Source organism: Callorhinus ursinus, unplaced genomic scaffold (genome assembly GCF_003265705.2).
Source record: "Callorhinus ursinus isolate GAN/ISIS: 27379988/994484 unplaced genomic scaffold, GSC_fseal_2.0 scaffold2, whole genome shotgun sequence".
Lineage (NCBI taxonomy): Eukaryota > Metazoa > Chordata > Mammalia > Carnivora > Otariidae > Callorhinus > Callorhinus ursinus.
This window is the reverse complement of record NW_027397064.1, coordinates 71413674-71474621: the sequence shown is the minus strand read 5'-3', so window position 1 is coordinate 71474621 and position 60948 is coordinate 71413674. Positions and strand designations below refer to the sequence as shown.

Genomic DNA, 60948 nt, shown 5'->3' with positions numbered 1-60948 from the left:
TAGTCCAACAAGTCTTATGCATGACTACTCACCCACATCCTGTTTTTAATCAGTGGCTCTGTCTATAGTTTTAAAACTAAAATAAAAGAGTCACACACTGTGGTGAGGAAATGACAACTGTGTCTTCAAGCTAGTTAGGAGCAGACTCCTACCCATTATCCTCTTCTGTGTTTTACCTATTTATTTAATAAAAACACTAAAAATTTGCCTAGACATCATTTATTGATGGTCAAGAATGATAGTTATGATAATTAAGCATAATTATGTAATTTTATAGTATTAAACTGCATTGTCTAGTCAATTAGTTTATCATTCTCCACTCTTTAGTTGAGGTAGTGATGAGGTTGAAAGATACTCTTACTCAATTCTGGACATTTGAGGAAAAGGCAATTAGAAAATTTCTACTCTCCAAACAGTGTAAATATTGTTCTTCTCATTTCCTTGCTGGCACTATGGGTTCATTCGCATTTGGAGATTCGGGTTATAAACAGTTGTGGCAAGAATGGAAGATACTGTCTTCAAACAACAATGGAGAAGGGAAGTGGGTACCAGGCGGTATCTTGTACGTTCCATCATTTTGAGCGTGGACATCAGTAATGAATTTGTAATGAATTTGTAATCTGCCCAGAATGCTCTCAGGTTATAATCACTAAATTGACACTATTGTAAAGTAAAGGTAAAGCTTACTTCAAATCCAGATTATTTGCTTGGATGAACAAATTTGTAATTTCCCTCATACATCTGACTTGATGTTGTAGCTTAAGTGAAGTTCTTTGCACTCCTTCCCTGAAGGGTTCATGTACAAAAATGATCACATTTCTAACTTCACACTGAATTAGGTGGCCCTTGAATAGGCTCTTAAAATATATTAGGTATCTTCTTTATTTTAGAATTTATCATACTCTAATATGTGTCTCCTGACAGAACTCTAAGTATTGAAGTGAGGGACTTTTATTTGTTTTGAGTTTCTAACACAGTTCCCACTAATTAAAATTGGGCAATCGTTCATTGACTTGTTGAGTGACTGAAGAAACAAATGAAAATTGAACATAAGCACTTTTGCTAATCAAAATTCTTGCCCCTTTAATAAATAGCTTCTTCAGCTAGTGGCTATAGAATTGTAAGAAGGAAAATTGCACATGTCACCAAAGGTGAATTAAGTTGTGTACCTATAAAAGGCTAGCAGACAGTCTGACAAAAGATATCACAAAGTGGCATTCTTTATCACGGAGGATTCAGTTAGTGGTGGGTGTCCTCACTGGTGTGTATTTAGAAACTTGATTCTGCCAGCGTCATTATTGTTCCTTGTAATCTGTCTTTTCTCTTTAGTTGCTTTTAAGATTTTCTCATTGACTTAAGTGCTCAGTGCTTCCACCATAATGTGTGAGTGTGGGTTTATTTTATTTACCCTGTTCACCATAATATAGTCTTTCTCAACTCTCATAATTCAAAGTTTGTTTTTTTAATGGATTCTGTTAAATTCTCATTCATCAGCATTTCAAATATAGCATCTCTCTCATTTTCTGTTTCATTCGATGTTTAATGTTTTCATTATCTCCCCCCATCTGTAACCTGTTTTTAAGGTTTGCTCTTTTTTTCTTTCTCTCTCTACATCAAGGTAATGTCCTAGATCTTTTAGTTCACAGATTCCTTGTATCTAAGTTGGATGTGCTGCCCCTCCCATCTAGAGGACTTAATTTCAATGACAGTGTTTTCAGAATAAAAATGTGTTTATATTTACTTAAATCTTCCCAGTTAACCTTGATATTTTAAAAATTCCACTCTGGTTTCTATTCCTTCTTTTTATTCTCTTTAATCAATGTCCATGTACTTTTTTTTAAAGATTATTTATTTTAGAGAGAGAAAGAGCAGATGCACGCAGGTGAGCAGGGGGAGGGGCAGAGAGATCTTGAGCAGACTCCCCACTCAGCATCAAGCCTGAGGCAGGGCTCATTCCCACAGCCCTGAGATCAAAACCTGAGCTGAAACCAAGAGTCAGAAGCTCAGCCACCTGAGTCACCCAGGTGCCACCGCCTCCCATGTACTTATTTTTAATAAACTTCATTTTTTGAACAACTTTTGATTTATAGAGAAATTCTGGAGATAGTTCAGAGTTCCCATATACCCTGCATCCAGTTTCCCCCATTACTGTCATCACAGTACATTTGCTACAATTAATGAATCAATATGGATACATTCTTACTAACTATTCTATTCAGAATGTCTTTTTACTTAGTGTCCTTTCCTTGTTCCAGGGTGCCATCCGAGATATCACATTACATTTAGTCATCCTGGCCACTTTGGCTTCTCTTGGCTATGACAGCTTCTCAGACTTTAGTTGTTTTTAAGGACCTTGACCATGTTGAGAAGTACCAGTTGGTATTTTGTAAAATGTCTCCTAACTAGGATTTGTCTGATGTTTTTCTCATTATTAGCTATGGGTTTGAGGAGGAAGACCACAAATATGTGGCTCTTCTTGCTACATCATATAAGCATACTTAATTTCAATATGACCTGACACTATTGATATTGATCTTGATCACCTGACTGAATAGTGTTTGTCAGGTATCTCTGCTGTAGAGTTACTTTTTTTCTCCCCTTTCCATGCAGTACTCTTTGGAAGGAAGTAACTATGGTTTTTTTTGTTTTTTGGTTTTTGTTTTTAATAATTTTTTATTGTTATGTTAATCACCATACATTACATCATTTGTTTTTGATGTAGTGTTCCATGATTCATTGTTTGTGCATAATACCCAGTGCTCCACGCAGAATGTGCCCTCTTTAATACCCATCACCAGGCTAACCCATCCCCCCACCCCCCCCAGAACCCTCAGTTTGTTTTTCAGAGTCCATCGTCTCTAATGGTTCGTCTTCCCCTCCGACTTAGGGGTATGTGCTATGGTGAGCACTGTGAATTGTACAAGACTGATGAATCACGGATCCGTACTTCTGAAACAAATAATGCAATATATGGGAAGAAGGAAGTAACCATGTTTAAGGAATGAGATATTTTGCTCCACCTCCTTGAGAGTGGAATATCTTACATAAGTTACTTGGAATTCTTCTGCACAGATTTGTCTCCTCACTCCATTTAGTATTTATTTTATAATAAATATTATATAATAAATAAATATAATAAATATTCGTCTTTTTATATCAATATGGAACCATCCATGGATATTTATTTTATATCTTTGACTATAGTCTAATAGTTTTTTACTTAATTTGTTGCTCAAACTTCCATATTTGGCCATTGATTGTAGTCTCATTCAATTGACTTCTGTCTCCCTTTGATATATCCCCCTTATTGTGAGGTTTTGTTTTATATTTTAAATACTTCTTTAAATTCTGGCACTGCAAAATAACCCAGGTTCTTGTACATTTCCTGCCACAGTCCTGGAATCAATCATTTACCCAAGGAATCTTGTTTTTTTTACTGGAAATGGTATTAGAAATCAATATCTTGGTATTAAGTTTGCTCATTCCTTCTATGTCTTTTCTGCTGTCAACAAATTAATATGTGTATGTATATTAAACCTTGTATATATTTATAAATATTTTTCTATGTAACCATCTGTATCTATATTAAGCTAATATTGAGTGCATATTGATGTCTCTATCTCTAACCCATTTCCACATGGATCATCCTAGCCTGTTCCCTTAATTACCTGTAAACTACCACTCCAACAGAAAAAAACCCTGTCTCCCATCATTAGTCAGTCATTTATTAATAGTTCAGTTCCAGTATATATGTACAGCAGTATCAGAATGATTAACAGCTACCCCTGTGGGAAGCAATTTTCTCAAATGGACTACAATGTTTATGTATGGTTTCTTTTGCCTTTGAGTTACAGACTCTAATCATTTCCAAAGTCCTTCTATTTTTCTTAAGTAGGCTGTTTCATATATTAATAATACATGGAGAGTGTCTTGTCCCATTCTGCATTCAATCCGGGCTTAAACAATAGTTTTCTTACAGTTCCGGATAATGATTCCAGATCCAGTCCAAGATTAAGGTTCCACAGGGTTTGGTTTCTGGAGAGAGTTCTCTTCCTGGCTTGCAGATGGCTGCTTTGTCCTCGAATGTCCATTCCGCCGCCTCCCCCGCCGCCAGCTCTGCTGCTAGGCAGTTGGCCTCCAAAACTGTGAAAAAATAAATTTCTATTGTTTAAGCCACTCAGTCTGCAGTATTTTATTTCAGTAGACCAAGTAAACTTAGACAACTCTATAAAACTCACCAGGGCTCCATCTACTCAACTTTCTCCAAACATACATCATTCCATCTTACCCCCAGATCCCCAGAAACCACTGATTTATTTACTATTGCTATAGTATTGCCTCTTTCAGAATGTCATGTAAATGGAATCATATAATAATAACCCTTTCCAAATAGCTTCTTTAATTTAGCAACATGCGTTTAAGATTCATCATGTCTTTTCCTGTCTTGATAGCTCATTTTTTTTAGACCTGAATCATATTCCATTGTATGGATATACCACAGTTTATCCATTAACCTATTGAAGGACATGTCAGTTGCCTCCAATTTTTGGTGATTATGAATAAAGCTGCTACAAACATCTGTGTGGGGATTTTTGTGCGGATATATGTTTTCAGTCAGTTGGGGTAATACCTAGGAGCACAATTGCTGAACCGTATGGTAAAGCTATCTTTAACTTTGTAAAAAAAAAAAAAAAGATGCCAAACTCTCTTCCAAAGTGGCTGTACTATTTTGCATTCCTCCCAGCAATGCAAAAGCATTTCTGTTGCTCCACATCCTTGCTATGAATTGGCATTGTCAGTATTTGGGATTTCAGTCATCCTAACAGCCATATAGTGGTATCTCATTGTTGTTTTAATTTGCAAATCCCAAATGACAAATGATACTGCATTCTTTCAATGTACTTATTTGCCATCTATGTATTATCTTTGGAGATGTGTCTGTTCAGATGTTTTGAACATGTTTTACTTACATTGCTTGTGTTCTTATTTTTGACCTTTAAAAGTTCTTTTTATATTTTGCACACAAGCCCTTTTTCAAATATGCTTTTTGCAAATATTTTCTCTCAATCTATGCCTTTTAATTTTCTTTACAGTATCTTTCCTAAAGCAGATTTTTTTTAATTTTAATAAAGTACAATATATCAACCTTTTCTTTCATAAATCATCCTTTTATTATACCTAAAAATTCATCACCAAACCCAATATTCAATAACCAAACTGATTTTGATTCCTCTTATGTTATCTTCCAGAAGTTTTATACTTTTATGTTTTATATGTAGGTCTATAATGTGTGAGATGTGTAAGGTCTTGCCTATGGATGTCCAACTGTTCCAGAACCATTTGTTGAAAACTCTGTCCTTTCTCCACTTGACTTCCTTTACTCCTTTGTCAAAGGTCAGTGGCTATATTTGTATGGGTTGATTTCTGGACACTCTATTCTGTTCTGTTGATCTATATGCTGTATTTTGCCAATACCATGCTGTCTTAATTATGGTAGATTTATAGAAGGTCTAGAAATTGAATATTGTGATTCCTCCAACTTTCTCCTCCTCTTTTTCCTCCTCCTCCTCATTCTCCTTCTTCTTCCTCACTTTAGCTATTCTAGATCTTTTGCTTTTCCATATAAACTTTAGAATCAGCTCGTCAAGCTCTATGAAATAGTTTACCGGAACCTTGGTTGGGATTCACTACATAGATTAAGTTAAGAAGAGGTCGCACCTTAACACTCTTAAGTCCTCCAAACCATGAACACAGAATATCTCTTGATTTATTTAGATTTTCTTGGACAAAGTTTTGGGGTTTTTCACATATAGATACTGTACATATTTTGTCAGGATTATATTCAAGCGTTTCATTTTGGGGGTACTATTGTAAAGTTACTGTTTGTTTAATTTCAAATCCCAGTTGTTCATTGCTTGTGTAGTAATTTATATTCTGTGACCTTGCCGTCCTCACTTATTACTTTCAGGATTTTTTTTGTTGCTGATTCTTCATGATTTTCCAGATGGACAATCGTGTCATCAGCAAACAAAAACAGTTTCATTTCTTCCTTCTCACTTTGTATAACTTTTGTTTCCTTTCCTTGTCTTAGTACACTGGCTAAAACTTTCAGCACAATGGTAAATAAAAGTAGCGAGAGGATATCCTGGGTTTGTACTTGATCTTGGGGGGAAAGGAGCCTGTTTCTCACCATTATGATATTTGCATATGTTCTTTATTGAGTTGCACATGTTCTTTGCATATGTTCTTTATTTATCCTCTATTCCTAAGAAATACATATCTATATTCTTTCAAACTGCTTTATTTTCTCTGATTCTGATAATTCTGGTATTTGTGCTACCTCCTGATTTTTCCTCATGGCTGATCATTTCCTTTTGTGCTTTGTAGTTTTGATTATGAGAATTTTATTTTGTTTTTCTGTGGAATTCCTGTCCTGTGCTCATAAAGATGTACCCATATAGAAGTGATAAATTTCATCATGCCAATCACTAATTCACTTAAATACACTCAAATTCCCTGAGGAGAATTTTAAGGCAAGTAACTAGCTCACACTTTAATATTCTTTTAAAATTTCCTATCATTTCATGCACTTGAGAGACAAAGTCAGGAGACCTGGATTCAGTTTCCTACTCAGCATTTTGGCTAGTTATACAATCTTGGCCAGGTTCTTTAATTTCAGAGATCTTACTACTTCTCTATTAAAAATTATAACATCCACCATTTATATTTGTTCAAAGGAGTTTAGAAAAGACTCAATATATTATCAAGTTTGTGAATTCCTTGAATGATGTTGTGAACAGATCCTAAGGGACCTCCTTGATCCCTGCCTCCTCATGTTCATGCCTTGCATAATCCCTGCTCCTTGGGTGTGGATGGATCTTATGATTTGTGTCTAACAAACGGAACATGGCATAGTTGGTAGGCTCTTACTTGTGTCATTATGTTCCGCTATGTGGCAAAGTTGAAAAGATGTCACTCCTGTGGTTACATTGCATTAAGACTGTCTCGCGTGCAGTCTCTCTCTTTCCATTACTGGTTTTTACTAAGGAAGCTGCCACGAATCCTATGGCACACGTAAATGATTCTGATCACAACTTGAGGGAGCTTGGTAGTGTATCGTTCCCCAGGCAAGCCTCCAGGGGAGAGCTCAACGCTGGGTGACGCCTTGACTGCAGCCTCAGGAGTCCCTGAGCAGACCCAGCTAAGATTTGCCCAGACACTTCACCCACAGAAACTTTGAGGAAATAAATGTGTTTTAAACCTCCAAGTATGTAGTAATTTGTTAAGCATCAGAAAGCTAATACAAGTACAAAGCCTCAATTAAGTAGGCCATGCCTTTTTGACTAACATAATAAAATTAAATTAAATTGTAAAAAATTAAAGAAAAAACCTCAAAGAGTAGGTATCAAGACATCACCCCAGATTTAAAAAAAAAAAAACTGCCTTGAAAACAATCATTTCATTTAAGGTAAGTAGGTAAAGAGATAGAGACTGAGAGACAGAGAGATGGGGCAGAGGGAGAGAAAGGGAGACAAGAGAGATCTGACACTGAAAAAGAGCATTCTTTATTTCAGAAAGGTACCAACTTTTTTATTGCCCATATTTCTGTAAAGAAATGGATATAAAGTACCAATAATCTTGTGATCTGAAGGGTTCAATATAGTTACGTATTGACTATACTTAGATTATATAAATCCATAAATACTTATACTATATGATCAGTACACACAAACTCTACCCAAGTTTGATTTCTTCAGTTCAAACTAGGATTTTTAATACTGTTTGTACATGCAACTAAGCTATAAAAGTAGTGCAAAGCAGAAAGGGACGAATAAAAGATCATTTCAAAAAGTAGAGTACCAACCTGTTGGATATGGTGGGTGGTGTTCCTTTAGCCACAGGACAGAGTAATTCTCAATACGCTTGATTCGAATTTGGTTTATCAATGCCATGCTACAAAAGTGCAATTTCATAACCAATTGTCAATTAATGAAATCCACCAATATCACATATTTGACAAGTTGGGGGTAAGCAAAAAACAAAACACTTCACTTTTCAATTCATTTCCCAGTAAGTTACATCAAAGTGAGTCATTGTGCCCCAGAAGATTAGAGAAATGAAATCTTCTCAACTCCCACTGAGGTCAGATAGTCTGAAAAGCTGTGCTGTGAGAAATTTACCTACATTTCCACTAAACAGTAACTAGTTTTCTTACAACTTGTGAACACACAAAACATGACATACCCTTCCTTCCTGTACTTTGGTTAAAAACTGCTTTTCTTTTTTTCCAGAACATCTCAAACTCTTGACTCTAATGCTTCTTACCTCAGACTACAGTGGAACTTGCTTTCTCCCTTCCCTGTACCTTTTTGGGTTTGATATTTACTGTAAGGAGGAAGAATTACACTATATTTAACACTTCGAGCCATGAGAAAAGCAAATGACCTATAATCTGCTTTCCCAGACGACTTGTGGAAGTTCTCGAAACCCTGATCATGTTGTAGAAGAATTTAAAGTCATCTTTCCTCAAATAAATGTGATTATTTCTTTCCCCTGGATTTGGCAAGATGGGATTAACAAGATACGTTGCTTTCGTGGAAGCAGATCTTTAACATGATAATTCTAGTCTAAGATGGGAAATAAGCAGTGTCAGTCCAATCACAACTTGGACTTGCAAGCCTTTGTTGAAAATAAATGTATTGTTAATCGTGCAGTTATTAATGTGCCTATATTTGAAAACTTGCTTGTGGGGGCCAAGAGAAAGAGTCATTCTAAATGTCCGTTTTTTCTCTTATTAACCAAAGACAATTTTTATCCATGCAGGATCTACAATTGTGTGTTTTAAGTATTCCATGAGGGGTGGGGGATGTGGGGTGGGAGGAAGTCCTGTAGGGATGACCACACAGAACCAGCAAAAGAGTAAACAATATCTAGAGAGACTGAGACTAGGCCAGAGTTAGAAAGAACTGGTTTCCAATTTCAGCCCTGCCGCTGGCCATGGGAACTTCTCCGAACTCCTGCTCCTTATGTATGGCTAACACCCATCTAACAGGGTTGTTTCAGGATCACATGGAAAGCATCTTTAACCTGCTAGGTATTCAGTAAATGGTAGACAGCATTGTTATTGTTCCTTCAAAACACCTCATCCTGCTTTTCATATGAATGATTCCAAAGCAGAGCCCACTGGATGATTTGGAGTTGAAATAATTAATAGAAAGCAGGTTCCAATTAGCAATCTTTTATATTTTATTTTAATATTCATTTCTTACCCTACAAGTTTCCTTACTCCCCCTTTCTTTTCTCAAAATGACTCATTCTTTACTCAATTTATTTAAATGTGGTTACACTCAAAGTCACCTATCAAATGTCTTTATTTCTCCCAAACACACACATACACACACACACACACACACACACACAGAGCTTTAAATCAATAAGGACTATTTATCACATTGTCTGCATTATCTACTCTAGAATATAGGTCATGAGCAGCTGTATCACCAGAACAGGGAAATCATGGACTTGAATGGGTACTGAATAAAAATGTGATTGAAAGACTAGAAGTAATGTGATACCAACATAACCAACAGGCAAGAGTGCTGAGGCAGTAACTGTTGGGAATATATAACAGAAAGTGAGGAGTAATGTGAAAAAATCTACAGGAGGAAAATCCTTTTCCTGGCTCTAATTTTTCAAATTTCAGACATCTGCTCCAAAAAAAAATTTACAAAGCTGTATGCAGGATCTTGAGAATTCTAGACTTGCCATCAATGTTTAGGCAGAACAAAAATTGAATTGAGTAAGAATGACATTCTCTCCCATTCTGTTTAGGCTGTCTATTAAAAAGCCCTTATAATCTTGCTCAGCACCCATCTTAGACAACATGTTCCCATGGATCCCAAACCCTCATATTGAATCTTACACTTCCTGCTTTATTGTATCTCATACTTCCTGCTTTATTGTTGCTGTGGATGTGAAAAATAGCTGATGATCCTCTTTGTTTATAATCCTTCACAGATGTAAACAGAAACATTCAAAATGACCTATTATTAAGCCTCCCTGGAGGCTACTGATCTTAAGCAAAGTTTTATGACCTACCAATGAACCTACGGAAGGTATCCCAAATAATTATATTCCATCACTCTTTTATTTACACTTGACTGAAAAGTTCTCAATTTTTCACACAATCTAGAAAATAAATATTACCCTTGTCTTCCCAGGCAGCATTAGGATGAGCAGGAATGTGCTTAATTTGTCATCTTATCCAACTTATTACCTAGTTCCCCTACTTTCTGTTTATCACCTGCGCTTTTCTGGTTACAAAAAATGATTTAAGAAGCAAACCTTATGATACAAAAATTTAAATAAAGGTCACTATCTATCGTCATGGTATGGAGTTTCAGTTTTGCAATCCATCTGCAATTTCCCACCAGGCTGGGTGGAGTTAGTCTAAACAAGTCCAGAGATATTTACGAAATAAGAAAGGTCAGGACAACCCATCAAAAGCGACTCTCTTCCTCTTCCACTGCACGGTGAAGGCCAGGGATGAATTTTAAGAGCTGTTTCCGGACACTGCCCCTTCTGCTTTTCCGGGGCAGGGTCCCAAACATGTTTGAGAAGTTGCCCTCCCACAAGGGGGACATGGACCCACTGCTGGCCGTGCTAACACTCCGGTTCCTCCTCGAAGAAGACCTCTTCAGGAAATCGTCCCCATCCTTGGGGACAAAGCACTCATCGTCTGTGCTCGTCTGTCGACTGAAGCCTCCCCTGCTGGAGTCCTCAGACACACATGTCTGGTAGCCATCTTCGCTGTCCATCGTCATGGAGCTCAGACAGCTGCTCTCACTGGATAGGCGATTCCGGTCCAGGAGGGCGGGCCCTGGCCCTGGCAGGGTTCCAAACAAAACCGACTCATCTATGTCCATGTTTTCCAAACTTGGGCAATTACCTGTGTCACCTGGAAGGCAGAAAACAAAGTCCACTGTGGAATGGATATGAGCATCACTCCCTACAAGCAAACACACCAAAATTTCTCTTTAAATGGTGCAGGAAAGAAAGAGTAAAGGTGAAGAATATTTTTCACTGAGCTTCACCCGTATGAATAAGTGACTCTCTATGAGGTCATTTGATAAAACCTTAGAGTGGTGTTTCCCAGACTATTGTTCATGGGCTGGCTTCCATGTAAAACTGTTCCACGGTCACAAATAGTCATGCTAAATCAAATAAATGGAAATAGATTCTTCACATAAGAACAGTCAACTCCTCTGAGAGTATGCCGGTGTGACTTGTCAATCTCCAAAGGTATCATTTCTTAAACAGAAGTGACCCTGCAACCTTTTATTAACGTGCTCACAGAAATGGCATTCTAAAGTATATACTTGGGGAAAAAAATAAAGAATATACTTGAGAAAATGCCGTCTTACTCCATTAAGTTCCTCTGATTTTCAGTTACTGTATTTTTAAATAATTATAAAATTATTAAAACATCACTCGAAGTGTATGGGAAACATAGTTATACAACTTGCACCCGTAGGCTGATTATAGAGAATTCAAAGGTGTTTAAAACAGAGAGGATATCTTCCAGCCTCAATAGTCCATGCTTCTTCCTAGAATACTTTAATACTTAAATGTTCTGGAATGGTACCATACCCAGAAAACAGCCCTGTCCTCAAATAAATAACAGTTCATTTGTGGAAGCTGAGTTTTATCTGCTTGGCTGAATTTTTTCATTAACCTTTCATAACCTATATCTGGGCTCTCCAAACTCAAATTTTAATCGCACACCAACATCCAGTCCCTACCCCACGTGCTTGTGTTCTATCTGAGCTGGCTGGAATGCTACTCGGTGCAAGAGGATTATTTGTTATACCAGGCTGAGAACGACAGTTTAGAAGGTGACTCTGCTTCAGGAAAAGTAATAGAAGATTGCACACTCAGAAACGGTTTTACTTTGTGCTGCTTATTTCTCTACTGTTGCTCTCCTTTGTCCTTGATTAGCAATACAAAAAGAGACAGATTTTCCACTTAATCTGCAAGGTTGAATTTGGCCAGCTCTGCACTGACTAGTCAGAATGCTTTTCTTTTTACTAATAAAATCTACTTATTTCATCTGGCAATGAGCTGATGAATTCTCTTGAATTGGAAAGCAATTGAGAATCTCATGCCCTGTATATTTATTCTGCGTCTAGGAAAAGTAAACTACAGAACTCCTTCAATCTCTCAAAAAAAAAAAAATGGGTACAACAATGGCTTTAATGAAGAGTCATTTCCCTTAATCTTGAACTAAAGACCTTGTCTATACAAGCTATGCCTATAGAAGCCCAGGACTGCCTATACATATTAGGCCAAACCCCATCTCCAACTCCAGAATGTTCCAGAAATGGGGGAAAAGGTTTCCCAAACACCCTCAAGTCTACAGAAATCCAGGAGTGGCTGGATTTTATACCTTTGTCCGGCTGGGAAACTTCAGAACCCCCAAAAATCTACTAAGAATTTTTTAGCATATTAATTTAAAAATACACAAAAGAGAAGTAACTTATATAGAAGTTTCATTTAAAAAAACAGAATATAAACACAAATCTCTAAGTCATACATTAGTGCTTAATTATGAATTAAATGTATCTTTTTCTCCTGTAAATAAATTATTACTTGAAACAAACATTCTAGGTTATAAATAGAGACTTTAGCTCAGTGTTAAGAAGGTATACTACATTTCACACCCACATAGCTAGTGGCTTCAGTGAATTATTTGTACAAACAAGTTCATTCCTCAGGCTACACCAGTCATGTAGCAAATGTCAGATCAACAAATTTTTATTTTATTTTTTTAAGCAGGCTCCATACCCAGCATGGAACCTGACATGGGGCTCGAACTCATGACCTGAGACCTGAGATCAAGATCTGAGCCAAGAGCAAGAGTTGGACACTGAACTGACTGATCGACCCAGGTGCCCCCAAATCAACAAATTTTAAACTTAACCATTCCCTTCAGAATTCACACAACAGCAAGAGCCATGCATTTACTGTTAGAATGATCATTGGTATTTCTGTCTTAGGTTTGCAGGCCATGAAGAGGCATTTCTCTGCATTCACGTAACTTGTATAATATGAACAAATGATAGGATCTCTACCCAAGAAGCATGCTCCTATTCCAGCCTCAATAATTTCTGAGAACTACACAACCCTTGAGCCACAAATGTTCTCAGAAATTGAATTCATCTACTGTAGTGGTAGGAAAATCAGCTATCTATCATTCCTACTGCTCTTCTAAAATCTCCAGGTGCCTCTTGTAAGTGTGTGCACACATGGGAGTGTGTGCGTGTTTTCATGTGTATATGTGTTATATATATGAAGGAGGGGATATGACTTGACCTACTCACCCTCCGAAAACATAGGTCACTCCAAAGGTCATGCCAAAAAAACACAGACTAGTATTCTTGATCCACGCTAGACAATTTTTTCTTATACTGATGATAATCTTACAACAACTTAGAGGCAGAAATACCAAAAAGATGAATGTTACTGTGGTTTCTAAACAGGAAATCACATTTACCATGAAGCAGACGCTGTTCCTGTAACTGCAGCGATCTGAACTCCACCCATTTTTTCTTCAAGGTTTGCTGATAAAAAAGAAAAAAAAAGTGTTAATAATTGGGAATCCCCAGTGAAGATAGCAATTTACTTCTAGGTGATGAGATTTGTCATTAATTTTTTTTCCTTTCTTTCTAGCAGTAACAACCCCTCCCATTCACTGGAAAGATTATTTTCTACACAAAAGGGCGATACTGGGAATACTACTTTCTCAAGAAATAATCTAGTAGCACGAACAAGTTGAAACAATGACTTCGTCTCAGTAGAAACAACAGACGATGGAAACCATGACATTTATTTATTTATATACTTTTTTAAATAGTAGAGAACCCAATTGTTTGGGTTTGTGTCCATCTACTAGCTGTTGAGGGAAGGATTTACACTCCAGGCTTCTCCCCACCCCCTCCCGATGTGTAAGATGAAAGCAATAACAGAATCGAAACCCTGGGATTGTCCCGAGAATGAGGAGAGTTAGTAGATGTAAAATGTTCAGAACAGTGACTAGAGCTTAGTAAATGTTCAACAAATAGCATCATTCTGTAAGCCTGGGGCATTAAAGCTGTGTTTATTGCTGCACACCTATGTATTTTTCACAGCAAAAAGGGGAAGCCAGACTGTCTGAAAGACTTCCTTGGAGGGCTAAACTTAGAACACTGCTAAACACCCTGACTTCTTAACTGCTTCCTTCCTCCGCTGCCCAGCACATGCAAGCAGTGGCCCCGGGTGGCAATGAAGTGGTTGCTGTCACGGTCAAGACTGCTCATGAGGCATGACCCCACCCATCAAAGGGGCCGAGGTGGTGAGAAACAAAGCAACCAGGCAGAGGCCATCTGTCAAGGACAGGTAGAAGCTCACTCTCCCTCCCGCCCTCTGGCTTTTGCCCTGCCTCTTTCCCTGCCCACTCAGATCCCCATGGCGGCCCAGCAGGCAGGCACAGCTCAGCTTTGCCTATGGACACTTAATCCCAAGGAAAGGGAGCCTAGTTGGAAACAAGCACTTCTTTGTAAGAAGCAGTCTGGGAAAGGTAGATGCAGGCTACAAAGGAAAAGGGGGGAAAAATACATTTGGAAGAAGAAGGCTTAAGGAAAAGAAAATCATAAAATTACAAGAAGGTCCTCAACTGCTTAAGGGAAGAATGGCTGGTTCCTCAGTTCGGGGGCTGAACAATCACTGGGCAGGATTTTCCAAGCCTTGATAACAGTAACATTTAGCATCAGTCCTTACAGTTACCTATATAATATGCAAGCACTAAATCAAAGCCATAAAATGCCTGGCTCAGTTAATTTCTTGTTCTTTCTGCACTATAGGAGAGTCAGTATGGCTGCGAGATTGCTGGGCTATCTGAGTCCCAGCTCCTTTTATCTGTGTCAACTGTGGTCCTATGAAGGTCAGGGTTAAGGACCCACAGTGAACAGAACTAGCAAGGATCTAACCCCTTCCTTCTCTCTGAAAGGGGTCTATCTCCTGCAAGAGACTAGAATCCAGGAGAGGAGCATAAGCATAGATTGACAGTCAAAACTAAATACAGAGAGAAGCGGAGATTGTATTTTTGCACTCGCTATTCAGAAATACAAAGTCATGCTGTGCCGGATAGCTAATTTTTGTGAAAATAAAGATTTTAAAATATCTCATCTGTTGACTTGGCCCAGTCATTTAAGTACGTCATCACTTGAACCAAGAAAACACCAGTGTAAAGAGCAGATGTGCCAAAGTGACTAAGAGTTTTTAGTCTCTGTCTCAGCTTCCCCATTTTCCTCATAATCTGTTTCTGCCTGTTATTAACAATACAGTTGTATATTTAGACAAATGAGACCTCTCCCCATTAGAAAAAAATTAAAACATGTGGGAGATCTAACCATACCGGGCCCTATCACCGAATTGTACCTAGCTCAGAGCCTGGTACATAGCAGCTGCTCAGTAAATATTGAATTGAAAGAATATATCAAAAAATGGCTTCCTGAAATAAAACTCAACTACACAGATGGATATTTTGAGTTGGATATATTTCTAATGTTTTCAATATACATGAGACATATAGCTACACATTTCCATCTTTACTACTTTTACAGTGCTTTCATGGATAACATGCTGTTTAATTTTCCTAACATTCCTACAAAGTTCCAGATTAGAAAATAAAGGTGCAATGTAGCAAAATACTTCCCAAGGACTGCCAACCCAGGAAAAAGCAGAGCTAGATTGAAAAGTAGCTCCTCCAGCTAGCACAGTGGATGTGCTGTTTTCATGTTAAACATCTGAATCATAGGTTATGAGAAAGGGAATCCTTGAAAACATGGCTCAGAAGGGACCACCATTTCTAAAGAAGAGCTGTGGCCTCATGGCTATAACCTCATTTGCAATATGAATGCATAATTATACAGGACACACAAACTAAATGTCATGGTGTGAAGGGGGAGCAAACTTGACCCTGGTTATAGGTCAGATCCAGACACTTCTGGTTTAAGCGGTGAACTGGAAATCACATAGTTTCAAGATTAGAAAAGGAAAAGGAATGCAAGAAGATAAGCAAGAATGAACCCAAAGATCTGCCAGACCTGGAGAAGCAGAAACAGGTAGCTAGGGATTTGGATCCTGTGGCAATATATAATTTAAATGCACTTATTCATCTGAGACAGAGGACAGAGACAAGTTTCTTGCTTGAACCTTGGCTAAGCTCTACTACCATGAAAAGCAGGGTGAGAAAATCTGCTGATGGTGACTATGGCCCATGTAGAGCTCATGCCTGGAGAGGCAGGAGTAGATAAATGCAGCATAAAGGTGCAATGTAGCAAAATACTTCCCAAGGACTACCAACCCAGTAAAAAGGAGAGCTGCATTGAAAAGTAGCTCCTCCTGCTAGCACAGTGGATGTGCTGTTTGGCTCAGCACACGAATCCTAGAGGAAAGACCTGGCTCTGGATTGGGAGCCTTGAAAATGCAGGGTGGAGGCAACCCAAGTACAATACTGAGTGGAAGGGAAAGACCACCATGCATGGGAAGTGAACAGTATAAACTCCAAAAGGTATGAAAGACAACAAAATTGATAGTCAGTACATGGATTCTCTCCAAAAAAAAAAAAAGAAAGAAAGAAAAGAAAATAGAACAGTGTCCAAAGAAGACTTTAAAACAAAAATATTTATAATCTTCAGAGGAAGAAATGAGATCAATGTTGATCAAAACAAGAAATCTGAAACAAAGAAATAAAACAAGAACGGATAGACATGAAAAAGAATGATCTGAAAAAAAATTATTTAACTCTTAAAACTCAATGGAAACAACTCATTCTCTACAGAATAAAGACTTTACTGAAGAACTCAACAGGAACATAAGAAAAAAGATAAAGTGATACAAAATATGAAAGAGTGGTTAGGAAGCAAGGAAAATAAATCAAAAGACTCTAAAAATATGTCTAACAGGAATTCCAGAAGATAATTCAAGGAATGGTGAAGACGGTATATTCAAAGAGTTCAAGCTGTTAGTTTTCCAAAACTGAAGAAATTCACGAGTCCTTGGATTGAAAAGGTACTGCAATTTCTAAGCAGTATAAATTTAGAAGTGAATCTAGACCTAATCACATTTCAGTGTAAGTTTAGATCAGTAAGACAAAAGAACATCTTAAAAGTAACCAGAAACAGACAAAAGATTGCCACAAACTGAAATACTGGTTTTTGAAAAGACTCAAAAATAGAAAATCCTCTAGATAGAATTACCAAGAAAAAAAGAGAGAGAGAGAGAAGGCATAAAAAGTAATGCAAATAAAAATGGGGACATAATCTTTCTTGTGAAGAAAAGAAAAATACGAGAACAGAATTTTCATTATCAACACATACAATAAATTTGAAAATTTTAAAAATTCATTAACAAAAACATTAATTAAATAAAACTGGCTCAAACAAAACAAACAAAACAGAAAGCCTGAAATATCTTATAATTAATAAAGAAACTGAAACAGAGTTTAGAAGTATTCCCACCAAAAAAGAACCCTAAACCCAGATGATTCAGATAGCTACAAGAATTCTACCAGAGAAGAAAAAGGGGAAGATTCTCCCCAGCTCATGCTAAGAGTCCAGTAAACATGATACCAAAACTAAAGAAAGATAGTTTGAGAAAAGAAAATTGCAGGCCATTCTACCTATAAAATGAAGTTACCTTCAAATATCCTAAAGAAAATATTAGCAAATCAAATCTATATTTATATAAAAATGATTATAAATTATGACCAGGCTGGATTATTCTAGAAATGCAAGGGTGGTTTTACATTAGAAAATATTTAAATGTCGGGGGCACCTGGGTGGCTCAGTCATTAAGCATCTGCCTTCAGCTCAGGTCATGATCCCAGAGTCCTGGGATTGAGCCCCACATCGGGCTCCCTGCTCGGCAGGAAGCCTGCTTCTCCCCCTCCCGCTCCCCCTGCTTGTGTTCCTGCTCTCGCTGTCTCTCTCTCTGTCAAATAAATAAATAAAATCTCAAAAAAAAAGAAAATCTTTAAATATCATTCACCATATTGACAGATATTTTTTAAAATAAACAAGCGAGAATAACGCATACAGAAAAAAGTGTTTGATAAAATGTAATACACAAGGACTATAAAAACTACTAGAAAATTTAGTATGGAAGGAAGTGTCCCAAATCTGAAAAGTATATTCATAGAGAAAGCTCATTCCTGATGGGAAAAAGTGGAAATTCCCTTTAAAATCAAGAACAAAACAAGGATACTTATTATTATAGTTTCTAATTCATCACTGTAGTGTAAGCCCTACCCAGTGTAGTGAAGAAAGAGAACTTTATGTCATCCTTAGCAGTTATTATCTGAAAACCCAAAATAATCGACAGATAATTTGTTAGAAATTACATAGTTTAGGAATAGTTTGAATTATATAGTTTGAATGACAGTGTAAAATTTGTTTGACAAATCTATACATCGACCTCAATCAAAACACTTATTATTTTTATAAAGAAACTATGATATGAACAAAAATCATAAGTAGAAAGGAATACATCTAGTGAAAAATGTATAGGATCTATCTGCATAAAAGTATTACACTTCATTTAAAGACATAAAAAACAATTAAAAATGGTTAAGATTATGAAAACTTTTCCTCTAAGATCTGGAAGAAGACAAGGATGTCCACTTTCACGACTTTTATTCAGCATAGTGCTAGACGTCCTAGCCACAACAATCAGCCAAGAAAAAGAAAGAAAAGGAATCCAAATTGGTTAAGGAAAAAGTAAAACTGTCAATTTTTGTAGATGATGTGATACTATACATAGAAAACCCTAAAGATTGCACCAAAAAGCTATTAGAACTAATAAATAAACTTAGTAAATTTGCAGGATACAAAATTAAAATACAGAAATCTATTGCATTTCTATACACTAATAGTGAAGTAGCAGAAAGAGAAATTAAGAAGACAATCACATTTATAATTGCATCAAAAAATATAAAATATCTAGGAATAACTTTACCCAAGGAGGTAAAAGACCTATACTCTGAGAAATAGAAGACACTGATGAAAGAAACTGAAGACAACCCAAACAAATGGAAAGATATACCATGTCCATGGTTTGGAAGGATTAATATCATTAAAAAGTCCATACTACCCAAAGCTATCTACAGAGTCAATGTAATCTCTATCAAAATCCAAACAGTATTTTTTATAGAACTAGAACAAATAATCTTAAAATTTGTATAAAACCACAAAAGACCCCAAATGGCCAAAACAATCTTGAGAAAGAACAACAAAACTGGAGGTATCACAATCTCAAATTTCAAGATATACTCAAAGCCAAAGTAATCAAAACAGTATGGTACTGTCACAAAATAGATTCATAGATCAATGAATAAGATAGAGAGCTCAGAAACAAACCCACACTTATATGGCTAATCAATCTATGACAAAGGAGTTAATAACATACAATGAGGGAGAAACAGTCTTTTCATTAACTGGGAATACTGGACAGCTACATGCAAAAGTACGAAACTGGACCACTTTCTTACACCATACACAAAAATAAATTCAAAATGGATTAAAGACCTAAATGTGAGACATGAAACCTTAAAACTCCTAAAAGAAAACATAGGCAGCAATCTCTTAGACACTGGACATATTTTTGAATATGTCTCCCCAGGCAAGGGAAACAAAAGCAAAAATAAACTATGGGACTACAACAAAATTAAAAGCTTTTGCAGATCCCTGAAGCAAAAAGGAACCTATTGAATGGGAGAAGATATGTGCAAATAATATATCTAATAAGGGGTTAATAACCAAAATATATAAAGAACTTATACCACTCAACATCAAAAAACCCCCACATAATCTCATTAAAATGGGCAGAGGACCTAAATAGGCATTTTTCCAAAGAAGACATACAGATGGCTAACAGACACATGAAAAGACATTCAATATCACTAATCATCAGGGAAATGTAAATCACAACCACAATGAGATATCACCTTATACCTGTCAGAATGGCTAGTATCAAAAACAAGAAATAACCAGTGTTGGCAAGAATGTGGAGGAAAAAAACCCTCATGCACTGTTGGTGGGAATGCAAATTGATGCAGCACTGCGGAAAACAGTATGGAGTTTCCTCAAAAATCAAAAGAGAAATACCATATGATCTAGTAATTCCACTACTGAGTATTTATCCAAAGAAAACAGAAACACTAACTTAAAAAGATATATGCGCTCCTAGTTTATTGTAGCATTTAAAAAAAAATAGCCAAGATATATAAGCAACCTAAGTGTCCATCAATAGAGGAAGGGATAAAGATGTGGTATACATACACAATGGAATATTAGTCAACCATAAAAAGGAATAAAATCTTGCCATTTGTGACCACAGGAATGGGCCTAGGGGGTATTATGCTAAGTGAAATAAGTCAGAGAGAAAGACAAATACCATATGATTTCACTTATATGTGGAATACAAAAACACCCACAATCAAACAAACAAAAAAGCAGAAACAGATTCATAAATAGAAAGAACTGGTGGTTGCAGGAGGGGAAGGGAGTGGGGGAATGGGCAAAAAAATAAAAAGATGGTGAGATCGTCTATCACTAAGAAAACTCAAAACTATGGAGATGTTAAGTCTTTTCAAATTGAGCTGTCTACAGAAAATTTAATACCAATCAAAAGTCCAAAGTTTATTTAGAGAACTTGATAATCTGATTCTAAAATTTATATAGATGATCAGAAGAACCAAGAATAACCTGGAAGGTTTGTTCAACCAAATACCAATATTTATTACAAAGGTGTAATAACTGAGTTTGAGAGAAACAATGGATCAGAATACGGAGCCTATAACAAAATCCATGCATATATGAAACTTGCTTAAAAATAGAGGCTTCACTGCAGGTCATTTCAAGGGAGGGGAAGAAAGACTAAAAGAAATGGTACCGGGAGAACTGGGTATTCATATGGAAATTAAAGAAAATTAGAATCCTATCTCATACCACATATACAAATTAATTCTGGGTGAATTCAGACTTCAGTGTAAAAAGGAAAAACTTTAAAACTTTTGGAAGAAAATAGAGAAAATGCAGATTACCTACAAAGGATAAACAATAAGAGCTCTTACATAAGCAAAAATATCAAAGACACAACACATTTAAAATACTAAAGGAGACAAAACATCAACTGAGAATAATTTAATCACCTAATAAAACTCTCCTTCAACATTAGCAGTGAAAGATTTGTTTGGACAAAGAAAGCCCTACTTACGCTTGCTAAAGGAAGTACTACAGCAAAAAAGAAAGTAAACCCAGAGGGAAGGAAGAGAAAACGGCAAGCACATCAATTCAACACATTAGCATATGTTACCTCAGAACGACAATTTTTATTCTAAAAATTGATAAAATTCTCCAAAGTAAAGCAATAATAAGAAAGATGGGGTCTTGAGATGAACATTTAAATATGTTAAGGTCCTCATGATGTTCTAGGAGAGGATGGGTATATTGAAAAATGTATACTTCATTTGAAAAAATCGGTAGGTGTGAATACTAAAACTTCAAGAGAAAACACTGAAGGAGCAGAAATTGCTTCTGAAACACGAAATGTGCTTTTTGCAGGAGAAGGCTTTATTCCGTGAAATATAGACCTATTTGTTCAGTTATGTTTTAAACAATACCACCAGTTTATTTTGTACATTTCTTTCCTTTTTCTAGGAAAAGGTAAAAAAGACACGTTTACTGGGCACCTGGGTGGCTCAGTTGGTTAGGCGACTGCCTTCGGCTCAGGTCATGATCCTGGAGTCCCGGGATCGAGTCCCACATCGGGCTCCCTGCTCGGCAGGGAGTCTGCTTCTCCCTCTGACCCTCTTCCCTCTCATGCTCTCTATCTCTCGTTCTCTCTCTCTCAAATAAATAAAAATAAAATCTTTAAAAAAAAAAAAGCCACGTTTACTTTAAAAAATGATCCTCACTAATACTCTCTTTTTTATAAAAACAAATTAAGTTTTTACAGTTTTAAAACCTAACTATACTATGAATCACTGTTTATTCCATACAAAAACTTAATGATAAAATGTTAGAGGCATTCCCTTTAAAAGATTATCACTATTTACAAGAGTCCTAGCCAATGTTGTAATAGGAGAAAAATAAATTATGTAGTTGACCCTTGAATAGTACAGGGGTTGGGGTGCTGACCCCTGCATAGTCAAAAATCCACATATAACTTTGCCTCCCTAAAAACTCAACTACTAATATAGCCTAGGGTTGACTGGAAGCCTTACCGATAACATAAATAGTTGACTAACATAGATTTTGTATATTATATACTGTATTCCTACAGTAAAGTAAGCTAGAGAAAAGAAAATGTTTTTAAGCTAATCACAAGGAAGAGAAAATACATTTACAATATTGTACCTTATTTATAAAAAAAAAAAAAAAAAAAACCTGCATGTAAGTGGATCCATGCAGTTCAAACTTGCATTGTTCAAGGTTATTCAACTGTAGTTGAATAACCAGGGTAAAGGGGCAAAACTTTCAGTATCTGCAGATGACATTATGCCTATATAAAAAATCTGCAAACGTTGGAATAGAGTTCAGCAAGACTATCAGAGTTGAAAATTTACACAAAAATCAATAGCAACACAATTAAAAGATCTTTTAAAATTAAAAAATCATGTTTATTATAGCAAGAAAACTTAGAAGGCACCTAAGAATAAATATAATAAAAGCTATATAAAAGTGTATAAAGAAATGATAAAATGTTTCTGAAGTATATAAAAGACCTGAATTAAAAGGTCAAGCTCCTGTGTTTGGAGTAGGAAAGGTGAAAACCGTAAAGATGTCAATTGATATTTATTCTATAAATGTCAATTCCTATCAATTTGAACAGAGGGATTTTTTAAGGAATTTTACAAGTTAATTCAAAATATCATAACGACAAGTAAAATGACAAGAGTATAAAACCAGTGTGGACACAGAAGGAAACAGCGTTCACTGATGAATTAGATATGGGGGGGGGATACAAGATGAAAGATAAACAGAGCAACTCCTCTACGGTCATGGGCTCAGTAATTAAGAAGTACATACTTCGTAAAGAAAACTCATAAAAGCCAGCTATTGCTAAACACAGTCCAAGTGAGCAACCTGCCTGTAAGCCTTGTGGTCTCTGCTCAGACCAGCCACCTCACTGCCACGCAGGGGAGCTCTCTGGGAGAAAGAAGTCAGTGGGGTCCGCAGGCCCATGACTCGAATGCACACGGATGAGGGTCTGCACGTCAGGGCCCGGCAGAGCCTCAGCCGTCCAGCAAACTGAGATTTTCAAGACCCTCAAAGAGCCATCCCAGGGAATTTTCTCTGAACTCTGCATTGTGTACTATCTCCTGGAAACTTTTATTTTTCTTTCCACTTAAAAGCTGATTGTGTGTTTGCCAATGAAAGTAGATTCAAGGACGGCCACGGGAGCAGAGGGAGATGATTTTTGTAGAAAGAATGAAGCAGAACAGAAGGACACAGAAGAAGACAATGGAAAAGCAAAGCCTCCAGGCCCTCCTGCATACATGCAGCACTTGGAAAAATGAGGAAAACACCAGCAACTCCTCCTTTGTTTCCCCCACCCCCCCGGAACAAAATGTAAATCAAGAGAGATCACAGGTGCATTAGTGAAAAGTTCTTCAAGTGATATGCCTTCCTGTTGCCTTCCTGAGCCTCATAGAAACACAGAAGGAGGAAGGAAGAAAGTGATTTGCACTGGTTTGTGGAATTCAATATTCCTGTAAAGGTAATTGTGTGGCTCTTGATAATTCAGCAGTTTAGACTCATCACGACATCTCATCTTCAAGGGCTATTTCAATCCCTCAAATAGATTTTTATTCTACCACTCACACATTCAAGGATGAAAAATGTGGCTCACTGTATTAAATTAAATTACCTTTAAAACTTGCAGCTTTGCTTCAAGCTCTGCTCTTTTGAGAATCATTGTTCCATTAAGAGTCTCTATCCTGTTTTAAGAAAAAAGGGGGGGGAGGGGAACAGCATGAGTGATCCTTTCAAACAAGTGCCATCCTTATGGAGTACTACACTTTCAGCACAGACTATACTTAAAAAAAGCAATATAAATGTTATGATTCTCATGGCACTTCAAGTATCTGGACCTAGGCCGAATCTTCTGACTTTCCCCCCTTCAGGGAAAGGAAGTGGAAAAAAAAACAAAAACAAAAACAAAAATCCCCTCGAGAGGGTGGTTGAAAGAAAAGATATTGGTTCACTTGCAAGCTGTAGCTCATTTTATAGACGCCACCATATGACAATGACTATCGTCCTCTGCTGGAATTTATTCTTATGGGCTCTGGCTGAATCACCTATTTTATTTGGTCAGTGCTTATTGGGCATATACCACGTGCCAAACTTTAGACACCATGCTAAGCATGAGGGGTCCAGCAATAAAACATATAATAGGGAGCTTCAAACAGTGGAATAGACATGCCATTTCTCGGAAACGGGAAAAGTCCCTTCTTTCCCAGGATTCTAGGAAACTGTACCTCTATAAATTGCCTTAATTTTTCAGCTAGAAAAAAACAGAGCCAGACCACTATGAGATAATAACCTTCATATGACTCTCACATCTCAGAACCTTTTAAGTTTATAAACTTCAATCCTAGAATTATCAGTTTAATGGTGTTCCATTTCTCCCTATACCAAATGCCCTTCTAAAAATAAAAAGACTTGTTCTATCCTGACTGATTTGATTTGTTTTGTGGGCTCATGTTGACACCTGTATTTTGACTACTAAGTCAGCAATCTGAATAAGATAACAAATGTCATGTGTGAGTCACACACCTAAGCATTTAAAATATTAGTTCAAATTCCTTCTGATAAGTAAGCTGTAACTATTGTATTAAGATGCAGAAATTTTTCAAGTCATGGTAAAACAATAGCATTAAATATGAAGACCTATTTTTCTCTATTTCTAATAGCATCATTCCCAAGATAATGAGATGATAATGCAAGCCAGGATGTTGTCTACTTCCTCATTAGGGTGGTCTTGTCTCTGGGCATTAGTGAGGATCCTATGAATCTGTTTCAACAGGACTCCTAATGCCCATCTGACCTGCCCAAGCAATAGGTGTCTATGTGCAAAACCACAGGCACACGTTGGTTGTTCTCTTCAGTATTTAGACAGATGTCTCTCATTTTCCTGATTTCTGGATCTCCTTTTGTCTCCACCCATTACTTCTTAATTATATCCCTGCATTCTGCCCACTTCACCCATTTGGAAGGTAGCTTCCTGATTCTAACTGCCATCTTTCCCCCTTGGATTCTATATGGCTCCAACCTCATAGATTCAAGTTTCTCTAGAGTAAAGAGCACCCCCATCCTCTACCCTGAACTCACAAGATCCACAGAGTTGGACTAGGTCCTTTACCATCAGGAGTCATCTTTTAAAACTACTCCCGCACACACCCAGAACATCTTTGAAGTTTTAGACTAGAATCACTGAAGAGCATCCCGCGGATTTTCTACTGGCAACTTGCAATGAGCAGCTGTGGGGTAGCCGAAGAGAACGGATCCTGGCATCCAGAGCAGATGGTCAAATCCTAGCCCAGTCACTTACTAGATCATTGAGCTTCACTCCACCTAATTTAAGCTTCAGTCACTTTATCTATAAATAGAAATAAAACTAACCTCACAAGGTAGCTGTGAAGATTGAAGGAGGTAATGTAAGACCCACCTTCGTCAGAATAAATCCTAAACTACTTAGCCTGATAAGACCCATGCTCTGCCCCTTGGCAAACTCCCTGCCTTTACTTCTTATACGCTCCCTAATCTACCGACCACCCATCACACTGGTTGTCTCTCTATCTGCTGGACATGCCGAGCCCATTTTGAGAAGTCAAACACCTCTCTCTTTGCATGAAATGCTTTCACCAGGAGTTCATATGACCATCCCCTCTCGTTCTTTAAGTCTCAGCTCAGATTTCCCCTCCTCAGAGAAGATCCCTTTCAACACCTAAGCTACAGAGCAGTCCTCTTACTCAGTATTCTATCCCATTCCTTATTTTATTTTCTTAACAGCAGTTATCAATAATTGAAATATCAAAATTACTTCTTTTGGAGGCTCTCCTTGTCCATCTCCTCCCACAATCAATAAAGCACTCTAAGAGTCTTTGTCTATGTCTCTCCTAAGCCTATTGTAAAGCTGGAAACGTACTTGCTCAATAAATACCATTTCAATGACTGAGGAAATTCCATCTTTCAACTAATTGCTGAAGTCTTACTAGGTTCTAAGGATGGTATGGTGGAAAGGTCAGTCAAATCTCTGATTGAGGAGGCCACTGTCCCATTAGTAAGCCTGGAATATTAGTAAGTGTGAGTGTGTGTGTGTGTTGCAGGGCAGAGAGGATTGAGCAGACTTTTTTCTTCCTTCCAAATAGGACACTAGAAAAGAAAAACAATTGGCTTGTGGTATAAGAGAAAAACTTCAGCCCTTCTGACCTTTCATTTGTTCTAACCACAAGATTATATCAACCATGGAAATGGGACCAGTTCTTCTCTGCCAAAGAGAATATGTGCCAGTTTCATTGAATTTGACATAAAAAAATAAATTTTCTAAATGCTATCCCTCCCACACAGACATTTGGGTTATTGATGTCCTCTGACTTCAGATGTTGACAGCATTTTCAAATTTGAGGAAACCTTGAGAAACAAAAGGAACTGATAAACAATGTCTGTACCCAATCCCAGAGCTATGGTGCACTGCCTCCCTTTTTGTGATCCTGAACAAAAAGCCTATTCATTCACTCAACAGGCATTATGAAAGACCGTAACATTTTTGAAGGCCCTACGGGAAGCAGATGGATAGTTACGTTAACAGGTTTCCTGAAGATCTGATCAGGTCAACAACTTGTTTGTGGGTAAAGCCTTCTGTGTTCACGCCATTGATATTTGCAAGGACATCACCTGGGAGATGCCAAGAAAAGTGAGTTGTTAAAATAGTTGCTTAAATAATCCCTCCTGACATGCAAAAAAAAAAAAAAAAACAAGCAAGCCCCAAACCTTAGCAACATAAAGGAACTAAGAAAATTCACAGTAGCAATCATATCCCAACCTTTGACATCATAAAGTTTTCTTTTCTTGCTATTTAAATAATTCCTAACACAAGCAAAGTTACAAATTACCAGTTTGCAGGCCAGCATAGTGTGCTGGGCTGTCCTCCTGGATTTTGCAAATCAGAGTGCACATCTCTGAGGAGCACAGGTTCTGGTTCTGCAGCCTGTAAGTCTGTAAAAATTAAAGTGATACATAATTACTATTCAAAAACCTCAAAATCCATGTGTCAAAGAATAAAATGGTGTTGATTACCTTAAGCAGTATAGTAGGTAAGTACAAAGAACAATTTGGAAAGGCTTTCTTGAATATGAACTGAATCAAAGATACCAATCGGGAAATTCTATGATGCAATCTGTAGCCAACCCCATCCATTAAAAAAAGGGGGGGGCGGGAGGGTGCACCTGGGTGGTTCAGTCGGTTAAGCATCTGCCTTCGGCTTTGGTCCTGATCCCAGGGTCCTGGTATCCAACCTGGTGGGTCCCTCTCCCTCTGCCTGCAGCTCCCCCCACCCCCGTTCTTGCTCTCTCCCTCTCTCTCTCTCTCTCTCAAATAAGTAAGTAAAATCTTTAAAAAAGAAATCCCAGCTTGAGGGAGAAAGTAGGAATAAGATTGGTTTAAGATTTTGTACGTTCAAGCCTAAGAGACCACCTGATGCTCTCATTATTACATATCTATTAAGCAAAAGCAGGTCTCTTATTTCCCAATGGGATAAAACAATAGTAGCCAAAGCAAAGAGAAAAATCTCTGTGTAGTTCTCCCAGGCCAAAGTACTCATTAGAGCAGCATATGGGACGGTACACATCCAGGAAGGGACGTATGCCAACAATAATTATTTTAAATCAGAGCTCTGCAAATAATGACAATCTGCCCTGTATTTTTTCAAAAGTACTATAATCGACACGATCACCTTCTTGTCTAAGTGCTCCCTGCTATGCCTGCCCTGAATACTCATCAGTTCATTAGTCACCCAACCAAATTAGAAAAACTTATGCTTCATCTCTTGCCTCAGTTTGGCAAAAGCAGAGTGGTTTTGTTTTTGTTTTTATTTTTGTGTCAACTTGTACCAAGAATACTGCTTAAATATTGCTACAGGGAGTGGCCCAATGACCTATAACAAACAGATTTGTATTTTTCACACATTTAAGTTATGAAGCCTCGTTCCATTTAGAATCAAAATCAGCACCTGGGTTAAGTAATCTGATTCCTAAAATTAAACCACATTACAGCGCCGTTTCCTTGTGGAGAAGTTAATGTCTGATGTTCATTCTTTCTTACTTTACAGACACACAGGCTCCAGAACCCAGAAATCAGTCACATGCAAGCAACGCCTAGAAACTTGACTTGGTTAACATCTAAGGAATTTCTGTTCTCTCTGCAAGGCATTTGGAATTCCCATATGGTAAATGTAGAAGGGACCTTTTAAAGATCATTTAACATCCTTCCCATCTATGGCAGAGACCTCTTTAACAGTTTTTCTGCCAACAAGTCTTCTTGCTACAGCCTGGACCCTTCCAGGAATGGAAAGATGATCTGGTTCATGTGGTACATGGGTCAAAGCTCTAACAGTCATTCCTCTGGGAAACCACTGTTAGAACAATTTTTATTATCAGTGAGCATCTACCCTCCAGGTAGAGTGACCAAAGTGAGTACGGTGAGGGGGAACTGTGTTGATTTACGCAACCGGGATATATGTTTGCAACCAGTGTGAAACGTGTGGGTCGGGGACAGAGAAGAAAAGGCAGAGGCCCCAACGTTATGGATGGAAATAGTCAAATACTTCTCTCTCTCACCTGGTCTTCCAGGTCCCATTTTTAGAAGCCAATGACAAAATAATCCCCTGCATTTCTTAGAGATACAGAAGTCACACTGTGCTTGCTCTCTCAGGCCCAGTGACTTTAATGCTAACGCCTTCCATTGGCTGATCTACTGGTACCGGGCACGTTACTAAGTACTTTATAAGATGTGTTATTTCATTTGAAACTCCTAAGAACCCCACAAGGCAGCACTGAGAGAGCATGACCTTAGTATGTATGAATCTAACGTTTGTCTTGCTCCCATACAGCGTGATTCTCACTAGCAGTATAAAATTAGCACCCATGGAAATCCAAAAAGGAGGCGGACTTGTTTCTTTTCCAACATGCCCTTCACTCGGGAGACCAGGCCCCAAATACATGTTAACAATGGGCACACAATAGGGGGACCTGAGGCTCTATCTGGTCTTCAAAAAGTTCCCAGGGCATTTCCCCTATTTGGTGACTACTGCTAAAGAATAGATTATGGGGTGGAGGTGGCAATGGAAAGCATACACTAAATGGGAATTGGCAGAAGAGTGGGTTCCTACTTCCCTGGAACAGGCTGCAGTTCAGAAGGGAAATCCTTGGCTCATGTTGCTCTACAAAGGTTCAAGGCGCTGTAGCCTGCGGTCCACTACTGATAGTTTTGACCCTTGCTTCACGAAGTCGGCATTTACGGTATGGGGGAGAAACACGGGGGAAACAGTGACCTATATCATAGAAGAGCGAGAAAAAAGATCCCCATTTGTTGCACTAAATAGGGTAAGTGAGTAGTCATTGATCCTGTTTCCAGTAGCAACGGCTACACATCCTGTGGGTAATTCTCATTTAAAAAGAAGCAGTCACAAAAAGCACCATGTCTCCACAACAGAAAGGGAGTGTTTCGTGTGAATGGGGAAGAAGTGAGTACTATGCTTCTAAAGCCTGATAGAAAAATTATAGATTTCACCAAATTTAAAAGTAGAATAGTTCAGAAAGTAGAAAGTATCTTTCTTCCTCCTATAGCCTTCCCCCTAGTCATTATAGCTAGAGTTCCATTTTGTTTTGTTTCTTTATTCAGAAAGCATGTTTTACTTGGCAGTTTCCTGTTCCTAATCTTCAAATACACCCTGACTTTCCAATTTGGGGGTTGATATTTGGTCACCAAAGTTTTCTAAAAGCAGCACCAAAGCTAAGACCTAAAAGTTGATGTGCAGTGTAAAAGTATGATTATGCAAAAGACATAAAAAAGAAATGCAAAAGTGTGATGGAAGAAAAAAAATCTATAATACTTAAGCTATTACTGTTGGACTTAATTGGATTAGACTTCATTTGACCTCACTCACCATCTTTACAAATATGGCCACGAAAGAGCAGACACCAAATGAGAAATGAAATTCTTAGGCTATTAGAAATAGAAACCTATGGGGGGGGGGAGTAAGTCAGAGGGGGAGACGAACCATGAGAGACGATGGACTCTGAAAAACAAACTGAGGGTTCTAGAGGGGAGGGGGGTGGGAAGATGGGTTAGCCTGGTGATGGGTATTGAGGAGGGCACGTTCTGCGTGGAGCACTGGGTGTTATATACAAACAATGAATCATGGAACACTACATCAAAAACTAATGATGTAATGTATGGTGATTAACATAACAATAAAAAATTAAAAAGAAGAAATAAAAAAAAGAAATAGAAACCTATAAAGACTCTGAGAAATTTCCTAGAGCATGAGACAATATGCAAGTAGACCCAACTTTTCTAAAATGTTTCAAATAATAATTATAAGATGTTGTCATTAAGAAAAAAGTCCAGGGGCGCCTGGGGTGCTCAGTCCATTAAGCCTCTGACTCTTGGTTTCAACTCAGGTCATGATCTTAGGGTTGTGAGATCGAGTTCCACGTGGGGCTCCATGCTCAGCATGGTCTGCTTGGGATTCTCTCTCCCTCTCCCTCTGCCTTTCCCCCTGCTCATACACACACAAACACGCTCTCTGTCTCTCTCTCAAAATAAATAAATCTTAAAAAAAAAGATAAAAGTTCTAATTTCTTCTTTATATCTGAGATGAAATCTTTAGTATTTCAAAATGTAACAGGAGTTAGATATGAATACATGCAGTCAGATACACACAAATCTACATGTTTTAAGTATTTCTTGAATACCAAAGTATAGATTTAAAATCTGATATACAGTAGAAAAACACATCTGAAATGCAAATATATAAAAATGCACATCTGTAAAGAGTATTTCACTTTCTTATTTGAGACCTGGCTGATACCAAGTATTCCTGGTTAGTCTCAGACTTACAGGAAAACTAAAGCAACTAAGAGCAAGGAGCTGAGCATGTCCCAGGGGTTTTATTTTAACTGCTTCAATGTTTTCTTTCCTTAATGGTACCTAGCCTACTGAAACACTACCCCAAACAAACCACAGCACATTGAGTAAAAGTTACAGTGTTCATCACTCTCTAATCCTGACTTAACTCTTGCCTTGCAAATATCACACTACCAGCACCACTTTCTTCCTTAAAAGTCTGGAAAATTGAAAACTGCCCACCTGAATTTCAAATCCAAACGTTCCATTATCTTGCTTTTCCACGGTAATGAGCTTTCTGTAATAAAACATTAAAAATATGCATGAAGATCAAAGCATCACATTTGGCACATTCTTATCATGAAATAACTGTCACAATTACAGATGACTGACATTCAGGTAAACTGTAGTATGTAAGACTGTGTGTTTGTGTGTGCGTGCGTGCGTGTGTGTGTGTGTTAGTGCACGCTGCTAGGAGACCAAAAAAATTCATGAATCTCTTTACCTTTGAGACCAGGAAAAGTCACCTAAAGAACTTGATCTCGTCAAAGCAAGCTGAAAAATATAACAAGCACACAGTTATCAAAAGGTCCTAAGACACAGCTATAAAATGTTCTAAATCACAAAGGACTTTGTTCTTTATCACCTTCTTTGGCCCAGCTCTGGGAAATTGTTACGTAAAGGTGGTAATTTCCATTCTCTATTGGTAGCAAAGGAGAGCCCGGAAAGGGAACATTGGAGCATTAAAAGGCTAAAAAGAGGCTCAGATAATAATACACCGTGGCAAAAGAGTTCCTGTAATGTGGCAAAACTCCAACGCTTCCAAAAAGAATGTCATATCTAATCTGTATTGAAAAGAGTCCCTGAAAGATTAACCAGAGCAATTTATAATCACACGGAAATCCAAAGAAAACAACACCCATAGAATGGCATATAAAATACTTGATAGTTTTTTGAGATACTGATGAAAGGACTGTATTTACTGTAATAGTTCAACGTGTTACTGTTTTTAGGAGGATATAATAATCTGTAAAGAACCAACACATACACAGAAATACAACTGAGGTGAAACCAGGGACTCAAAACCTCAATTCTGTTTTATGATTTATCTTTGCAATAGTTTTAGAAAAGTGCAATGAGATTTCCAGCCAAGAAAGGAAAGGAACCTCAAAATGGTATAAACTGTATGAATACTATCGCCTTCACTCTCCATTCGATCCAGCAATTGCACTACTGGGTATTTACCCCAAAGATACAAATGTAGGGACCCGAAGGGGTACGTGCACCCCAATGTTTATAGCACCAATGTCCACAATAGCCAAACTGTGGAAAGAGCCAAGATGTCCATCGACAGATGAATGGATAAAGAAGATGTGGTATATATACACAATGGAATATTATGCAACCATCAAAAGGAATGAGATCTTGCCATTTGCAACGACATGGATGGAACTGGAGGGTGTTATGCTTAGTGAAATAAGTCAATCAGAGAAAGACATGTATCATATGACCTCACTGATATGAGGAATTCTTAATCTCAGGAAACAAACTGAGGGTTGCTGGAGTGGTGGGGGGTGGGAGGGATGGGGTGGCTGGGTGATAGACATTGGGGAGGGTATGTGCTATGGTGAGCGCTGTGAATTGTGTAAGACTGTTGAATCACAGATCTGTACTTCTGAAACAAATAATGCAACATATTTTAAGAAAAAAGAAAAAGAAGAAGATAGCAGGAGAGGAAGAATGAAGGGGAGTAAGTCAGAGGGGGAGACGAACCAGGAGAGATGATGGACTCTGAAAAACAAACTGAGGTTTCTAGAGGGGAGGAGGGTAGGGGGATGTGTTAGCCTGGTGATGGGTATTAAAGAGGGCACATTCTGCATGGAGCACTGGGTGTTATGAACAAACAATGAATCATGGAACACTACACCAAAACAAATTATGTAATATATGGTGATTAACATAACAATAAAAAATTAAAAAAAAAAAGATCATATAGACATAAACTCCCAGGATATATTCTACCCCTGTAAGTAGGAAAAATAAGCAAAAGGAAGCATCTTGTTTTTCAGGTGATTGCTGTGAGTTTGTGTGTGTTTTTATTTTATTCCTTTAGGAATTAACACAAGTTAATTAACCCTTTCTCAAGTCTTGATCCAGGGGCCCAAAATGTCAGCTTACAGTACTAGCTAAACCATGGTGTTTCACTGTCACTGTGATATGCTTGTCATTGATCAATAAGTACATTAAAAAATGTCAGGAGATGAACACATAGTCCAAACAATACAAATATATACTATCAATACATAGTCCAAACAAATACAAATAAGACAAATAGAGGATGAAAAACAGGATAAAAACACATAAAAGAAATTAATGCACACACAAAAAAATTCTTATTAAGGCATTTATTTGGAGAGAAGCCTATATCACTGTTAATGAATTTGAGTTACCAAGTAGCAAATGCCAGCATTCTCACAAACTTTCTGGAATGGCTCGGTGTTCAGAATTCGCCTGTTGATCAATAAAGCTACTGTAAGGAGGAGCTGATCTTCTCTAACTGATTTGATGTAAATTAATTACATTTTGTAATTCCTTGTCTTTTCAGTTCTGGACCTCAGACCATTTGTATCATCCTGAAGACTGCACTAGGAAGGCTCAGACCCAAAAAGAGTCTCTAGATTTGCTAAAAAGTATTATTTATTTTCAATTTGTAAGGACTAACTGTAGAAGGTCTCCAACAATTTGTATGGTTTGTTTCAGCCTGATTTGTCTTACCTACCACAGACATGGGCAGGGACCACTCAGCTATGCAATGGGGCCACCTTCATATGGAGGAGAGTGATAAACTTGACATTCCCAAGCATTCTCATCTTTCTGGTATACTGTACTCACATTGTCTTAATCTGTTTTCATTATTTGTATCTGCCTGGCTTTTACTCTTATTTCCAATTTTAAGCTACTTAGGTAGGTCATATCAACTTATGTTATCTGTTATCATAACTAGGGTTTCTATTTATTTATTTTTTTAAAGATTTTATTTATTTAATTGACAGAGAGAGACACACACACAGTGAGAGCAGGAACACAAGCAGTGGGAGCAGGAGAGGGGGAAGCGGGCCTCCCGCCGAGCAGGGAGCCGGATGTGGGGCTTGATCCCAGGACCCTGGAATCATGACCTGAGCCGAAGGCAGTCGTTTAACGGACTGAGCCATGCAGGGTTTCTATTTAAAAGATACTACTCTTACTATCAATATTCATCATATCATTCAGATATTCATATATGAGGAGACATGTATGTGTGTTTATATACAGGGTATGCTGGATCAAATACCTCAGTTCTGAACATAACTATCTGTAGCCTTTGGACCTCTTGGGGAATGTACTTGTTATTCCCCTGTGCCTAGTGCAGGGCCTGGAATAGAGTGGAAACTTAAAAATAGCTAAATAGACAAACAGAAGTAAACTACTAGACACCAATATAAGTAACTAAATAGTGGTGAAAGATCAAATGCAGGAGGAATGTGTTAAAATACTTTTCAACTTTGTCCTTCAGCAAATTTTAAATATTCACAGGAAAATCTCAAGGGTAATCATTAAAAATATAGATTTAAATTTAAAAAATCTAAAACATGTGGCAACATTAAAAATGAAAATCAAGTCAAAAAATAAGATCAAAAAAAAAAAAAATCTCAACCCAAAAACAAGAACCATAGAGAAAGGACTAATAGAAAGCAAAGGAAGTTAGTAATGCCTTAATACAGAACTACCAAATGAATAAATGGTAGCAAGGATTAATGAGTTATTAAAATTTCCAACCTTTCCTCAGCAATTTTAAATGCCCTTTTGCCAGGCAAATAATCATAATATTGATGGGAACCTCAAGATTCCATCTGGTCCACCTGCAATCTGCCTTCTAAATAATAATAATAAAAAAAACATTCTATTTAAATTCAAATCTAAAATCTTTTAAGTCCACAAGACAAATCCAAGACCTCCACACAGAAGGAAACTGCCCCACCTTTCTCCTGCTAACCTTTCTACCTAGCTAATTGACTAGTTGAAAATATTTGCCTAGCACAACGTGAGACGCATGGCAGAGACTCAATTCCTGTGGACTGACTGATTTGGGTTATCAGTGACACACAAAAAAATCAGACTAAGTCAAAGTATAAATTAGTTTCTACTCCGGATGAGCGATGAACCTCTCTTCGGCACCTAATATTTAAATAAAAGAATTTAAATAAATTAGGTACCATCAAATTCTCTGACACGTGCCACATCTTGACACAAAGCCTATTCGTCTTTGATCTGGGCTGTCAGACTCGGGTGAAGTAGAAAGGAAGGTTCTCAGGGTTCCACCTTGCTCACACACCAAACTATCTGCCGAAGTGGGAGGAAGTATGCCTAAGGCCTTATGGAAGGTCTCACGCTTTGGAAAATGTATTGCCCACAGCCCTTCTCCTAGAGTGAGCTGTCCTGTTCTCAGATCCAACCAGTGGAGGCTGCACTCCCGGATGCCCTCCCAGCCAGAGTGTCTTCTCAGGGTTGCAGCGCGAGACGCCCGAATAAGGAGCTGGTGTGTGTCGAACGGTATATGCTGGCAACAGCTGTCTTTTATTACACATTATCTAACATGAGCAATCTAGCTTTGGCGATTTGGCAGGCCTGCAAACTACACATTTAATTACCACTGCTGATAAGACCAAGCTCCTTAACCCTTTGCTGCCACTGACAGAAAGATGCCTGGGGGTGAGCTTAGCATTCCTCTTCTTTTTTTTCTAGTCAGATGACTTAAAAGATCAGGCATTAATATTCAAAATGTAATTTTTGCTGCTATGCAGTGATTTACAGTGCCCCTCTTTAGCAGGACACGAAGACCAAACATTTCACCTGTCAGTCTGCAAAAGATAGGGGTCATCTGTAGCTCAGAGAGCTAGCATGGGGCCAGGAGGAGCTCCAAGTTCAGTATTGTAACCACTTTAGCTGCTAAGTAACAGATTGTTACTTCCTGGTCCCCACTCAGTGTACTTATTTCATGAAAGTATGGGGGGGTGGGGAGGGGATACTTACTAGCAGGGAGGTTGTTTCTTTTGTTTTTATTGTGTCAAACGTCCACAAATTATGTGGACTGCTCACTTTCGAGTCCCTGCCTCCCTCTCCCTGATTCTTCCATGAATATAGCTTTTTTTCCCCCGTTTCCCTTTTAAGCCAGGAGCCTTGGGATAGCAGGGCTCTGCAGACTATTCTAAGATACTTGCTTAATGGAGCTGACTTCAGTTTCCTAACTTGTCTAAGTGCCCTTAAGGAACCCAAATAAATGTCCCAGCTTCCCAAGAAAGTCTCATTGTGGACTCATGAGCTCCTTTTCCAAGAAAAACTGTGGGCTATTGATTCTAAGCGTGTCACAATATGGATTAGAGGACACTTTTCCAATTCTTTAGTAGTGAAATTAATACAGTTTTCTACCTGAAGTGTTCATTAGATGATCCAAATACCTTGTTGCAGTTAGGAACACTTGGGAGCTTTGGTAACAGGTGGGTCTGTGGCCAGAAATCAGGTGAAAGCTCCCGAAGGGCAGAATCCACCCCAGAAACACACGCTTTGCAAAATTCTGTATCTGAGCTTTTAAGTGAAAGCACCCTTTCAGAAGCTGCCTATTGAGCAACAATTCGATAACCCGAAGACTGTCAGGCAAAGGCAGCCTGTGGTACCACTGAGGCACATTCCAGCTTCTTGCCTGGTCCGCAGGTCCCTGGCTCTCGTTACAGCTTTTGGTGAACTCTGCCTTCCAAATGCAACCTACTACCCTCGGGCGAGGGGCCCATCAGGCACAAGCACAACTCCTTTGGTATCACCACATTTATAAAGCCTCTCCTTATTTCCCCTGTTCTCCTTTCCACCGTGTTTTCCATTGCAGGGATTTTTTTTTTCCCCCCAAAGTTATGTTCAGAGGTAGAAGCTGTACTGAGGTGTCTGTCACCTCCTGCAAATACAGGTATGGAGATATTATGCACACACAGAAGTCTATTTTTAGGCAATTCTGAGTGTAAACACCCAAATGCTTCTGAAGATTAATCTGAAACTACAGGCTCACCAGATACAGCTTTGCAGAAACCAAAGCCAGCAATAACGAGAAGTATGAATTGTTGACGTCAGCCCTGAAAGTGTTGAAAATAACAGTGGGCAGAGAGACACCTGCTCATGGGATTGCCTCACAGGGATCTTGTTGCCTGCAATGCGGTCGGTGCAAAATGGGTGATTATTCTCTAAAAACCACTTAAAAGAAATGAACATCCATTTGGAAAATTCTGAAATGTTGGGATAAACTTGCATCAAGCCTCATTGATGAGAATTGTACAGAATCCTAAGTATCGTGTAGAAGAGGTTTTGTTTTTGTTTTTGTTTTTTCCTTACAGTAATTCTCACAACAGGAAGAAAAAGCTCTTTGAATAGCAGTTTACTATGGGAAAGAACATGAGAAAAGGGAGAAGAGAGGACCTAAAAAGAGGAGAACATCAGATAAATTCATTGGTGTGGGAATGTGTGCATGTGTATGTTCACGAGTATATGTTATCTACATACGCACGATGAGTGGGTTTCTTCTCCCTCGATCCCTCTCACCGTCTCCTTCCAATAACCTCCTACCGACTGCCTTCTCTTAGTCCATGCTGTCCTAACCCACACTTAAAACCAGATGTGACTCCTCCATCTTCACTGCCTTTCACAGCTAAGTCTCTGGGTCTCCTCTCCATTCCGTCCATTTCCTCTTTCTCCAAATACTGCAAAAGTTGCTCCCTCGCCACTCATCCCTACCCACTTACCAACACACCATGTTTCTAGCGTGAGGTTCCTAAAACCCTCTCCTGCTCAAAACACCCTGTGGCTCCCTGTGCTGGTCAAATGACTGCATCCTCGGGGGAAGCGCTCAAGTGTTTCGTAAAGCAGCCCAGCTCCAAGGTCTCCCCTCCTCTCCCCTCCCACAGACACTTACTGGGTCCTCCGGACACAATAATGAGCTGTTACCTCAACGTGCCCCAAAGGCCCCCAAATCTGTGCCTCGGCATTAATTATTGCCTTGCTTTGGAATACCCCTCAATCACCGGAATATCTGTCCTTCAAGTTTAGATTAAAAGGCGTGTCCTTGGAGTAGAGCATTTATGTTGTATAATGCCTATTCATTTGTTCTGCCTACTGAATTGTTAACCCTACAAGGCCAGGAAACGTGTTCTTCTCATCTTTGTACCTCCTACACTGCTCTATATCTGAAACCTGAATAAAGATCTTGGTGCTTCCCACAGCTGCTTTATTTTCAGGCAAGTAGTAAATTGATAGAAATGTTCATCATTTGATTAAGCTTAATGTCATAAAAGCATTTGGGATTAAAAAGATCAAAAATCCGAACCATGGCAAATCACGCCCTTATCTTCATTGTGAAAAATAATGAGGAATCAGCTGTATACATCACTGAGAAAAGATCACGACTCTCCCTCTATGCTTTAACTCTCTAATCCTAAAATTAGAAGGTTTAAGAGGAGCCCGTGATGTGCAGTAGGATTTAAGGGCAAAACTTCATGCTTTAAAGCAATTCTAATTCTAAATTCAGATATGTACTTGGAGCGTGATAGCAAGTTATATAACCAAAACCTGAAGAGGTTAAAAAATTGTTTTAAACATTGGAAATCATAGAATGAAAGAAACTAACTCAACTGGACATGGATTTTTCTAAATAAGTTTTCATCTCTAGGGAAATACCTTGCAGTACAAATAAAAACGATAACATAATTTTTGAGCACATACTACATGTCAGTCCCTGTGTTAAGCACTGCCTACTTCCTCACTTAAGCCACAGAAGAGCTCCTTAGGGTGGGTCCGTTGTTGTCTCCATTATAGAAAAAAGAAAACTAAATCTTAGAGGGGCAAATGAATTGTCCAAGGTCCCACAGCTAGGAAGTGACTGTGCTGGTGTTACATCAGCCATTCACTTATCTAATAAAAGCCTTAATTCCCAATAGCATTAGGAATGTGCCTGTACCCCAGCACTGAAAATAATTTAGTCAACAAAATTTGTCCTGAAGAAAAAGTGCTCTCCTTGGATTGGAAATGACTATCAACGAGTGAAGCCGGGAGGAAGGAATCAGTGAGACACGTGGGGGTGGGGGTGAATCAATAATTCTCAAACCGGCCATGTCTATATGCACTAAGTTCGATGCGCTTAATGATTCTCATTTTACTTCAACACCTCTTCAAATGAGAAAAACAATCTTCTTTTAAGTTTTGCCTTGAAAAAAAATTTTTTATTATGGTCTTAAATCTTTTGGACTAGTCCACAAGCTCTCTGGGCTTCCTGTCTCCTTCCTCGCCCATACTCTTAGTGACTAATTCCAAAGCCTGTAAAATGCAATTTCGGTGTGAAGTCAGATAAACAGATCAACTCTGCTCTCAAGAGAACATGAACACTCTGAAAGTACAAAACAGTAATCATACCTGCTTTCTTCCCCGAGGCAAAGTAGCCACAGTGTCTGCCAGCATTTGAATCCTTCTATTATCATCCATTCGCAAGCTGCCCGTGAGCGGGGAGTAAGAGTTATATGCTGGACCAGCACTGTAGTCCACCAAATTGCCATTGCAGCTCTGTTGCATGAGCCTTTGTAGAGACATTGTGAATAAAGATTACTCCAGCTCGCACATGGTTGAGTGGCCTTGCAGGATGGGGGAAGCTAAAAACCCTCTGACAAGTAATCAAAAGTAGCAAAGCAGAAAAAGCCCATGTGACTTCTGTGGTTTTAGGTACTTGTTACACAAACCCTATCTTGCAGTTCACTCCCATATCTCAGTGCTTTTTTTCTTAAAGCCCCTGGTAGAAACTAGTTTTACCATTAAAAAAATCAACTTATTTTTTTTCTCTTTCAAACAACCAGAACTCTCATGCTTTTATGTTCCACAGCAAGTTGTGTTCAAAACACCATCTGCCTTTTTTTTTTTTAAAGGAAGAAAGAAAAATCTCCCCAAGTTCTGCCATGTGTTACCCACCCATTCTCCTACTCACTATGGGCAGTGCAATGTCAAAGTCAGGATACGCAGACTATTGAGTTCTTGTGGATATAAGCAAGAATTACAGGGTCCAGTCATAAAGTCTCTCACAAAGTCCTTTTAATGTACTTTCCCTGAAGTATACCCTAGCTCATTAATGTTCATCAAAAAGACATTGTATCTGCCACTTGGTCTGTAACCATTCAGCATTCTTCTGGTTGCCCTTCTACTACTCTGTCCTGACTAAAATGATCCATCATCTTTACAAGGAACAACGGGAAGAGAAGACCAGCACACTCAGAGCTCAAAGTTGGCCCTATCTTAGACTGCACTTTGTTGCAGCATCAGCGTGTGGTCCTGCGGGAGGAATGGAAAGGACAGGAAGGTATCAGGCAAACCAAGGTGGCATAAGAACGTTACCTGTTGGTCCCTGCATGCTCAGATGGGCCAAGGGAACCATCACGAAGCACACAAGATCACATATACTTTTTTTAGTGGGGGATTGGGACATGTAGTTTCGAGAGAACTAGTTTCAGAGGAGGAGCCGGGGATGTAAGTAGAGGAAAGAATCAAAACAAAAATCAAAAAGAGAAGTTTTACATACTGTGACTTTCAAAATAATTTTGAAGGTCAAGAGTAGAATATAAAGGAGTAGAAAGTTGTGAACTAAAATGGAAGTCAGGGTGAATTCAGCTCAAGCAGAACCGGACAAATATAAATGGCAAAATCTTCTGAGTTAACAGTGCTTCAAGAGATAGAACTACTTCAGAAATTTTTAAAACCTGATCACAGCATAATTCACTACAACTGGAATTGGATTATGACATGAACAAAATGATGTCTCTAAAAACATAAAAATAGGGGTGTCTGCCTTCAGCTCAGGTCATGATCCCAGGGTCCTGGGATCGAGCCCCGCATCGGGCTCCCTGCTCCGCGGGAAGCCTGCTTCTCCCTCCCCCACTCCCCCTGCTTGTGTTCCCTCTCTCGCTGTGTCTCTCTCTGTCAAATAAATAAATAAAATCTTTAAAAAAAAAATAAAAATATCTAAATCAGGGATTATAAATGCATTTGCCTTCAGGGGCCGGGTGGGTAAAATAATATAACATATATGTGTAAAACAGTGGTAGAGACTTTGGCAACTAAATAATATGTCAATTATGAAAATATTTACATAATGTGTGTGTGTGTGTGTGTGTGTGTGTGTGTGTGTGAGAGAGAGAGAGAGAGAGAGAGAGAGACATTTTAAAACATCTCTAGGCTGTGAGGTACATGATTTAAATCAACACTATTAATTGAGGACAGCAGTCCACCTGTCCCCTAGGAATTTTATGAGTTAGGTAATTATTTTAATTTTTCAAAATGCCAAGTGGAAATTACACATTTGCCTGCTATAAGGCCACATAAGCCAACCGACAACCAGGTGTTACAGACAAATGCTAAAGTTGTATCAGTTTTGTCTGTTACACTGATATTAAACTAATATAAATTGCAGAAGTCTGTTATTAAATTAAGAAACTGGAAAGTAAATTTTTTTACTTAATTTATGAAATCTGTTTAAGGAGTAGAATCTTTCAAATCATGAGATCCCTGGCTGTACCACCAAGAGACAAAGGCAGATCTGACATTCAGCCAGGTCGTAACAGTATGGTCACATCTGTTAATTATATATTTAGGACCTGGTCTATTTTGATTGGCCAGTTCCCTGTTCTGATTGTTAAAGTCTCATGTCATACTGGTCATTAAATATTTTGAATAACATCCCCAATCACACGTATCCTTTGTGATAAAATGTGGGGAAACACTAATCTTTTCATACACATATGACTTCAAGCCTCAAACCCTTGATTCACAAAGGTGTTCTACTATTTACAACTTCTTTTTTCTATAGAATTTACCTCAGGACAATTACACTATTCTGAACTCTCTTCCTCCTCATCCTCCCCTTTATTTTATTAAGGAGATTCTAAAAGTGAATCAGATCAAGCTATCTACCTACTCAAAAGATTTCAGAAATGCCTCATTGTTCATAAAATAAAATAAAATAAAACTTCTAAAAATTGCAGTTCTTAGCTAACTTTATTCTCTGAAATGTCATATCATCTTTTTTTCTCAGATATTTCTTTTGACATTTAACATATTATACTTAAATTATACCTTGAAAGCAAGGGCCATTTTGTATCTTTAAATTTACATTCATGTTCTCTGCGTAGAAAGTGTTCGAGAAATGTTTGGGTTTTTGTTTTGTTGTTGTTGTTGTTTTTAAAGATTTTATTTATTTATCTGAGAGAGAAAGTGAGAGAGAGAAAGAGAGCGAGCAGGGGCAGAGGAAGAGGGAAAAGCAGACTCCCCTGCTGAGCAGGGAGCCCGATGCAGGGCTAGAAATATTTGTTAATAAAAAGAAAAGGGCAGGGAAGTAGATATTTAACAAAATGAATTAAACAATATTCTTCCAAAGCATCAAAGCGTATTTCTAAACTAGTAGAAAATGTTTGTATTACGCACCCATATGCCAAAGTGCAACAATATTCTGTAAGGAGTAATCTGAGAGATGAGGAAAGAATCTCTTTTAAAATATGTCTGTTATGTATTCAGAAAGCTAACATCCCATTATTGGGGGGGTATTCTTATATGAGGCATTTCGTTCATAAATATGCAGATACTCTTGGAATGAATCAACCTTTAGTACAAATTAGATGAATCCTGAGGAGCTGGAACATGGGGATGATGTGCTGGAGCAAGTGAGAAGGGTATGCCAAAAGCACAGAACACAGAAAGGCAGAAGGGTCTAGAAGACAAGCTTGGCCAACTCTGGGACCCCCATGAGACTCATAGACAGCTATAGGAAGCTACAGGGGTTTCAGTGCCTAACTCCTCAAATCCTGGCTCTACTGTTCAACAGTACTGTGACCTTGTAAAAGTCACTTAATCTTTCTGCTTTGGCCTGAATTGTGTCCCTCTACACTCGTATGTTGAAGCTCCAAACCCCAAGGTGACTGTATTTGGACACAGGACCTGTAATTAAGGAAGTAATTAAAATTAAATAACGTCATAGGGTAGAGTCATGATCCCATAAGATTAATGTCTTTCTAGAAGAGACATCAGAGAGCTAGTGCTTGCTAGCTTGCTCTCTGTTTCTCTGCCATGTGAGGACATAGAGAGGGGGTAGCTGTCTGCAAGCCAGAAAGAGAGATCTCACAAGGAACCCAATTACTGGCACCTTGATCTTTGACTTCCCAGCTGTAATAAACTATAGTAACTATAATAAATTTCTGTTGTTTAAGCCACCCAGTCTGTGGTATCGGTCTAAGCTGACTAATATGCTCTCTAAACCTCAGTTTTACATATCTAAAATAAAAATTTGTAGGGAGAAACAGATCAAATAGTCCAAGCATAGCACTTGGTACAAAGTAAAGTATTACTATTGAGTTTTAAGTAATAAGAATTCAAAGGAAAAACTTCAAAGGAAATTACTTGAATTCTCTACGAACTTCCTTATTTACTACCAAACGCTCATATATGTAGCCAGAATGGCCTCATCCATCCAAGAGCAGTCTAGAGTCTAGAATACATGTGAAAATCCTTACTGTCGTATACCAGGCAGGTTATGCCTCTGAAGCATTGGCAGGGCCAATGTCTGAAATTTCTGGATTACCATTAGCCCAAGTACTCTATTCATCCGTGTGGATATGGGAGAGGAGTAAGTGGTTGTTCAAAAAAAATAAGAATTCCTCTGTGTCCTTCAGATTTTAAGATAGCTGTTGCATTTTTTGCTTTATTTTGCCCCTTTGCCTTTATTTGCCCAGGAAGCCTTTATTTGCTTCCTGGAACCATAGGGTTTTGTTTTGTTTGGGTTTTTCATTTTGCTTATTTGTTTTATTTGAGCATTTTGTCTTTATTTGTACAGGGAGCCCATATTTGGCTACATGGACTGACATAAGAGACAGGATAATGTCATCCAGACAATATTTGATTCTTTTATGTTTGAATTTATATAAAGTAGATTCAGTTTGGTAAGGTTACTCTCATATCTGAGAGCCAACCAACTGTGACAACTGTTTTGTCCTATTTCTCACCTTATTTGAGTGACTGAACTGGGTGGATGGGTGTCTCTATCTTCCCCAAACACTCAGTGTGGGTCACTGGGACTCGGAGAGCATTCCCAAAAGAGGAGAGGCCTTTTTCAGAAAAGGGTAAATTACAATCAGGCCTGGTTCTGAAAAATAGCAAGCTCAGGAAAGGGAAATAACGGAAAAAGAAGTCATGAAGTCCCCATGTTGGAAATCTTAATGTGCGTACAAACCAAATACTAGCTTAGAGTTGTGACGTATGTATTTAAAACCACACATACACATGCACACAACATTAAATCTAATATAAATAATAGCTAACAATAGAGCGTATCCATTATGTCTTACTAGAAGTGCAAGGAAACAATTTTCTGACCTATCAAAGCTTAATCCAATCCAATCAAATCATGAAGCGATGGGTAGATTAGAGTATCAGCCAAGAGATTTAGCCACTGAATCCCTCTGGGGCCTTAACCGGGTTATCTAGATCAGTGTTTCATGAATCCACTCAGCAAGATAATTTCCAGCCTTCTTTTAAATGTGAAAGTACACGATCTTGATACGTTCATTTTGTGTATTTATCACAGAAAAACCATTAACTGCATTTTTTTTCTTTTTTCTTTTCTTTTTTTTTTTTAACCCTCTTCAGGTTTAGGGAGAGTCCTCTGAACATGGTAAAACATGCCAAAGATGGATCCCTGGGAGGGTCCATGTTAAAGATATAAAGTTATATGTGGGCCACTTAGAGATGATAGGTATGTGTGTAGGGTTTTTCGGGAATCTTTGTGGACGTGTCAATGTTATCTACACAAAGTGCTCTGTAGGTACAGAGGAGTTGAGTCTTTAGGAGACAATCTCTATCATAATTTTAAGGCTGTACTCCTCCCAATGTAAGTGGATCCTTCGCGTTACCTGGAGAAGAAAGTAAAGGTGACAGATTCTGAGATTTCCAGCCCTGACTTTAATTAACCACAGTAGTTCTACTTTTATTTGCTTTAGACCGTGTTCCTCCTTATACCACATGGTTTCCTTGGGTTAAAAGATAAAAATTGAGTGAAAACAACCAGCTTATAGAAGAGAGAAAAGGATCAACACATACTGTGCAAAGAACAGTAGCCTTTGAAGTACACTCTATAAGAAAGTGTCAGTCCACAAAAGAGTTTCCCAAAATCCAAGACATGGCTGCCTTTTGGAGGGAAAAGCCCTAATTGTGACACAGGGTCCAGGGGAACAAGCTCCAAATGAAAAACACTGGGCACCTAGGCGCTTTCTGTTGTCTGCTGTTGTTAAACTGCTTCTGTTACACAACAGAACCGGGACGTGGCAGGGAGGCAGCCTCACATGCAAGCCAGACTTAAAAACAGAGGACCCGGGCTCCAAAAAGCACCAATGAGCTTCCTGAGTCTCCTGCCAATGTTGACCAATCAGGACAAGGCTCTTCCAACCAATCAGAACTAGGCCCTCTCAACTAATCAGGACGAGGCTCTTCCAGCTGGTTAGGAAGAAGGCACTTTGTCCACCTAAGCGGGGCCTGCCTTGGGTTTGGGAATCCTTGCCTAGCTACTGCAGGTGCTGTTGCTGCTGTAACAGTAGTAAAAACTCTCTTTAAGCATAAACACAATGAAGGGGGGGGAATCGGAGGGGGAGAAGAACCATGAGAGACTATGGACCCAGAAACAAACTGGGGGTTCTAGAGGGGAGGGGGGTGGGGGGATGGGTTGGCCCCGTGATGGGTATTAAAGAGGGCACGTACTGCATGGAGCACTGGGTGTTATAGCAAACAATGAATCGTGGAACACTACATCAAAAACTAATGACGTAATGTATGGTGATTAACATAAGATATTAAAATAAAATTTAAAAAAAAGCATAAACACAAAGTAACCAGCATAATCAGTAGTCAAAAGATTCCTACCTTTTTTGGTTGAAAACAGTTTTTAAACAATTTTTCTTCATGAATTCAGACAAAGGTGGAGAAGGTTTAACCAAACTGAGGTACGTTTGCAGCCCCCAAAAAATCATTCTACGAAATGAAGATGGCTTTCTGAGAAATATTAAGTCTCTAAGAGAAATAGAGTGGCTCCCTCTTATAAGAGTGTTTTCTTTGCTTGAAGGCTATTATCTTACCCAAAACAAAAACAAGCAAAAACAGGTTGCTATTTTTCTTTTAAAGTTACTTGGTAGCTCGTAAAGTAGGCATACATCCAACCAAGTTTAAAGATCAAGATACAGATATCTTCATACATACATATGTATGTATATATCATGAAATATATATAATTGCTCTAATAACCATGAAATAAGTGAATAGTATCAGCTGCACCGAGCAAAAAATTACATCCATAAAGTGGGTGGTTTCCATTTGAATATAGGAGTGATTCATTGAAATGAGTTTATTCAAATCCATTTCAGTCAAAGAGCAGGACCTTAAGCATTCGGGCAAGAAGATAAAATATTTATAAATAGGTAATATATACATATGTGTGTATACATATACATATATATATATATGTATGTGTGTGTGTGAGGGAGAGGAAGAGAGAAAGATGAAGTAGAAATCATAAATAGACCAAAAATCACAGAAGAAATTGGGAAAGTAGTTAGAGGTCTATCCTTTAAAAAATATTGAGATCCAGGTGATTGTCAGTGTGATACCAAATTTTCAAGACAGGGATAATCTTTTTTTTCATTTTATTTTATTATGTTAGTCACCATACATTACATCATTAGTTTTTGATGTAGTGTTCCATGATTCATTGTTTGTGCATAACACCCAGTGCTCCATGCAATACATGCCCTCCTTAACAACCATCACTGTGCTAATCCATCCCCCCACACCCCTCCCCTCTAAAGCCCTCAGTTTGTTTCTCAGAGTCCATAGTCTCTCATGGTTCGTCTCCCCTCCGATTTCCCCCCTTCATTTTTCCCTTCCTACTATCTTGTTTCAGAGGTACAGGTCTGTGATTCATCAGTCTTACACAATTCACAGCACTCACCATAGCATATACCTCCCCAATGTCCATCACCCAGCCACCCCATCCCTCCCACCCCCCACCATTCCAGCAATCCTCAGTTTGTTTCCTGAGATTAAGAATTTCTCATATCAGTGAGATCATATGATACTTGTCCCTCCCTGATTGACTTATTTCACTTAGCACAATACCCTCTAGTTCCATCCACGTCGTTGCAAATGGCAAGATTTCGGTTTTTTATGGCTGCATAATATTCCATTGTATATATGTACCACATCTTCCTTATCCATTCATCTGTTGATGGACATCTTGGCTCATTCCATAGTTTGGCTATTGTGGACATTGCTGCTATAAACATTGGGGTGCACATACCCCTTTGGATCACTACATTTGTATCTTTGGGGTAAACACCCAGTAGCGCAATTGCTAGCTCGTAAGGTAGCTCTAATTTCAACCTTTTGAGGAACCTCCATAGTGTTTTCCAAAGTGGCTGCACCAGCTTGCATTCCCACCAACAGTGTAGGAGGGTTCCCCTTTCTCTGCATCCTCGCCAATACCTGTCATTTCCTAACTTGTTAATTTCACCCTTTCTGACTCGTGTGAGGTGGTATCTCATTGAGGTTTTGATTTGGATTTTCCTGATGCCGAGTGATGTTGAGCACTCTTTCATGTGTCTGTGGCCATTTGGATGTCTTCTTTGGAAAAATGTCTGTTCATGTCTTCTGCCCATTTCTTGACTCAATTAGTTGTTCTTTGGGTGTTGAGTTTGATAAGTTCTTTATAGATTTTGGCTACTAGCCCTTTATCTGATATGTCATTTGCAAATATCTTCTCCCATTCTGTCGGTTGTCTTTTGGTTTTGTGGCCTGTTTCTTTTGCTGTGCAAAAGCTTTTTATCTTGATGAAGTCCCAATAGTTCATTTTTGCCCTTGCTTCCCTTGCCTTTGGCGGTGTTTCTAGGAAGAAGTTGCTGCGGCTGAGGTCGAAGAGGTTGCTGCCTGTGTTCTTCTCTAGAATTTTGATGGATTCCTGTCTCACATTTAGGTCTTTCATCCATTTTGAGTCTATTTTGGTGTGTGGTGTAAGGAAATGGTCCAGTTTCATTCTTCTGCATGTAGCTTTCCAATTTTCCCAACGCCATTTGTTGAAGAGACTGTCTTTTTTCCATTGGACATTCTTTCCTGCTTTGTCGAAGATTAGTTGACCATAGAGTTGAGGGTCCATTTCTGGGCTCTCTATTCTGTTCCATTGATCTACGTGTCTGTTTTTGTGCCAGTACCATATTGTCTTGATGATGACAGCTTTGTAATAGAGCTTGAAATCTGGAATTGTGATGCCACCAGCTTTGCTTTTCTTTTTCAACATTCCTCTGGCTATTCAAGGTCTTTTCTGGTTCCATACAAATTTTAGGATTATTTGTTCCATTTCTTTGAAAAAAGTGGATGGTATTTTGATAGGGATTGTATCAAATGTGTAGATTGCTCTAGGTAGCATTGACATCTTCACAATATTTGTCCTTCCAATCCATGAGCATGGAATGTTTTCCCACTTCTTTGTGTCTTCCTCAATTTCTTTCATGAGTATTCTATAGTTTTCTGAGTACAGATTCTTTGCCTCTTTGGTTAGATTTATTCCTATGTATCTTATGGTTTTGGGTGCAATTGCAAATGGGATTGACACCTTAATTTCTCTTTCTTCTGTCTTGTTGTTGGTGTATAAAAATGCCACTGATTTCTGTGCATTGATTTTATATCCTGCCACTTTACTGAATTCCTGTATGAGTTCTAGCAGTTTTGGGGTGGAGTCTTTTGGGTTTTCCACAGAAAGTATCATTTCATCTGCAAAGAGTGAGAGTTTGACTTCTTCTTTGACGATGTGGATGCCTTTTATTTCTTTTTGTTGTCTGATTGCTGTGACTAGGATTCCTAGTATATGTTGAATAGCAGTGGTGAGAGTGGACATCCCTGCTGTGTTCCTGACCTTAGGGAAGAAGCTCTCAGTTTTTCCCCATTGAGAATGATATTCGCTGTGGGTTTTTCATAGATGGCTTTTATGATATTGAGATATGTACCCTCTATCTCTACACTGTAAAGAGTTTTAATCAAGAAAGGATGCTGTACTTTGTCCAATGCTTTTTCTGCATCTATTGAGAGAATCATATGGATCTTGTCCTTTCTTTTGTTAATGAATTGTATCACATTGATTGATTTGCGGATGTTGAACCAACTTTGCCACCCAGTGATAAATCCCACTCAGTCGTGGTGAATAACCCTTTTAATGTACTGTTGGGTCCTATTGGCTAGTATTTTGGTGAGAATTTTTGCATCCATATTCAGCAGGGATACTGGTCTGTAAGTCTCCTTTTTGATGGGGTCTTTGTCTGGTTTTGGGATGAAGGTAATGGTGGCCTCATAAAATGAGTTTGGAAGTTTTCCTTCCATTTCTATTTCTTGGAACAGTTTCAGAAGAAGAGGTATTAATTCTTCTTTATACGTTTGGTAGAATTCCCCTGGGAAGCCATCTGGCCCTGGGCTCTTGTTTGTTGGGAGAGTTTTGATTACTGCTTCAATTTCCTTACTGGTTATGAGTCTGTTCAGGATTTTTATTTCTTCCTGGCTCAGTTTTGCCTGTTTATACATCTCTAGGAATGCATCCATTTCTTCCAGGTTATCTAATTTGCTGGCATATAGTTGCTCATAATATGTTGGTTGTGATCTCTCCTCTTTCATTCATGATTTTATTTATTTGGGTTCTTTCTCTTTTCTTTTGGTTAAGTCTGGCCAGGGGTTTGTCAATCTTATTAATTCTTTCAAAGAACCAGCTCCTAGTTTTGTTAATCTGTTCTACTGTTCTTCTGGTTTCTATTTTATTGATTTCTGCTCTGAACTTTATTATTTCTCTTCTCCTGCTGGGTTTAGGCTTTATTTGCTGTTCCTTCTCTGGTTCCTTTAGGTGTAGGGTTAGTTTGTGTATTTGAGACCTTTCTTGTTTCTTGAGAAAGGCTTGTATTGCTATATAGTTTCCTCTCAGGACTTACTTTGCTGCATCCCAAAGATTTTGAACAGTTGTGTTTTCATTTTCATTGGTTTCCATGAATTTTTTTTAATTCTTCTTTAATTTCCTGGTTGACCCATTCATTCTTCAGTAGGATGCTCTTTAGCCTCCAGGTATTTGAGTTCTTTCCGACTTTCTTCTTGTGACTGAGTTCTAGTTTCAAAGCATTGTGGTCTGAAAAGATGCAGGGAATGATCCCAGTCTTTTGGTACCAGTTGAGACCTGATTTGTGACCCAGGATGTGATCTATTCTGGAGAATGTTTCATGGGCACTAGAGAAGAATGTGTATTCTGTTGCTTTGGGATGGAATGTTCTGAATGTAACTGTGAAGTCCATATGGTCCAGTGTGTCATTTAAAGTCTTTATTTCCGGGCGCCTGGGTGGCTCAGATGGTTAAGCGTCTGCCTTCGGCTCAGGTCATGATCCCAGGGTCCTGGGATCGAGTCCCGCATCGGGCTCCCTGCTCCTTGGGAGCCTGCTTCTCCCTCTGCTTCTCTCTCCCTCTCTCTCTCCCTCTCTCTCTCCCTCTGTCTCTCATGAATAAATAAATAAAATCTTTTAAAAAAAATAAAGTCTTTATTTCCTTGTTGATCTTTTGCTTAGATGATCTGTCCATATCAGTGAGGGGGGTGTTAAAGTCCCCTAATATTATAGTATTGTTGTCGATGTGTTTCTTTGATTTTGTTATTAACTGGCTTATATAATTGGCTGCTCCCATGTTAGGGGCATAGATATTTGCAATTGTTAGATCTTCTTGTTGGATAGACCCTTTAAGTAGGATATAGTGTCCTTCCTCAACTCTTATTACAGTCTTTGGTTTAAAATCTAATTTGTCTGATGTAAGGATTGCCACCCCAGCTTTCTTTTGATGTCCGTTAGCATGGTAAATTCTTTTCTACCCTCTCACTTTAAATCTGGAGGTGTCTTTGGATCTAAATTGAGTCTCTTGCAGGCAGCATATTGATGGATCTTGTTTTTTTTAATCCAGTCTAATGCCCTGTGTCATTTGATTGGAGCATTTAGCCCATCTACATTCAGGGTAACTATTGAAAGATATGAATTTAGTGCCACTGTATTGCCTGTAAGGTGACTGTTACTGTATATTGTCTCTATTCCTTTCTGGTCTATGTTACTTTTAGGCTCTCTCTTTGCTTAGAGGACCCCTTTCAATATTTCTTGTAGGGCTGGTTTGGTGTTTGCAAATTCCTTTAGTTTTTGTTTGTTCTGGAAGATTTTTCTCTCTCCTTCTATTTTCAATGACAGCTAGCTGGATATAGTATTCTTAGCTGCGTATTTTTCTTGTTTAGTGCTCTGAAGATATCAGGCCAGTCCTTTCTGGCCTGTCAGGTCTCTATGAATGGGTCTGCTGCCAATTTAATGTTTCTACCGTTGTAGGTTACCGACCTCTTATCAAGATAGGGATAAGCTTTATATTAATTGTCACAGAGCATAAAAGAAGATGCTATAGAATGCATCTAAACTAGATAGAGTTTAAACTAGATATAGAGAGTGAAAAATAAGGAAGAATGGAAGGAGGAAAGGACAGACAGGAGGGAGAGAAGGGGAAAAAACAGAAGGAATGAAGGGGAGGGAGGAAATTAAGTCAATCTCACCTATTAATTCTGACACAAACATCCTAATTAAAATATCAAATTCAGTTCACTAGTGAATGCAAAATAATGCCCCTCCACCAACTAGGCTGTATCCCAGGAAAACGAGGATTGTTCAACCTCAGGACATAAAATTTTAACAGAAATCACTAAGTTTCTGGATGAAAGACTTCAGTGTAATAGATGCCAAAGCTATCAAGATTAATCTTTGCTTTGAAAAATCCCAAGTAGGGATTTGAAAAATCCAAGTAGGAATAGGAGGAAAACTTTTTTTTTTTAACATAATGAAGAGTATCTGCCAAAAACAGCCACCAAATATCATCCTCAATGTTGACCTGCATTTCCACTGGAGTGAGAAAGAAGACAGTGATGACGATGGCCTTCATGCCTGCCACTGTTGTACCCTGCTTCACAGATAAGGGGTAGAAAATGTGTAAAAAGACAAAACTGTAAGCTTTATTGATGATATGGTTGCATAACTAGAATATCCAACACAATCCACAATCCACTGAAGAACAAACTTAGGAAGTGATTTTCTTAAGTGTAGGTTTCAAAGGACAACATATAAAGAGAAATGAATTTATCGTACTGCAGCAACGGATGAAAAGAACTGTATTAATGGGGGAAAGAAACATAATCAAAATAGCCAAAAGCCATAAAATAGGAATGACCCTAACATGTTTAAGATTGATGAAGAACATTACAAACTCCAAACTAAGGAAAAGGAATACCCTATTCCTATATGAGAAGCGTCCTTCTTGTAAAGCTATTATCCCCAAATTTTCTAAGGTATCCAAGGTACTGCAAGTCAAAATCCCCACAGGTTTGGTTAGCTTCTTTATCACATTTGACATACGTTCTTACACTCATCTGAACAAGAAAGTGCACAAGACTAGCCAAGAAGAATTTGAAAATAATAGTGGTGGGTAAGTGGGCATTGAGAAAACCGCCCCACTTGGGTATCAAAAGATATTATAAGAGTTAAAACTGTCAAATAGAAAAGGTCAATAAAAACAATATTAACAAATAGAATATTGTCAAATGAATAGAGATTCTCAAAACATATCCATGTATATTCAGAAATGTATCATATCATACAGGTAATTTATTTCATTAGGAAAAAATTGACCTTTCAATAAATGGGGGTGGTACCCACCTGGAAAAAATTAAGTCATAGTCTCTTATTACAATACAATAATAAATTCCAGATGGCTTAAACAGTTAAGTGTAAAAGTAATTTTACATAGACGAAATAATAGCAGAAAATATAGAATATTTTAGTAAGATTAGGTTGGGAATGGTTTTTCTAACAATACAAAAGTCCAGACAGCATTAGCAACATAAAGATTAAAAATTTGTGTTCAGTGAAAGCTATAATGTACATAAGTTAAAGCTAAGTGGCAGATAACAAGAAATTTCTTGTGATGTACAATTGATTAAGGCCATAATATATAAAGAGTGCTTAAAGTTCCACTTTACAAAAAAGTACTTTTAAATGAGCAAAGGCTGTGAACAGATAATTTGTTAAAGAAATACAAAGCATCGACACATTTATTAAAGGATATTCAAACATATTAGCAAGCAGGAAAGTAAAACTTGAAATAAGAGATACAAATTTTTGCCCACCAGATGAGCAAAAAATAAAAATGGGTCACAGGTAAAGTTACAATTAAGTGGGCTTTTCACACTTTGTAGGAATATAAATCAATAAAGCTCTATTAGTAATTTGAAAGTTTTGAAATTAAAATATACATACTAGGAATTCTACTTCTAAGAATTTACCCTACACAAGTACTCTAACACATGCAGAAAACAGTGCAAGAATGGTTCTTGTGGCATTGTTTGTAATTGTGAAAAACTGGAGTTTTAAATGGACTATTAATTGAGAAGTGTCTAAGTAACTGATGATAATTCGATGGAATATTCTGCACCCGTTAGAAAATATGAAAGAGACATCCATATGCATAAAGATCTTTAAGGCAAATAAAGCAAGAGAAAGAACAATGTGCATAATAGAATCCAGTGCTTTTTCCTTAAAGAAAGATCACGTATGTATATGTACTCTAACATGTATAAACCTAAAAAACTCTGCCCAGATCTATACCAACCTGTGAGTAATAGTTTCCTCTGGAGAAGGAGTAGTGGGGACGGGGGGGAGGGGTGTGAAGCAGGACTGACAAAACTTAGTCTACGTACGGTATGAACCTTTTATAGTAAGTATGCATTCAAATATTAGTCAGCTTTAAGAATACCAATAATTCACAGAGAATTTTAAAAAGCCAATCACATTTTGTTGATAATAATATCTTTGCATTTTCTAGGTCCTCGTACTTGTTTATGCTTATCAGTGAGACTTATTGGATGTTTGCTGTTTGTACATAGGCTAAGATTTGAAAGAGGCTAACATTTTGCCTAATGGGAGTTTTTTCACCCAGTTAGGAAATTCTTTCATATTTCTTGAACATTTTGTTTCAACCAAGTAGACTTCCCCCTCAGAAAGGACTGCCGAAGTCCCCACAACAGTGTAGCAAGGGAGAGGAGCACAATCACAGGCCACTAACTGTTATGCAGGTAAAGGGCATTGGTTTGTCCTATGGAAACCCACAATGAAGAGTCAGTTCTCAGCTACCTAGCTCAGTTCTCATTAGTCATTTTTTACCCCTCCCTTCCCCACCACACACACAGAGTTCCATTTCAAAATCCAAATCTTTCATCAAAATTCAAGGTAAACAAGTGACAGTGTTCCTTCCTCTTTCCTTAGCTAACACCCTGCGTCACCCTCGGTGCTCAGCTTCTTCTTCACTTGCCCAGGGCCTGTGGGCAGTGCCACCCCCACAGAGTTGGGAAGGGTTGGGGGGTTTGAGAAAGGAGCTTCTTAGAAAACCAGAAACCTGTTTGGGACTGGAATTTTGTGTACTACTTGGAACAATAAAATACCTACCTGACAGGTAGGTAATTTCCTCCCGGCCTTTGAATAAAATCCAAACTCTTTATCTTGTCCTTTGAGGTCGTGTATGTTCTAGTAGGTCCTATGACCTCATATCATACCACATCCTGGTTACAGGGGCCTTTCCTCTGACTCTCCAACAGAAAGCAGTTTCTCCTCAGGGCTTTTTGCACTCACTCTTCCCTCTGCCTGAAACAGTGCTCTCCCCACCAAACTTCAAGTGTCTTGTCCTTCTCTCTCTCTCTCTTTCTCTCTCCAAATGTCAGCTCAAATATCACCTACTAGAGAGGCCCCAACTATTCCCAACTGAGTGGATAAAGGAGTTAAATAAGTCACATCCAAATGGAATAACTCTGGGGAGAGTGTTCACCTTGGAGTTCCCTAAGTAGACACCCCTCCAATCTACTGAACCCCCAGAGCCACCTGGATTCACCCTGCCACCTGTAAGGGACTTGCCTTTGACAATAGGAAGAGAGTCAGCAGAGAGAGCTAGAAGGAAGCAACTTAATGGAATGTTCCTCACCTTCTCCATTTTTGTCTCTAGAGTCTTGAGAGGTGGGGTGTATGTGTGTGTATGTGAGCAGAAGAAGGAACCACAGAAGAGAGATAAGGTAGCCTCTTCGAATATCAGAACCCTCTATCTTACTTCTATCCCTGTGTACTTACAATGAGAGGAAAAGACATGAAATCTTAATTTCTCTGAGATTCAAATGTAATACAGGGAAGAATAGTATATTAGTCACTTCTTTCTACGTGCCCACAACCTAGCACAGAGCCTAACAATGGGCATTGATACATTTTTCCTAGTTTTATTTAATTCAAATTCAAATAGATACTACAAGGTAGTGAGCATAGGAGACAAACCAATAACAATGCCTCCCTCTTTGGTAAATCTATAGTATTTGTTAGAATCTTCAATATAGAATCAACTAAATACAGAACTGAAGAAAACATATCCTTGAAGTCATAGGAAGAACCTCAGAACCATCTCATTTAACTCCCTCAGTTTTCCGTTAAAAAACAACAACAACAACAAAATACAATCTACCAACAAAACAAACAAAACCCACTAAGGCCTAGGACATATGTGTAAGCCTCACTGAAGAGACACAGTAATTTCATAGAAGAACTATGACTAGACTACTTGCTCTCCCTCAATTCTTCAAGCATTTACTGAGTATATAATCATAGTAACAGCTAAGTGTTGTCCTAACGTAGTCACGCTCATAAAACCATAAGAACAGTATTATATTTGTCATCCTCTTTCAGATGAAGATACTGAAGCTAACATACTTGTGTAATGTTACACAGCTAATACCTAGGACAGCCAGGATTAAAATCCACATCATACATTTCCAATGACAACAGTGTTAACCACTGCGCAGTATTGCTTCTGCAAAATTGCTCTAACACTGTGAGGACATAAAGAGGAGCTAGATATGACCTCTGCCCTCGTGGAGCTCAGAATCCAGGTAGCTAAGAGAAAAAAGTCTCAGTATGATAGCAATTAAGACAATAATTCTAAAAAATACTATGTATTTACCAAAGAGGGGCCAAGTATTTCCTCTACTATAGCTCAGCTCATTCCCCCAAGAAATTTACAATCAGATACAGGTGATATGACTTGTATATATTAACCATAATAAAAGGTTGAGTGCCGATTGTTGCTTATGGGTTGAATTGTGTCTCCCAAAAAGATATGTTGAAGTCCTAACCATTGGTACCTGTGACCTTATTTAAAAATAGGGTCTTTGCAGATATAATCAAGATAAGATAAGGATTTAGGGTGGTCCCTAATCCCGTGTTATGATTATGATATAGGAAGAAAACATCATGTTGAAGGGAGACACACAGGAATTAAACAATGTGACAGAGGCAGATTTGGGACAGTAAGCTTTGAGGTTGCAAATCAATGAATACAGGGATGAATGGCCACCAGCAGAAACTGGGAAGAGGCAAGGAAGGATTCTACCCAGAGTCTCAGAGGGTGCATGGCCCTGATGACACCTTGACTTCAGACTTCTAGTTTCTAGAAATACGAAAGAAAAAAATTCTGAGCTAAGCCACTAAGTTTGTGGTAATTTGTCATGGCAGCCTAGGAAATTCCTACACATCCATTCTTCCTTATATTTAGAGATTGTATAACAATATCAAAGGTGAAATTGCTGTCAATCTCAAGAAAAGGTGACCATTCAGCACTTCTTTGGTCTGGATATTGACTCAGAACACAGTGAAAGGTTTTTAAAGTCACAAGTATTGAAATTTTATACACAAATTCATGACAAAGAATTATGCAGAACTTGGAAACAATGATACTTTTCTCTTTAGCCAAGCACTAAACATTCTTTTTTACTAATGACCTGGGTGGGGCCAACAGGAAGGTTGTGGAAATGAATGATTTAACCTAAGATAGGTGGACAGCTGGCCTCGTTCCCAAAACAAAAGCCTTGGGAAATTGCCATGAAGTCTGGACACTAAGTCTCCTGAGGCATCCAGCTAGGGCTTTTCCCTCCTCACCCGTGGAAAAATACAGAAGCTACTGCTTCTCTGGACAAGCACCTGATCATGTGGTCGTGCTAGTGGCAGCAGAAAGGGACCCACTTCTCTTGTTGGGCAAGGATACAGTCTACTTAAAAGAGTACTGATTTCCAGTGTTGAGCAAGTCCATCAATTACTACATGTATGCCCATTTGCATCTCTGATTGTAAAGAGGAATTGTTAAGAGAAAAGTAAGCAAGGACTGAACAAGGACAATAGCAATGATCTAGGCTCCAGAATATCTTGTTTCCTTCCCCAGCTCTACCACTTACCAGCTTTAGGGCTTTGGCAAAGCCAGTGCCAATTTGGGGTATGTTTCTCCATGGACCCAACACAGGGAGAAAGGCCACATCATTTTGAGGATTGAAATAAATGACATAGGAAATGGAAAAGATCTATGAGATTATAGTCTAGGAAATGGAAAAGATCTATGAGATTATAGTCTTGTAAAAATTTAAGTGTCTTAAAGTTCCCTGGAGGGTGCTGGCTTTTGACACACAACCTACACTCTTCTGGTACCATATTTCTAAAAACCATTTTGGTCCAGTTCCATTACACACACCATAGCAGTGGAGACGTTCTATGAATGCCATCACATCAGCCACAGAGTAAACTTCAGAGTCCTTCACGTAGTTTGTAGCACCTTCCTTGGCCTGTGTCCAGCACCCTTTCCCAGCTGTGTATCTCTGTGTGTGACCCTACAGGTATACTGCTATGAAAAGAGTAAGGCCAGCCTGTTCAGCTTGAGCTCTTGGCCCGTAGGCAAGTTACTGAACTGATCTGTGCTTTATTGTCCTCACCCATAAAATAGGAACAAGTATACCACATATCACCAAGTAAAACATAAGAGTACCCAGCACATAGTATTGCCCAATAAATGTTTTTTGCAATCGTTATTATTGTTACTAATATTTGCCCTCCAGCTATCCTGTGCTGCTGCGTTCCTTTTATACAAATGGTTTTTTTCCACCTTCTTAACTTTGTTCGCAACACATTGTTCACCTGAATTTACCTACTCTAGCTCTATCTGGAGGATAGAATCCTACCCATTTCCCGAGGTCTCACTTAAATGCCATATCCTTCATGAAGCCTTGCCTGATTGCCCCAAGCATATATGAGCATCACCTCCCTAGGGCATCCAAAACACAACTTGAGGATCTCTCTTACAATGAATCACATTTTCTCTTCTTCCTTAGTAAGTTGTGAGCTCACCTCCCCACCCGCAACCCCAAGACAGAGTTCTTTCCTCATTCATCTTTGTAACCTCCTAGTACTTGGAAGAGTGACTTCCTCATAAGAGCTGCTCAGTAAGCATTTGATGAATACACTCATAACCTGCCCACAGCTCTGGCAGTTGATTTATTCTCCCGGTGATTCTTTACTTTGGGCAATGTAGGTATTTGATGAATAATATTTACTGTGTTTTTATTATTCAAATGTAATTTAGGTTTTCTGAATTGTTTGGCTTAAGTGTAATGAGTATGAAATAATTTGGTAGTTTGAAGGGGAAACTTAATACAGCAATAATATACACATTATACCTTATTTCATGATGATAAGGTGCCATCAACCGCAATATGTACCATTGATTTACTATACTTTTCAAGGAAAACTTCCACCCTAAATGTATCCATAGATGGTAAGGAGCATCCTAATATCAGAATTGTAAACTGTGAAAAAGATATGCATTAGAACTGAGGAAGTGCAGCTAGGGCTCTTTTTTCCCAACATAGCCCCTCAGTGCTCCATGCTGGACACATGTTAAACTAGACTCACCTAGCCTAGAGGCTGCAGAACACAGCCTCTCATTTCATTTGGCTCAGACTTCTCTTTTTCTACTTGCCTGAACCTTATGTTTTGTCACTTCTGCCTCTAGAATGTCTAACATCTGACTCCCTATCTGCCTCTTCCAAGCCCAGGCCCTGGGTTCAGCCCTCAACACAACAAAAGGCATGCACCTGGTGTCCCTATATACAGTCTTCCCAACCTAACTATTCCTCTCCAATTGTGTCATAGCACAGGCCTACTGAATTTGAGTTTAGACTTCTTAGTCTTGCATTAAAAATCACTCACAATCTAATTCTTACCTAATTTTCCAGTCTTAACTTTTAATCTAAATAAATTGAGGCCCCAAGACATAAAAGCCTTCCTCCTGAGAATACACCTAGCACTGTCATACCTCTGCATCTTTGTTTAAACTGTCCTCTCTTTCTAAAATCCCATCCTCATTTCTATTCATTGAAATTTCCCCCACTGCCACCTCCTCTGTGATGTATTCCCTGATAAGGGCAGCCAGCATTCCTCACTGCTACTACTGAACTCCTATAAAATTTAGTGTCTGCCCCACCCGCACAGCCCTTGACACATCACCATATATTCTAGATATTTATTTGAGTAGTCATCCTCCTATTAGGATGAGAACCCCGTTTTATATATGTCACCTTCATAGGCTTAAACAACATGCTAGTTTAGCAAAAATTGAACGAATACATGTCAAATGAGATAATAAGATTTTTAGAACAGATAATTCAGTTGATTGGATGTCACATGGAGGTTTCTGAGGTGACATGGAGGGAGTCAGAGCAGATAAAAATGACTCAAAATAAGAATTTTATTTCAAGCTATCTCATAAGTTCATTCGGTGGGGCGCTCAGAAGTGTGGTAGAAGAACAGTTGGCATGCTTAAGGATGCACTACATGGTAAAATAGCCATAGTTCTTGACCAATTTCTTTTGTTCAGACCAAGTAGAAGAAATGTAAAGTAGAAGTGATAAAAATATTAAAAATTCTTGGATCATGGAGGGGGAACACTAAAGTGTATGTAATCACCAAAATACCTGCTTTAGTTTAGCCGTGTCAGAAAAAAAAGATGTCACCATTTTACAGAAAAGAGAAAAGGAAGGAAAAATATGCCATTTAATGGAAAAAGCAAAGGAAGCATTTTCATGTCTTCCCTGCTAGTGGTTCAACTTCAACCGACAAGCTCTATAACACGGAGAATTTCAGCACCACCCTCCTCTGTAACACTGGAGAAGAATAAAAATGAAGTCTGTATTCGAGATGCATCTGGAGAGAGACAGTAATTACTGGCCAGGACTGATTAAAATTCTCACTAGGACCTCAGAGAAGCACTGATCATGGCTCAGCAAAGAAAGGAAAGAAAGCATCGCTACTGCTTCCCAGAGCACGTGTGGAGTGAGGAACAAAGACAGCAAAATATATCACTGGCTTCTAGCCACACGCTAAGAAAGTGAATGAAGGAAAAGCCAGATTGTATCGATCTGTCGCTCCTATCTCTGATACGATATTCAACGCCATAATCAGTGTGTAGGACAGCACTTTCCCTGCCTGTAAGTAGATTGTTAATATTCCCTAGGTCTTTCTCATGCTGCTGCATTTCATCCTCCTAAATAATAGCAATCACGGGGCAAACTTGGTTTGTGTTACATATTTGTCTCACTCATACACCTGGCAAAAAAATTCTGTACATATTCCACAGTGAT

General features: G+C 38.4%; 1 protein-coding gene across 4 annotated transcripts; it reads right to left on the bottom strand.

Annotated features, from left to right (window-relative positions):
- Positions 1-3709: 3709 nt before the first annotated feature.
- On the bottom strand, positions 3710-39965 carry CYTIP (cytohesin 1 interacting protein). Of its 4 annotated transcripts, XR_003205101.2 has the most exons (10): positions 39711-39965; positions 31732-31781; positions 31470-31524; positions 27215-27317; positions 26903-26996; positions 23968-24037; positions 13553-13619; positions 7865-11008; positions 6931-7063; positions 3710-4143 (listed from the first exon to the last, which is right to left on the bottom strand). XR_003205101.2 is itself a non-coding variant. In XM_025855751.2 (8 exons), the coding sequence occupies exons 1-8, from the start codon at positions 39882-39884 to the stop codon at positions 10500-10502; spliced, it is 1122 nt and encodes a 373-aa protein (XP_025711536.1). In that variant the 5' UTR covers positions 39885-39965; the 3' UTR covers positions 7544-10499. The 4 variants fall into 4 exon arrangements, 2 of the variants coding, with proteins under 2 accessions (XP_025711536.1, XP_025711545.1); XR_003205100.2 differs by lacking the exon at positions 6931-7063; XM_025855751.2 differs by lacking the exons at positions 3710-4143; positions 6931-7063 and having other exon boundaries at positions 7544-11008.
- Between the last annotated feature and the right edge of the window lie 20983 nt (positions 39966-60948).

Coding starts and splice junctions, on each gene's coding strand:
- CYTIP (XM_025855751.2), bottom strand. CDS start 39,884: ATGTCTCTACAAAGGCTCATGCAACAGAGCTGCAATGGCAATTTGGTG. Junction 24,038..26,902: donor TCTTCAGGAAACCTGTTAAC/GTAACTATCCAT, acceptor TTCTTAAAACAG/GATAGAGACTCTTAATGGAA. Junction 13,620..23,967: donor CAAAGCTGCAAGTTTTAAAG/GTAATTTAATTT, acceptor CTTTTTTATCAG/CAAACCTTGAAGAAAAAATG.